Source organism: Bombina bombina, unplaced genomic scaffold (genome assembly GCF_027579735.1).
Source record: "Bombina bombina isolate aBomBom1 unplaced genomic scaffold, aBomBom1.pri scaffold_1616, whole genome shotgun sequence".
Lineage (NCBI taxonomy): Eukaryota > Metazoa > Chordata > Amphibia > Anura > Bombinatoridae > Bombina > Bombina bombina.
The window spans coordinates 1-54,293 of record NW_026511468.1 but is presented as its reverse complement, the minus strand read 5'-3'; the positions used below and the strand labels follow the sequence as shown (position 1 = coordinate 54,293).

General features: G+C 40.3%; 1 long non-coding RNA gene across 1 annotated transcript; it reads right to left on the bottom strand.

The window, feature by feature from the left end:
* Positions 1-10,508: 10,508 nt before the first annotated feature.
* On the bottom strand, positions 10,509-29,458 carry LOC128643763 (uncharacterized). Its single transcript, XR_008399879.1, has 4 exons — positions 29,391-29,458; positions 26,040-26,122; positions 15,137-15,206; positions 10,509-10,595 (listed from the first exon to the last, which is right to left on the bottom strand). It is a non-coding gene; the product is annotated as an uncharacterized LOC128643763 (long non-coding RNA).
* Between the last annotated feature and the right edge of the window lie 24,835 nt (positions 29,459-54,293).

The following is a 54,293-nucleotide window of genomic DNA, read 5'->3' as shown; positions in this document are numbered from 1 at the left end:
TGTCCGAATAGTTTCCATTTTGAACGATGGAACTCTTAGGAATTTGTTTAGGATCTTTAAATCCAATATTGGTCTGAAGGTTCCTTCTTTCTTGGGAACCACAAACAGATTTGAGTAAAACCCTTGTCCGTGTTCCGACCGCGGAACCGGATGGATCACTCCCATGAGTAAAAGATCTTGTACACAGCGTAGAAACGCCTCTTTCTTTATCTGGTTTGTTGACAACCTTGAAAGATGAAATCTCCCTTGTGGAGGAGAAGCTTTGAAGTCCAGAAGATATCCCTGAGATATGATCTCCAACGCCCAGGGATCCTGGACATCTCTTGCCCAAGCCTGGGCGAAGAGAGAGAGTCTGCCCCCCACTAGATCCGTTTCCGGATCGGGGGCCCTCACTTCATGCTGTCTTAGGGGCAGCAGCAGGTTTTCTGGCCTGCTTGCCCTTGTTCCAGGTCTGGTTAGGTTTCCAGCCTTGTCTGTAGCGAGCAACAGCTCCTTCCTGTTTTGGAGCAGAGGAAGTTGATGCTGCTCCTGCCTTGAAGTTACGAAAGGCACGAAAATTAGACTGTCTAGCCCTTGGTTTGGCTCTGTCTTGAGGCAGGGCATGGCCTTTACCTCCCGTAATATCAGCGATAATTTCTTTCAAACCTGGCCCGAATAATGTCTGCCCCTTGAAAGGTATGTTAAGCAATTTAGATTTAGAAGTCACATCAGCTGACCAGGATTTTAGCCACAGCGCTCTGCGCGCCTGAATGGCGAATCCGGAATTCTTAGCCGTAAGTTTAGTTAAGTGTACTACGGCATCAGAAATAAATGAATTAGCTAGCTTAAGGGTTTTAAGCTTGTGTGTAATCTCATCTAATGGAGCTGTGTCAAGGGTCTCTTCCAGAGACTCAAACCAAAATGCTGCCGCAGCCGTGACAAGCGCAATGCATGCAAGGGGTTGCAATATAAAACCTTGTTGAACAAACATTTTCTTAAGGTAACCCTCTAACTTTTTATCCATTGGATCTGAAAAGGCACAGCTATCCTCCACCGGGATAGTGGTACGCTTAGCTAAAGTAGAAACTGCTCCCTCCACCTTAGGGACCGTTTCCCATAAGTCCCGTGTGGTGGCGTCTATTGGAAACATTTTTCTGAATATAGGAGGGGGTGAGAAAGGCACACCGGGTCTATCCCACTCCTTAGTAACAATTTCAGTAAGTCTATAGGAAAAACGTCAGTACTCGTCGGTACCGCAAAATATTTATCCAACCTACACATTTTCTCTGGGATTGCAACTGTGTTACAATCATTCAGAGCCGCTAACACCTCCCCTAGTAATACACGGAGGTTTTCCAGCTTAAACTTAAAATTTGAAATGTCTGAAACCAGTTTATTTGGATCAGATCCGTCACCCACAGAATGAAGCTCTCCGTCTTCATGTTCTGCAAATTGTGACGCAGTATCAGACATGGCCCTAGCATTATCAGCGCACTCTGTTCTCACCCCAGAGTGGTCTCGTTTACCCCTAAGTTCTGGCAATTTAGACAAAACTTCAGTCATAACATTAGCCATGTCTTGTAAAGTGATTTGTAATGGCCGCCCTGATGTACTTGGCGTTACAATATCACGCACCTCCTGAGCGGGAGATGCAGGTACTGACACGTGAGGCAAGTTAGTCGGCATAACTTCCCCCTCGTTGTCTGGTGAATGTTGCTTAACATGTACAGATTGGCTTTTATTTAAAGTAGCATCAATGCAATTAGTACATAAATTTCTATTGGGCTCCACCTTGGCCTTTGAACATATTGCACAAAGAGATTCCTCTGTGTCAGACATGTTTAAACAAACTAGCAATTAGACTAGCAAGCTTGGAAAATACTTTTCAACTGAATTTACAAGCAATATAAAAAACGTTACTGTGCCTTTAAGAAGCACACAAAAAAACTGTCACTTTGATATAACAATGAACCGGTTTAGTTATAGCAATCAATTTTTCATATGAAATGCATTAATTTAGCAAAGGATAGCACCCATCAGCAAATTGATTATTAACCCCTTAATACCAAAAAAACGATTGACAAATAAATACGTTTTTTATCACAGTCAAAGCACAGTCTCACAGGTCTGCTGTGAGTGATTACCTCCCTCAAACTAGTTTTGGAGACCCCTGAGCTCTTTAGAGACGTCCTGGATCATGCAGGGAGAATAAGGAAAACTGTGACTGAATTTTTAATGTGTAGTAAAAGCGCCAAAAATAGGCCCCTCCCACTCTTAATACAGCAGTGGGGAAGCTCAGTAACTGATTTTATACAAAATAAACGACAGCCAAGTGGAAAATAATGCCCATAAATTTTCACCAAGTACCTCAGAGAGAAAAACGATTAACCTGTCAGTAAACGTTTTAAATATATGAAATAAGAATAAAAGCCTGTTGCTAGTCGCTATCACTGCAGAGAGGCTAGAGTTATATGTATACAGTATTTTCTTAGTGAAGTGCCATTCCCCAGAAATACTTTGGTGCCAACATACATACATAACAGCCTGATACCAGTTACTACTACTGCATTTAAGGCTGTACTTACATTATATCGGTATTAGCAGTATTTTCTCAGTCAATTCCATTCCTTAGAAAATAATATACTGCAACATACCTCTTTGCAGGTGAACCCTGCCCGCTGTCCCCTGTTCTGAAGTTACCTCGCTCCTCAGAATGGCCGAGAACAGCAAATGGATCTTAGTTACGTCCGCTAAGATCATACACAAACTCAGGTAGATTCTTCTTCTAATACTGCCTGAGAAGAAACAACACACTCCGGTGCTGTTTAAAACAACAAACATTTGATTGAAGTAATAAAAAACTAAATTTAATAACCACACTCCTCTCACACATCCTATCTATTAGTTAGGTGCAAGAGAATGACTGGGTGTGACGTAGAGGGGAGGAGCTATATAGCAGCTCTGCTTGGGTGATCCTCTTGCACTTCCTGTTAGGGAGGAGTTAATATCCCATAAGTAATGGATGACCCGTGGACTGACTACACTTAACAGGAGAAATTATGTTTTCTTTCATGTAATTAGCAAGAGTCCATGAGCTAGTGACGTATGGGATAATGAATACCCAAGATGTGGATCTTCCACGCAAGAGTCACTAGAGAGGGAGGGATAAAATAAAGACAGCCAATTCCGCTGAAAATAATCCACACCCAAAACAAAGTTTAAATCTAATAATGAAAAAAACTGAAAATATAAGCAGAAGAATCAAACTGAAACAGCTGCCTGAAGTACTTTTCTACCAAAAACTGCTTCAGAAGAAGAAAACACATCAAAATGGTAGAATTTAGTAAAAGTATGCAAAGAAGACCAAGTTGCTGCTTTGCAAATCTGATCAACAGAAGCTTCATTCCTAAATGCCCAGGAAGTAGAAACTGACCTAGTAGAATGAGCTGTAATCCTTTGAGGCGGAGTTTTACCCGACTCGACATAAGCATGATGAATCAAAGACTTTAACCAAGACTCCAAAGAAATGGCAGAGGCCTTCTGACCTTTCCTAGAACCGGAAAAGATAACAAATAGACTAGAAGTCTTTCGGAAATTTTTAGTAGCTTCAACATAATATTTCAAAGCTCTAACTACATCCAAAGAATGCAACGATCTTTCCTTAGAATTCTTAGGATTAGGACACAATGAAGGAACCACAATTTCTCTACTAATGTTGTTAGAATTCACAACCTTAGGTAAAAATTTAAAAGAAGTTCGCAACACCGCCTTATCCTGATGAAAAATCAGAAAAGGAGACTCACAAGAAAGAGCAGATAATTCAGAAACTCTTCTAGCAGAAGAGATGGCCAAAAGAAACAAAAAACTTTCCAAGAAAGTAATTTAATGTCCAGCGAATGCATAGGTTCAAACGGAGGAGCTTGAAGAGCCCCCAGAACCAAATTCAAACTCCAAGGAGGAGAAATTGACTTAATAACAGGTTTTATACGAACCAAAGCTTGTACAAAACAATGAATATCAGGAAGACTAGCAATCTTTCTGTGGAAAAGAACAGAAAGAGCAGAGATTTGTCCTTTCAAGGAACTTGCAGACAAACCTTTATCCAAACCATCCTGAAGAAACTGTAAAATTCTAGGAATTCTAAAAGAATGCCAAGAAAAATGATGAGAAAAACACCAAGAAATGTAAATCTTCCAGACTTGATAATATATCTTCCTAGATACAGATTTACGAGCCTGTAACATAGTATTAATCACAGAGTCAGAGAAACCTCTATGACTGAGAATCAAGCGTTCAATCTCCATACCTTCAAATTTAAGGATTTGAGATCCTGATGGAAAAAAGGACCTTGCGATAGAAGGTCTGGTCTTAATGGAAGAGTCCACGGTTGGCAAGTGGCCATCCGGACAAGATCCGCATACCAAAACCTGTGAGGCCATGTTGGAGCCACCAGCAGAACAAACGAGCACTCCTTTAGAATCTTGGAAATCACTCTTGGAAGAAGAACTAGAGGCGGAAAGATATAGGCAGGATGATACTTCCAAGGAAGTGACAATGCATCCACTGCTTCCGCCTGAGGATCCCTGGATCTGGACAGATACCTGGGAAGTTTCTTGTTTAGATGAGAAGCCATCAGATCTATTTCTGGAAGTCCCCACATTTGAACAATCTGAAGAAATACCTCTGGGTGAAGAGACCATTCGCCCGGATGTAACGTTTGGCGACTGAGATAATCCGCTTCCCAATTGTCTATACCTGGGATATGAACCGCAGAAATTAGACAGGAGCTGGATTCCACCCATACCAGTATTCGAGATACTTCTTTCATAGCCAGAGGACTGTGAGTCCCTCCTTGATGATTGACATATGCCACGGTTGTGACATTGTACGTCTGAAAACAAATGAACGACTCTCTCTTTAGAAGAGGCCATGACTGAAGAGCTCTGAAAATTGCACGGAGTTCCAAAATGTTGATTGGTAATCTCACCTCCTGAGATGCCAAACCCCTTGTGCTGTCAGAGACCCCCAAACAGCTCCCCAACATGTCAGACTTGCATCTGTTGAAATCACAGTCCAGGTCGGAAGAACAAAAGAAGCCCCCTGAATTAAACGATGGTGGTCTGTCCACCACGTCAGAGAGTGTCGTACAATCGATTTTAAAGATATTAATTGAGATATCTTTGTATAATCCCTGCACCACTGGTTCAGCATACAGAGCTGAAGAGGTCGCATGTGAAAACGAGCAAAGGGGATCGCGTCCGATGCAGCAGTCACAAGACCTAAAATTTCCATGCATAAGGCTACCGAAGGGAATGATTGAGACTGAAGGTTTCGACAAGCTGAAACCAATTTTAGACGTCTCTTGTCTGTCAGAGACAGAGCCATGGACACAATCTATCTGGAAACCTAAAAAGGTTACCCTTGTCTGGGGAATCAATTAACTTTTTGGTAAATTGATCCTCCAACCATGTTCTCGAAGAAACAATACAAGTCGATTCGTATGAGATTCTGCTAAATGTGAAGACTGAGCAAGTACCAAGATATCGTCCAAATAAGGAAATACCACAATACCCTGTTCTCTGATTACAGACAGAAGGGCACCGAGAACCTTTGTAAAAATTCTTGGAGCTGTAGCTAGGCCAAACGGCAGAGCCACAAACTGGTAATGCTTGTCTAGGAAAGAGAATCTCAGAAACTGATAGTGATCTGGATGAATCGGAATATGCAGATATGCATCCTGTAAATCTATTGTGGACATATAATGCCCTTGCTGAACAAAAGGCAGAATAGTCCTTATAGTTACCATTTTGAATGTTGGTATCCTTACATAATGATTCAATATTTTTAAATTCAGAACTGGTCTGAAGGAATTCTCCTTCTTTGGTACAATGAAGAGATTTGAGTAAAACCCCAGCCCCTGTTCCAGAACTGGAACTGGCATAATTACTCCAGCCAACTCTAGAACTGAAACACATTTCAGAAATGCTTGAGCCTTCACTGGATTTACTGGGACACGGGAAAGAAAAAATCTTCTTGCAGGAGGCCTTATCTTGAAGCCTATTCTGTACCCTTGTGAAACAATGTTCTGAATCCAAAGATTGTGAATCGAATTGATCCAAATTTCTTTGAAAAATCGTAATCTGCCCCCTACCAGCTGGGCTGGAATGAGGGCCGCACCTTCATGTTGACTTGGGAGCTGGCTTTGGCTTTCTAAAAGGCTTGGATTTATTCCAGACTGGAGATGGTTTCCAAACTGATACCGCTTCTGTAGGGGAAGGATCAGACTTTTGTTCCTTATTGTGACGAAAGGAACGAAAACGATTAGTAGACCTAAATTTACCTTTAGATTTTTTATCCTGTGGTAAAAAAGTTCCTTTCCCCCCAGTAACAGTTGAAATAATAGAATCCAACTGTGAACCAAATAATTTATTACCCTGGAAAGAAAGGGAAAGGAAAGTTGATTTGGAAGACATATCAGCATTCCAAGTTTAAAGCCATAAAGCTCTTCTAGCTAAAATAGCTAGAGACATATACCTGACATCAACCCTAATGATATCAAAGATGGCATCACAAATAAAATTATTAGCATGTTGAAGAAGATTAACAATGCTATGAGAATTATGATCTGTTACTTGTTGCGCTAAAGCTTCCAACCAAAAAGTTGAAGCTGCAGCAACATTCGCTAAAGATATAGCAGGTCTAAGAAGATTACCTGAACATAAGTAAGCTTTTCTTAGAAAGGATTCAATTTTCCTATCTAAAGGATCCTTAAAGGAAGTACTATCTGCCGTAGGAATAGTAGTACGTTTAGCAAGAGTAGAGATAGCCCCATCAACCTTAGGGATTTTGTCCCAAAACTCTAATCTGTCAGATGGCACAGGATATAATTGCTTAAAACGTTTAGAAGGAGTAAATGAATTACCCAAATTATTCCATTCCCTGGAAATTACTTCAGAAATAGCATCAGGGACAGGAAAAACTTCTGGAATAACTACAGGAGATTTAAAAACCTTATTTAAACGTTTAGATTTAGTAACAAGAGGACCAGATTCCTCTATTTCTAATGCAATTAAGACTTCTTAAGTAAAGAACGAATAAATTCCATTTTGAATAAATATGAAGATTTATCAGCATCAACCTCTGAAACAGAATCCTCTGAACCAGAGGAATCATTATCAGAATAATGATGTTCATTTAAAAATTCATCTGAAAAATGAGAGGTTTTAAAAGACCTTTTACGTTTACTAGAAGGAGGAATAACAGACATAGCCTTCTTAATGGATTTAGAAACAAAATCTCTTATGTTAACAGGAATACTCTGAGTATTAGATGTTGATGGAACAGCAACAGGTAATGTAACATTACTAAAGGAAATATTATCTGCATTAACAAGTTTGTCATGACATTCATTACAAACAACAGCTGGAGGAACAGATACCACAAGTTTACAGCAAATACACTTAACTTTGGTAGATCCAGCATCAGGCAGCGACTTTCCAGAAGTATCTTCTGATTCAGGGTCAATCTGAGACATCTTGCAATATGTAATAGAAAAAACAACATATAAAGCAAAATTGATCAAATTCCTTAAATGACAGTTTCAGGAATGGGAAAAAATGTCAGTGAACAAGCTTCTAGCAACCAGAAGCAAATAAACAATGAGACTTAAATAATGTGGAGACAATAATGACGCCCATATTTTTTAGCGCCAAAAAAAGACGCCCACGTTATTTGGCGCCTAAATGCTTTTAGCGCCAAAAATGACGCCACATCCGGTAACGCCGACACCTTTGGCGCAAAAACGTCAAAAATGACGCAACTTCCGGTGACAAGTATGACGCCGGAAATAACAAAGACATTTTTTTGCGCCAAAAAAGACCGCGCCAAGAATGACGCAATAAAATGAAGCATTTTCAGCCCCCGCGAGCCTAACAGCCCACAGGGAAAAAAGTCAAATTTTAAGGTAAGAAAAAAATTGATTATTCAAATGCATTATCCCAAATAATGAAACTGACTGTCTGAAATAAGGAATATTGAACATCCTGAATCAAGGCAAATAAATGTTTAAACACAAATATTTAGAACTTTATATAAAAGTGCCCAACCATAGCTTAGAGTGTCACAAAAATAAGACTTGCTTACCCCAGGACACTCATCTACATGTAGTAGAAAGCCAAACCAGTACTGAAACGAGAATCAGTAGAGGTAATGGTATATATAAGAGTATATCGTCGATCTGAAAAGGGAGGTAAGAGATGAATCTCTACGACCGATAACAGAGAACCTATGAAATAGACCCCGTAGAAGGAGATCATTGAATTCAAATAGGCAATACTCTCTTCACATCCCTCTGACATTCACTGCACGCTGAGAGGAAAACCGGGCTCCAACCTGCTGCGGAGCGCATATCAACGTAGAATCTAGCACAAACTTACTTCACCACCTCCACGGGAGGCAAAGTTTGTAAAACTGATTTGTGGGTGTGGTGAGAGGTGTATTTATAGGCATTTTGAGGTTTGGGAAACTATATATATATATTTACCTGATATGGACTATGGCTACACCCTAGAAGAAAGCAGCACACTCTGGCACTACTTTAAAAATAATAAACTCTTGATTGAAGAATCTAATCTAACACCTCACTTTACCTCTTCCTATCACTAACTAAGGCAAAGAGAATGACTGGAGTGGAAGGGAAGGGAGGAGCTATTTAACAGCTCTGCTGTGGTGCTCTTTGCCTCCTCCTGCTGACCAGGAGGTGAATACCCCATTAGTAATTAAGATGATCCGTGGACTCATCGTGTCTTAAAAAAAGAAATATATAAATGTATTAACTACCTGTGTCTAAAACATATACAAAACCCTTATATACCTTAAATATATTAAAAATACAAAAGCATGGCCATAGTAGAGAAAAGCTCAAATTAAGACGCCTATGGGCTACATATAAAAAAAACAAAATGTTAATCCTGTTAGTATAAAGCCTTAAATATATGTAGTGAAACCTAAAAGCACATAATCATCGGCTATTAAATGGCAAAAATACATTGGACAATAAGTCTCAGCTTCAAAACAGACGTAGAACAGTTAGTAGATGTTATAGTGTAGATGCTTGGTTTCAGTAAAAAACATGCATGTCTAGCATAGCCGTCAAAATGATACAGTCCAGCAATTATTGGCAGGTAATTCTAGTGCATCCAAACCGCACATAGTAGTGGCGCATTTAGAAATGGCTCGTCATAAGCAGTTCATGCAGGTTAATGACTATTGTTGTAAGCAGTTCAGGCAAGTTAGTAGCAGTCATACACAGCAGAGAAATGTGGCAGAATTACAGCCCCACAGTATCGTAATGTAAAGTGAAGGCAATAAATCTAGCACAAGTCTAGGATGGCGATTATTATCACTCAGGGGAACTCCTACTGAGAGCTGTACTCTCGCTTAAGGGTCCCCTTCCAGATCTCACCACTTCCCAATGGTCTGTATCCCAGTGTGCTGTTTAGTAATCTTTATCCTGCAAATTTCATCTCCATACGACCTGCAATGCGGACTGTCTTGGCTTTCTCTCTAGGCAGTTTGAATAACAGTAGACTCCGGTTTTACTCGGGTGGTCCACCGAGAGTCATATTAAAACACGCATTTTTAATATATTTAAGGTATATAAGGATGTTGTATATGTTTTAGACACAGGTAGTTAATACATTTATATATTTTATATGATATTGTGCACTCTGATTCTTTGTTCTTGTTGTGTTTCTGAAATTCCCACAAATGCAGATTATCTGTTAAATTAATAATAGCACAATACGGGAAGTGCTGGCTAAGGAATCCTTTTATTTATGTATTTCAGGCCTTTATTCTATTTTTTCTTCTCTTTTTATATTGATATATTTACAATAATCATAACATTGTCCTGTATGTGAAGAACTTTGAAATGTTAAATACGTACAGTAAATCTAAAGTAAAACACATAAATACAAATGTGCAAACACATATACATATTTAGACATATGTATGTATATATACACACACACACACACACTATAACCATTTGCACTCAAACACCTTGTCCTATACCTTTTAACTCTTAAAACATTTTTTTATATTTATATGAATATTTTTTATCCAATAGTAATAGTGTTTATATGAATGTAACTGTAATTTTCAATGTATTTATGTTTTGTTTAGCGACACTTTTTTAAAGCACCACACTTTATGCAAGGTTTTCAGCTTTTAATATGAGCCCTATTTTATTAACAAAGATGATATCAGTTAGCACACTAATTGCCCAGAGTAAGAAGCAAAATAGTCCCTGGGTGTTTGCCTGAGTAACAACAAATTATATTGGATCTTTAAATGGAACAGGTGATAAACATTTAGTTATATATGGTGAGGTTCCAAAGAAAGTTCTATTTATTCAACACCCAGATTTTGTTCCTCCCATTTGATCTAAGCAAAATGATTACAGCTGGGCCTAGAGGTGTAGGAATGATACAACAGTGGTTATCCTATATGCCATGCGGGTAACTGGTACCTGGTAAGCCCTTCCTCATAAAGATAGATAACGAGAGGATCATATGAAGTGATCAGCACGTATAGCCGGACATCAAACTTAAACCCTGTAAGACACAAGAGGCGGAAAGTTACAAATCAACCAAAAAAACCCAGAGCAAATTATAATCCTTAAAAGGTACGTCATTAACCGTTATATACGGTCATTAAATTTTATATACGGTCACTAAATTATATTATGTACTGTTACTAAATAATATTATGTACTGTTACTAAATAATATTATGTACTGTCACTAAATAATGTTATGTACTGTCACTAAATAATATTATGTACTGTCACTAAATAATATTATGTACTGTCACTAAATAATATTATGTACTGTCACTAAATAATATTATGTACAGTTACTAAATAATGTTATGTACTGTCACTAAATAATATTATGTACAGTTACTAAATAATGTTATGTACTGTCACTAAATAATATTATGTACAGTTACTAAATAATGTTATGTACTGTCACTAAATAATATTATGTACTGTCACTAAATAATGTTATGTACTGTCACTAAATAATGTTATGTACTGTCACTAAATAATGTTATGTACTGTTACTAAATAATATTATGTACTGTTACTAAATAATGTTATGTACTGTCACTAAATAATGTTATGTACTGTCACTAAATAATATTATGTACTGTTACTAAATAATATTATGTACTGTCACTAAATAATATTATGTACAGTTACTAAATAATATTATGTACAGTCACTAAATAATATTATGTACTGTCACTAAATAATATTATGTACTGTCACTAAATAATATTATGTGCAGTCACTAAATAATATTATGTGCAGTCACTAAATAATATTATGTACTGTTACTAAATAATGTTATGTACTGTTACTAAATAATATTATGTGCAGTCACTAAATAATATTATGTACTGTCACTAAATAATATTATGTACTGTTACTAAATAATGTTATGTACTGTTACTAAATAATATTATGTGCAGTCACTAAATAATATTATGTACTGTTACTAAATAATGTTATGTACTGTTACTAAATAATATTATGTGCAGTCACTAAATAATGTTATGTACAGTCACTAAATAATATTATGTACTGTTACTAAATAATGTTATGTACTGTTACTAAATAATATTATGTGCAGTCACTAAATAATATTATGTACTGTTACTAAATAATGTTATGTACAGTTACTAAATAATGTTATGTACAGTTACTAAATAATGTTATGTACAGTTACTAAATAATATTATGTACTGTTACTAAATAATATTATGTGCAGTCACTAAATAATATTATGTACTGTTACTAAATAATATTATGTACAGTTACTAAATAATGTTATGTACAGTTACTAAATAATATTATGTACTGTTACTAAATAATATTATGTACTGTTACTAAATAATGTTATGTACAGTCACTAAATAATGTTATGTACAGTCACTAAATAATATTATGTACTGTCACTAAATAATATTATGTACTGTCACTAAATAATATTATGTGCAGTCACTAAATAATATTATGTGCAGTCACTAAATAATATTATGTACTGTTACTAAATAATGTTATGTACTGTTACTAAATAATATTATGTACTGTCACTAAATAATATTATGTACTGTCACTAAATAATATTATGTACTGTCACTAAATAATATTATGTACTGTTACTAAATAATGTTATGTACTGTTACTAAATAATATTATGTACAGTTACTAAATAATGTTATGTACAGTTACTAAATAATATTATGTACTGTTACTAAATAATGTTATGTACAGTTACTAAATAATGTTATGTACAGTCACTAAATAATATTATGTACTGTCACTAAATAATATTATGTACTGTCACTAAATAATATTATGTACAGTCACTAAATAATGTTATGTACTGTCACTAAATAATGTTATGTACTGTCACTAAATAATATTATGTACTGTTACTAAATAATGTTATGTACAGTCACTAAATAATGTTATGTACTGTTACTAAATAATGTTATGTACTGTTACTAAATAATATTATGTACAGTCACTAAATAATGTTATGTACTGTCACTAAATAATGTTATGTACTGTTACTAAATAATATTATGTACTGTCACTAAATAATATTATGTACTGTCACTAAATAATATTATGTACTGTCACTAAATAATATTATGTACAGTCACTAAATAATATTATGTACTGTTACTAAATAATGTTATGTACAGTCACTAAATAATATTATGTACAGTCACTAAATAATATTATGTACTGTTACTAAATAATGTTATGTACAGTCACTAAATAATATTATGTACTGTCACTAAATAATATTATGTACTGTCACTAAATAATATTATGTACTGTTACTAAATAATGTTATGTACAGTCACTAAATAATATTATGTACTGTCACTAAATAATATTATGTACTGTCACTAAATAATATTATGTACTGTTACTAAATAATGTTATGTACTGTTACTAAATAATATTATGTACTGTTACTAAATAATGTTATGTACAGTTACTAAATATTATGTACTGTTACTAAATAATGTTATGTACAGTCACTAAATAATATTATGTACTGTCACTAAATAATATTATGTACTGTCACTAAATAATGTTATGTACTGTCACTAAATAATGTTATGTACTGTCACTAAATAATATTATGTACTGTCACTAAATAATATTATGTACAGTTACTAAATAATATTATGTACTCTTACTAAATAATGTTATGTACAGTCACTAAATAATATTATGTACTGTCACTAAATAATATTATGTACTGTCACTAAATAATGTTATGTACTGTCACTAAATAATATTATGTACTGTTACTAAATAATATTATGTACAGTCACTAAATAATATTATGTACTCTTACTAAATAATGTTATGTACAGTCACTAAATAATATTATGTACTGTCACTAAATAATGTTATGTACTGTCACTAAATAATGTTATGTACAGTTACTAAATAATGTTATGTACAGTTACTAAATAATGTTATGTACTGTCACTAAATAATGTTATGTACTGTCACTAAATAATGTTATGTACAGTTACTAAATAATGTTATGTACAGTTACTAAATAATGTTATGTACAGTTACTAAATAATGTTATGTACTGTCACTAAATAATATTATGTACTGTCACTAAATAATATTATGTACTGTCACTAAATAATATTATGTACTGTCACTAAATAATGTTATGTACTGTCACTAAATAATATTATGTACTGTTACTAAATAATATTATGTACTGTCACTAAATAATGTTATGTACAGTCACTAAATAATATTATGTACTGTCACTAAATAATGTTATGTACTGTCACTAAATAATGTTATGTACAGTTACTAAATAATGTTATGTACTGTCACTAAATAATGTTATGTACTGTCACTAAATAATGTTATGTACTGTCACTAAATAATGTTATGTACTGTCACTAAATAATGTTATGTACAGTCACTAAATAATATTATGTACAGTTACTAAATAATATTATGTACAGTCACTAAATAATGTTATGTACTGTCACTAAATAATATTATGTACTGTCACTAAATAATATTATGTACTGTCACTAAATAATATTATGTACAGTCACTAAATAATGTTATGTACAGTTACTAAATAATGTTATGTACAGTCACTAAATAATGTTATGTACTGTCACTAAATAATATTATGTACTGTCACTAAATAATATTATGTACTGTCACTAAATAATGTTATGTACTGTCACTAAATAATGTTATGTACAGTTACTAAATAATGTTATGTACTGTCACTAAATAATGTTATGTACTGTCACTAAATAATATTATGTACTGTCACTAAATAATATTATGTACAGTCACTAAATAATGTTATGTACTGTCACTAAATAATATTATGTACTGTCACTAAATAATATTATGTACTGTCACTAAATAATGTTATGTACTGTCACTAAATAATATTATGTACTGTCACTAAATAATATTATGTACAGTCACTAAATAATATTATGTACTGTCACTAAATAATGTTATGTACTGTCACTAAATAATATTATGTACTGTCACTAAATAATGTTATGTACTGTCACTAAATAATATTATGTACTGTCACTAAATAATGTTATGTACTGTCACTAAATAATATTATGTACTGTCACTAAATAATATTATGTACTGTCACTAAATAATGTTATGTACAGTCACTAAATAATGTTATGTACTGTCACTAAATAATATTATGTACTGTCACTAAATAATATTATGTACAGTCACTAAATAATATTATGTACAGTTACTAAATAATCTGTCATTAAATAATATATTGTACAGTCGTTAAAGAACATAAGCATATACAAGGTGATGGCGACTTTACATAAATAAAGAAGAGATTTCTTACTGCCCTAGAGGTCAGTCATACACATCAGGATAACAAGCTTCTGTGGGCAAAAAAAACAGCAACTTAACCCGTCTCTAAATGACCCATCAAAAAATGAATTTCTATGCCTATCTCAAGCATAGTGAAGCCCAACATATACAGCCAACCCTTGGGCCACAGCTGTGATGTAATCACATGACATACCATCTATCAGCAGCGGATTACTGACATAACGAGACACCAATGTGTTGTCTTCATGCGTGATCTGAGACGGCTAAAAAGGAGAGCAAATAAAATCATGAGACGGGCGAGACAGCCCAGTATGCAGCAGTGAGAGAGACAGATAAAACAGGTAGGTGAATTTGTATACAGTGTGTGTGTGTGTGCACGTGTATGAAAGTGTAATGTGACACAGCTCAGGGTTACACAGTGAGAGACAATACAATAGGTAGGTGTATTTGTGCACAGTGTGTGTGTGTGTGTGTGTGTGTGTGTGTGTGTGTGTGTGTGTAATGTGACACAGCTCAGGGTTACACAGTGAGAGACAATACAGTAGGTAGGTGTATTTGAGCACAGCGTGTGTGTGTGTGTGTGTGTGTGTGTGTGTAATGTGACACAGCTCAGGGTTACACAGTGAGAGACAATACAGTAGGTAGGTGTATTTGAGCACAGTGTGTGTGTGTGTGTGTGTATGTAATGTGACACAGCTCAGGGTTACACAGTGAGAGACAATACAGTAGGTAGGTGTATTTGTGCACAGTGGGTGTGTGTGTGTGTGTGTGTAATGTGACACAGCTCAGGGTTACACAGTGAGAGACAATACAGTAGGTAGGTGTATTTGTGCACAGTGTGTGTGTGTGTGTGTGTGTAATGTGACACAGCTCAGGGTTACACAGTGAGAGACAATACAGTAGGTAGGTGTATTTGTGCACAGTGTGTGTGTGTGTGTGTAATGTGACACAGCTCAGGGTTACACAGTGAGAGACAATACAATAGGTAGGTGTATTTGTGCACAGTGTGTGTGTGTGTGTGTGTGTGTGTGTGTGTGTGTAATGTGACACAGCTCAGGGTTACACAGTGAGAGACAATACAGTAGGTAGGTGTATTTGTGCACAGTGTGTGTGTGTGTGTAATGTGACACAGCTCAGGGTTACACAGTGAGAGACAATACAGTAGGTAGGTGTATTTGTGCACAGTGTGTGTGTGTGGGTGTGGGTGTGTGTGTAATGTGACACAGTTCAGGGTTACACAGTGAGAGACGATACAGTAGGTAGGTGTATTTGTGCACAGTGTGTGTGTGTGTGTGTGTGTATGTAATGTGACACAGCTCAGGGTTACACAGTGAGAGACAATACAGTAGGTAGGTGTATTTGTGCACAGTGTGTGTGTGTGTGTAATGTGGCACAGCTCAGGGTTACACAGTGAGAGACAATACAGTAGGTAGGTGTATTTGTGCACAGCGTGTGTGTGTGTGTGGGTGTGTGTGTGTGTGTGTGTAATGTGACACAGCTCAGGGTTACACAGTGAGAGACAATACAGTAGGTAGGTGTATTTGTGCACAGCGTGTGTGTGTGTGTGTAATGTGACACAGCTCAGGGTTACACAGTGAGAGACAATACAGTAGGTAGGTGTATTTGTGCACAGTGTGTGTGTGTGTGTGTAATGTGACACAGCTCAGGGTTACACAGTGAGAGACAATACAATAGGTAGGTGTATTTGTGCACAGTGTGTGTGTGTGTGTGTGTGTGTGTGTGTGTGTAATGTGACACAGCTCAGGGTTAAACAGTGAGAGACAATACAGTAGGTAGGTGTATTTGTGCACAGTGTGTGTGTGTGTGTGTGTGTGTGTGTAATGTGACACAGCTCAGGGTTACACAGTGAGAGACAATACAGTAGGTAGGTGTATTTGTGCACAGTGGGTGTGTGTGTGTGTGTGTAATGTGACACAGCTCAGGGTTACACAGTGAGAGACAATACAGTAGGTAGGTGTATTTGTGCACAGTGTGTGTGTGTGTGTGTGTGTGTGTGTGTGTGTAATGTGACACAGCTCAGGGTTACACAGTGAGAGACAATACAGTAGGTAGGTGTATTTGTGCACAGTGTGTGTGTGTGTGTAATGTGACACAGCTCAGGGTTACACAGTGAGAGACAATACAATAGGTAGGTGTATTTGTGCACAGTGTGTGTGTGTTTGTGTGTGTGTGTGTGTGTGTGTATAATGTGACACAGCTCAGGGTTACACAGTGAGAGACAATACAGTAGGTAGGTGTATTTGTGCACAGTGTGTGTGTGTGTGTGTGTGTATGTAATGTGACACAGCTCAGGGTTACACAGTGAGAGACAATACAGTAGGTAGGTGTATTTGTGCACAGTGTGTGTGTGTGTGTGTGTGTGTGTGTGTGTAATGTGACACAGCTCAGGGTTACACAGTGAGAGACAATACAGTAGGTAGGTGTATTTGTGCACAGTGTGTGTGTGTGTGTGTGTGTGTGTGTGTGTGTGTATAATGTGACACAGCTCAGGGTTACACAGTGAGAGACAATACAGTAGGTAGGTGTATTTGTGCACAGTGGGTGTGTGTGTGTGTGTAATGTGACACAGCTCAGGGTTACACAGTGAGAGACAATACAGTAGGTAGGTGTATGTGTGTGTGTGTGTGTGTGTGTGTGTGTGTGTGTGTGTAATGTGACACAGCTCAGGGTTACACAGTGAGAGACAATACAGTAGGTAGGTGTATTTGTGCACAGTGTGTGTGTGTGGGGGTGTGTGTGTGTGTGTGTGTGTGTAATGTGACACAGCTCAGGGTTACACAGTGAGAGACAATACAGTAGGTAGGTGTATTTGTGCACAGTGTGTGTGTGTGTGTGTGTGTGTGTGTAATGTGACACAGCTCAGGGTTACACAGTGAGAGACAATACAATAGGTAGGTGTATTTGAGCTGTGTCACATTACACACACACCCACATACACACACACACACTGTGCACAAATACACCTACCTATTGTATTGTCTCTCACTGTGTAACCCTGAGCTGTGTCACATCACACACACACACACACACACACACACACACACTGTGCACAAATACACCTACCTACTGTATTGTCTCTCACTGTTTAACCCTGAGCTGTGTCACATTACACACACACACACACACACACACACACACACACAATGTGCACAAATACACCTACCTACTGTATTGTCTCTCACTGTGTAACCCTGAGCTGTGTCACATTACATACACACACACACACCGTGCACAAATACACCTACCTACTGTATTGTCTCTCACTGTGAAACCCTGAGCTGTGTCACATTACACACACACACACACACACACAGTGCACAAATACACCTACCTACTGTATCGTCTCTCACTGTGTAACCCTGAGCTGTGTCACATTACACACACACACACTGTGCACAAATACACCTACCTATTGTATTGTCTCTCACTGTGTAACCCTGAGCTGTGTCACATTACACACACACACACTGTGCACAAATACACCTACCTATTGTATTGTCTCTCACTGTGTAACCCTGAGCTGTGTCACATCACACACACACACACACACCGTGCACAAATACACCTACCTACTGTATTGTCTCTCACTGTGTAACCCTGAGCTGTGCCACATTACACACACACACACACTGTGCACAAATACACCTACCTATTGTATTGTCTCTCACTGTGTAACCCTGAGCTGTGTCACATTACACACACACACACACACACTGTGCACAAATACACCTACCTACTGTATTGTCTCTCACTGTGTAACCCTGAGCTGTGTCACATTACACACACACACACACACACACACTGTGCACAAATACACCTACCTACTGTATTGTCTCTCACTGTGTAACCCTGAGCTGTGTCACATTACACACACACACACACACACTGTGCACAAATACACCTACCTATTGTATTGTCTCTCACTGTGTAACCCTGAGCTGTGTCACATTACACACACACACACACTGTGCACAAATACACCTACCTATTGTATTGTCTCTCACTGTGTAACCCTGAGCTGTGTCACATTACACACACACACACTGTGCACAAATACACCTACCTATTGTATTGTCTCTCACTGTGTAACCCTGAACTGTGTCACATTACACACACACACACTGTGCACAAATACACCTACCTACTGTATTGTCTCTCACTGTGTAACCCTGAACTGTGTCACATTACACACACACACACACTGTGCAAAAAACATAATTTATGTAAGAACTTACCTGATAAATTCATTTCTTTCATATTAACAAGAGTCCATGAGCTAGTGACGTATGGGATATACATTCCTACCAGGAGGGGCAAAGTTTCCCAAACCTCAAAATGCCTACAAATACACCCCTCACCACACCCACAAATCAGTTTAACGAATAGCCAAGAAGTGGGGTGATAAGAAAAAAGTGCGAAGCATATAAAATAAGGAATTGGAATAATTGTGCTTTATACAAAAAAATCATAACCACCACAAAAAAGGGTGGGCCTCATGGACTCTTGTTAATATGAAAGAAATGAATTTATCAGGTAAGTTCTTACATAAATTATGTTTTCTTTCATGTAATTAACAAGAGTCCATGAGCTAGTGACGTATGGGATAATGAATACCCAAGATGTGGATCTTTCCACACAAGAGTCACTAGAGAGGGAGGGATAAAATAAAGACAGCCAATTCCTGCTGAAAATAATCCACACCCAAAATAAAGTTTAAGGAAACATAAGCAGAAGATTCAAACCGAAACCACTGCCTGAAGTACCTTTCTACCAAAAACTGCTTCAGAAGAAGAGAATACATCAAAATGGTAGAATTTAGTAAAAGTATGCAAAGAGGACCAAGTCGCTGCTTTGCAAATCTGATCAACTGAAGCTTCATTCCTAAACGCCCAGGAAGTAGAAACTGACCTAGTAGAATGAGCTGTAATCCTCTGAGGCGGAGTTTTACCCGACTCAACATAGGCAAGATGAATTAAAGATTTCAACCAGGATGCCAAAGAAATGGCAGAAGCTTTCTGGCCTTTTCTAGAACCAGAAAAGATGACAAATAGACTAGAAGTCTTTCGGAAAGATTTAGTAGCTTCAACATAATATTTCAAAGCTCTAACAACATCCAAAGAATGTAACGATTTCTCCTTAGAATTCTTAGGATTAGGACATAATGAAGGAACCACGATTTCTCTACTAATGTTGTTGGAAATCACAACCTTAGGTAAAAATTCAAAAGAAGTTCGCAACAACGCCTTATCATGATGAAAAATCAGAAAAGGAGACTCACAAGAAAGAGCAGATAATTCAGAAACTCTTCTGGCAGAAGAGATGGCCAAAAGGAACAAAACTTTCCAAGAAAGCAATTTAATGTCCAATAAATGCATAGGTTCAAACGGAGGAGCTTGAAGAGCTCCCAGAACCAAATTCAAACTCCATGGAGGAGAAATTGACTTAATGACAGGTTTTATACGAACCAAAGCTTGTACAAAACAATGAATATCAGGAAGAATAGCAATCTTTCTGTGAAAAAGAACAGAAAGAGCAGAGATTTGTCCTTTCAAGGAACTTGCGGACAAACCCTTATCTAAACCATCCTGAAGAAATTGTAATATTCTCGGAATTCTAAAAGAATACCAAGAAAAATGATGAGTAAGACACCAAGAAATATAAGTCTTCCAGACTCTATAATATATCTCTCTAGATACAGATTTACGAGCCTGTAACATAGTATCAATCACAGAGTCAGAGAAACCTCTTTAACTAAGAATCAAGCGTTCAATCTCCATACCTTTAAGTTTAAGGATTTCAGATCCGGATGGAAAAAAGGACCTTGCGACAGAAGGTCTGGTCTTAACGGAAGAGTCCATGGTTGGCAAGATGCCATCCGGACAAGATCCGCATACCAAAACCTGTGAGGCCATGCCGGAGCTATTAGCAGAACAAACGAGCATTCCCTCAGAATCTTGGAGATTACTCTTGGAAGAAGAACTAGAGGCGGAAAGATATAGGCAGGATGATACTTCCAAGGAAGTGATAATGCATCCACTGCCTCCGCCCGAGGATCCCGGGATCTGGACAGATACCTGGGAAGTTTCTTGTTTAGATGAGAGGCCATCAGATCTATCTCTGGAAGTCCCCACATTTGAACAATCTGAAGAAATACCTCTGGGTGAAGAGACCATTCGCCCGGATGCAACGTTTGGCGACTGAGATAATCCGCTTCCCAATTGTCTACACCTGGGATATGAACCGCAGAGATTAGACAGGAGCTGGATTCCGCCCAAACCAGAATTCGAGATACTTCTTTCATAGCCAGAGGACTGTGAGTCCCTCCTTGATGATTGATGTATGCCACAGTTGTGACATTGTCTGTCTGAAAACAAATGAACGATTCTCTCTTCAGAAGAGGCCAAAACTGAAGAGCTCTGAAAATTGCACGGAGTTCCAAAATATTGATCGGTAATCTCACCTCCTGAGATTCCCAAACTCCCTGTGCCGTCAGAGATCCCCACACAGCTCCCCAACCTGTGAGACTTGCATCTGTTGAAATTACAGTCCAGGTCGGAAGAACAAAAGAAGCCCCCTGAATTAAACGAAGGGGATCTGTCCACCACGTTAGAGAGTGTCGAACAATCGGTTTTAAAGATATTAATTGAGATATCTTCGTGTAATCCCTGCACCATTGGTTCAGCATACAGAGCTGAAGAGGTCGCATGTGAAAACGAGCAAAGGGGATCGCGTCCGATGCAGCAGTCATAAGACCTAGAATTTCCATGCATAAGGCTACCGAAGGGAATGATTGTGACTGAAGGTTTCGACAAGCTGAAATCAATTTTAGACGTCTCTTGTCTGTTAAAGACAGAGTCATGGACACTGAATCTATCTGGAAACCCAGAAAGGTTACCCTTGTTTGAGGAATCAAAGAACTTTTTGGTAAATTGATCCTCCAACCATGATCTTGAAGAAACAACACAAGTCGATTCGTATGAGATTCTGCTAAATGTAAAGACTGAGCAAGTACCAAGATATCGTCCAAATAAGGAAATACCACAATACCCTGTTCTCTGATTACAGACAGAAGGGCACCGAGAATCTTTGTGAAAATTCTTGGAGCTGTAGCAAGGCCAAACGGTAGAGCCACAAATTGGTAATGCTTGTCTAGAAAAGAGAATCTCAGGAACTGAAAATGATCTGGATGAATCGGAATATGCAGATATGCATCCTGTAAATCTATTGTGGACATATAATTCCCTTGCTGAACAAAAGGCAATATAGTCCTTACAGTTACCATCTTGAACGTTGGTATCCTTACATAACGATTCAATAATTTTAGATCCAGAACTGGTCTGAAGGAATTCTCCTTCTTTGGTACAATGAAGAGATTTGAATAAAACCCCATCCCCTGTTCCGGAACTGGAACTGGCATAATTACTCCAGCCAGCTCTAGATCTGAAACACAATTCAGAAATGCTTGAGCTTTCACTGGATTTACTGGGACACGGGAAAGAAAAAATCTCTTTGCAGGAGGTCTCATCTTGAAACCAATTCTGTACCCTTCTGAAACAATGCTCTGAATCCAAAGATTGTGAACAGAATTGATCCAAATTTCTTTGAAAAAACGTAACCTGCCCCCTACCAGCTGAACTGGAATGAGGGCCGTACCTTCATGTGAACTTAGAAGCAGGCTTTGCCTTTCTAGCAGGCTTGGATTTATTCCAGACTGGAGATGGTTTCCAAACTGAAACTGCTCCTGAGGACGAAGGATCAGGCTTTTGTTCTTTGTTGAAACGAAAGGAACGAAAACGATTGTTAGCCCTGTTTTTACCTTTAGATTTTTTATCCTGTGGTAAAAAAGTTCCTTTCCCACCAGTAACAGTTGAAATAATAGAATCCAACTGAGAACCAAATAATTTGTTTCCCTGGAAAGAAACGGAAAGTAGAGTTGATTTAGAAGCCATATCAGCATTCCAAGTCTTAAGCCATAAAGCTCTTCTGGCTAAGATAGCTAGAGACATAAACCTAACATCAACTCTAATAATATCAAAAATGGCATCACAGATAAAATTATTAGCATGCTGAAGAAGAATAATAATATCATGAGAATCACGATTTGCTACTTGTTGCGCTAGGGTTTCCAACCAAAAAGTTGAAGCTGCAGCAACATCAGCCAATGATATAGCAGGTCTAAGAAGATTACCTGAACACAGATAAGCTTTTCTTAGAAAGGATTCAATTTTTCTATCTAAAGGATCCTTAAACGAGGTACCATCTGACGTAGGAATGGTAGTACGTTTAGCAAGGGTAGAAATAGCCCCATCAACTTTAGGGATTTTGTCCCAAAATTCTAACCTGTCAGGCGGAACAGGATATAATTGCTTAAAACGTTTAGAAGGAGTAAATGAATTTCCCAATTTATCCCATTCTTTGGAAATCACTGCAGAAATAGCATTAGGAACAGGAAAAACTTCTGGAATAACCGCAGGAGCTTTAAAAACCTTATCCAAACGTATAGAATTAGTATCAAGAGGACTAGAATCCTCTATTTCTAAAGCAATTAGTACTTCTTTAAGTAAAGAGCGAATAAATTCCATCTTAAATAAATATGAAGATTTATCAGCATCAATCTCTGAGATAGAATCCTCTGAACCAGAAGAGTCCAAAGAATCAGAATGATGGTGTTCATTTAAAAATTCATCTGTAGAGAGAGAAGATTTAAAAGACTTTTTACGTTTACTAGAAGGAGAAATAACAGACAAAGCCTTCTTTATGGATTCAGAAACAAAATCTCTTATGTTATCAGGAACATTCTGCACCTTAGATGTTGAGGGAACTGCAACAGGCAATGGTACATTACTAAAGGAAATATTATCTGCTTTAACAAGTTTGTCATGACAATTATTACAAACAACAGCTGGAGGAATAGCTACCAAAAATTTACAGCAGATACACTTAGCTTTGGTAGATCCAGCAGGCAGTGATTTTCCTGTAGTATCTTCTGGCTCAGATGCAACATGAGACATCTTGCAATATGTAAGAAAAAAACAACATATAAAGCAAAATAGATCAAATTCCTTATAAGACAGTTTCAGGAATGGGAAAGAATGCCAAATATCAAGCTTCTAGCAACCAGAAGCAAATGAAAAATGAGACTGAAATAATGTGGAGACAAAAGCGACGCCCATATTTTTTAGCGCCAAATAAGACGCCTACATTATTTGGCGCCTAATTGCTTTTGGCGCCAAAAATGACGCCACATCCGGAACGCCGACATTTTTGGCGCAAAATAACGTCAAAAAAATGACGTAACTTCCGGCGACACGTATGACGCCGGAAACGGAAAAGAATTTTTGCGCCAAAAAAGTCCGCGCCAAGAATGACGCAATAAAATGAAGCATTTTCAGCCCCCGCGAGCCTAACAGCCCACAGGGAAAAAAAGTCAAATTTTTGAGGTAAGAAAAATATGATAATTCAATGCATAATCCCAAATATGAAACTGACTGTCTGAAAATAAGGAAAGTTGAACATTCTGAGTCAAGGCAAATAAATGTTTGAATACATATATTTAGAACTTTATAAACAAAGTGCCCAACCATAGCTTAGAGTGTCACAGAAAATAAGATTTACTTACCCCAGGACACTCATCTACATGTTTGTAGAAAGCCAAACCAGTACTGAAACGAGAATCAGTAGAGGTAATGGTAAATATAAGAGTATATCGTCGATCTGAAAAGGGAGGTAAGAGATGAATCTCTACGACCGATAACAGAGAACCTTATGAAATAGACCCCGTAGAAGGAGATCACTGCATTCAACAGGCAATACTCTCCTCACATCCCTCTGACATTCACTGCACGCTGAGAGGAAAACCGGGCTCCAACTTGCTGCGGAGCGCATATCAACGTAGAATCTAGCACAAACTTACTTCACCACCTCCATCGGAGGCAAAGTTTGTAAAACTGATTTGTGGGTGTGGTGAGGGGTGTATTTGTAGGCATTTTGAGGTTTGGGAAACTTTGCCCCTCCTGGTAGGAATGTATATCCCATACGTCACTAGCTCATGGACTCTTGTTAATTACATGAAAGAAATACACCTACCTATTGTATTGTCTCTCACTGTGTAACCCTGAACTGTGTCACATTACACACACACACACACACACAGTGTGCACAAATACACCTACCTGCTGTATTGTTTGTCTCACTGTGTAACCCTGAGCTGTGTCACATTACACACACACACACACACACACTGTGCACAAATACACCTACCTATTGTATTGTCTCTCACTGTGTAACCCTGAGATGTGTCACATTACACACACACACACACACACACACGCTGTGCACAAATACACCTACCTACTCTGTATTGTCTCTCACTGTGTAACCCTGAGATGTGTCACATTACACACACACACACACACACACACACTGTGCACAAATACACCTACCTATTGTATTGTCTCTCACTGTGTAACCCTGAACTGTGTCACATTACACACACACACACACACACACACACACTGTGCACAAATACACCTACCTATTGTATTGTCTCTCACTGTGTAACCCTGAACTGTGTCACATTACACACACACCCACACCCACACACACACACTGTGCACAGAGTTACACAGTGAGACAAACAATACAGCAGGTAGGTGTATTTGTGCACATGTATGAGAGCGTAATGTGACAGCTCAAAGTTACACAGTGAGAGATAATACAGTAGGTAGGTGTATTTGTGCAGCGTTTGTGTGCACGTGTATGAGAGTGTAATGTGACACAGCTCAGGGTTATACAGTGAGATATAATACAGTTGGTAGGTGTATTTGTGCAGCGTTTGTGTGCACGTGTATGAGAGTGTAATGTGACACAGCTCAGGATTACACACTGAGAGACAATACAGTAGGTAGGTGTATTTGTGCACAGTGTGTGTGTATTTGTGCACGTGTATGAGAGTGTAATGTGACACAGCTCAGGGTTACACAGTGAGACAATACAGTAGGTAGGTGTATTTGTGCACAGTGTGTGTGTGTGTGTGTAATGTGACACAGCAGAAACAAACATTATAGATTAGTCACCGAGTTAATGACATAGACTCCACGACCACGAGAAGAAGCAGCCGGCTTAACAATCCACAGACCGCGATCCCTGGAGAATGCAGCTAACAAGGGAGAGAAAGTGACAAGTGTGTATGTAGTTTACCTGCAGGGCAACCCCAGCTCTAGCACACGCTCCCCTCTCAGAAGTACAACCGCAGCTCTAGCACACGCTCCCCTCTCAGAAGTACAACCGCAGCTCTAGCACACGCTCCCCCTCTCAGAAGTACAACCCCAGCTCTAGCACACGCTCCCCTCTCAGAAGTACAACCCCAGCTCTAGCACACACTCCCCTCTCAGAAGTACAACCCCAGCTCTAGCACACGCTCCCCCTCTCAGAAGTACAACCCCAGCTCTAGCACACGCTCCCCTCTCAGAAGTACAACCCCAGCTCTAGCACACACTCCCCTCTCAGAAGTACAACCCCAGCTCTAGCACACGCTCCCCTCTCAGAAGTACAACCGCAGCTCTAGCACACGCTCCCCTCTCAGAAGTACAACCGCAGCTCTAGCACACGCTCCCCCTCTCAGAAGTACAACCCCAGCTCTAGCACACACTCCCCTCTCAGAAGTACAACCCCAGCTCTAGCACACACTCCCCTCTCAGAAGTACAACCCCAGCTCTAGCACACGCTCCCCTCTCAGAAGTACAACCGCAGCTCTAGCACACGCTCCCCTCTCAGAAGTACAACCCCAGCTCTAGCACACGCTCCCCTCTCAGAAGTACAACCGCAGCTCTAGCACACGCTCCCCTCTCAGAAGTACAACCCCAGCTCTAGCACACGCTCCCCCTCTCAGAAGTACAACCCCAGCTCTAGCACACGCTCCCCTCTCAGAAGTACAACCGCAGCTCTAGCACACGCTCCCCTCTCAGAAGTACAACCGCAGCTCTAGCACACGCTCCCCCTCTCAGAAGTACAACCCCAGCTCTAGCACACGCTCCCCTCTCAGAAGTACAACCGCAGCTCTAGCACACGCTCCCCCTCTCAGAAGTACAACCCCAGCTCTAGCACACGCTCCCCCTCTCAGAAGTACAACCCCAGCTCTAGCACACGCTCCCCCTCTCAGAAGTACAACCCCAGCTCTAGCACACGCTGCCCTCTCAGAAGTACAACCCCAGCTCTAGCACACGCTCCCCCTCTCAGAAGTACAACCGCAGCTCTAGCACACGCTGCCCTCTCAGAAGTACAACCCCAGCTCTAGCACACGCTCCCCCTCTCAGAAGTACAACCCCAGCTCTAGCACACGCTGCCCTCTCAGAAGTACAACCCCAGCTCTAGCACACGCTCCCCCTCTCAGAAGTACAACCCCAGCTCTAGCACACGCTCCCCTCTCAGAAGTACAATCCCAGCTCTAGCACACGCTGCCCTCTCAGAAGTACAACCCCAGCTCTAGCACACGCTCCCCTCTCAGAAGTACAACCCCAGCTCTAGCACACGCTCCCCTCTCAGAAGTACAACCCCAGCTCTAGCACACGCTCCCCCTCTCAGAAGTACAACCCCAGCTCTAGCACACGCTGCCCTCTCAGAAGTACAACCCCAGCTCTAGCACACGCTCCCCTCTCAGAAGTACAACCCCAGCTCTAGCACACGCTCCCCTCTCAGAAGTACAACCCCAGCTCTAGCACACGCTCCCCCTCTCAGAAGTACAACCCCAGCTCTAGCACACGCTCCCCTCTCAGAAGTACAACCCCAGCTCTAGCACACGCTCCCCCTCTCAGAAGTACAACCCCAGCTCTAGCACTTACTCCCCCTCTCAGAAGTACAACCCCAGCTCTAGCACACGCTCCCCCTCTCAGAAGTACAACCCCAGCTCTAGCACACGCTCCCCCTCTCAGAAGTACAACCCCAGCTCTAGCACACGCTCCCCTCTCAGAAGTACAACCCCAGCTCTAGCACACGCTCCCCTCTCAGAAGTACAACCCCAGCTCTAGCACACGCTCCCCCTCTCAGAAGTACAACCCCAGCTCTAGCACACGCTCCCCTCTCAGAAGTACAACCCCAGCTCTAGCACACGCTCCCCTCTCAGAAGTACAACCCCAGCTCTAGCACACGCTCCCCTCTCAGAAGTACAACCCCAGCTCTAGCATTTACTCCCCCTCTAAGAATTACAACCCCAGCTTAAAATAAATACACAAATGAACAAACCCCTGAACGGTTACCAGCAGACTGGTTGCCAGTAACAAAGATGGTGGTGATCAGTGGGATGGAAGACAGCTGTTTGGGAGGATTCAGAAAGGGTGGAGGGTGAGGAGTATACACTACAGAAAATAAAAAATAAATGTTGGGAGATAATCCCTGCATTACAGCAAATATTAACCACTTAGCTGTTGGGAATTCCAGAAGTGTAATTAGCGGTCCTCTAATTACTAAAACCAAAGGCAACCCAGAGAAGCTTCAACAACTATTTGTGTTATATATATATATATATATATATATATATTGATTGGAGTAGCCGTGTTAGTCCAGAGATTTAAATATCAAAATAACATTGTGCAATGATACTTTTTTATTGGACTAACTATTCTAAAATATAAAAGGCCAAGTGTGTTTGCCCGAAGCCGTCATGCGCAGTAGAGACTACAACAGACTAACCTGGCATCTAGGATCGACCGGACGGACGTGTGAGAGAGAGAGAAAAAAGAAGAGAGTAAAAAAAAAAAGAGAGTAAAAAAAAAAAGAGAGTAAAAAAAAAAAGAGAGTAAAAAAAAAAAGAGAGTAAAAAAAAAAAGAGAGTAAAAAAAAAAAGAGAGTAAAAAAAAAAAAAGAGTAAAAAAAAAAAAAGAGTAAAAAAAAAAAAAGAGTAAAAAAAAAAAGAGAGTAAAAAAAAGAGTAAAAAAAGAGAGAGAAAAAAAAGAGAGAGAAAAAAAGAGAGAGAAAGAGAGAGAAAGAGAGAGAGAGAAAGAAAGAAAGAAAGAAAGAGAGAGAGAAAGAAAGAGAGAAAGAAAGAAAGAAAAAAATAGAAAAAAAAGAAAGAAAAAAGAAAGAAAAAAAGAGAGAGAGAGAAAGAAAGAAAGAAAGAAAGAAAGAAAGAAAGAGAAAAAAAAGAAAGAAAAAAAGAAAGAAAAAAAAGAAAGAAAAAAAGAAAGAAAAAAAGAGAGAGAAAGAAAGAAAGAGAGAGAAAGAGAGAAGGAAAGAGCGAGAGAGAGCGCAAAATAGAGGGAGGGTGCACAATAGAGAGAGGGTGCAAAATAGTGTGTATTGCGGCTTCTGCGCATTCCTAGAGGGAACAAAGCAAACATAAAAGTTTAATTTTGGCTTTAATGCTCCTGGCTGTGAACACGATCACCATGCAGATAGTCGGTACAGTCGGTCTACTTGCTCACGCTACTTACTACAAAAGTCCTGGTACTCAGAAGGCAGCAGATATGTCTGCGGCAAGAAGTTGAAATGGCGGATCCCGTGTATTTGCTGCATACGTTGCAGATTCCTGTACAAACGGTCCTTCCGGGTCAGCTCATAAGACCTATGCAACAACCATAGTCAGTAACAGGCAAACATCCTCAAGAGACACAGAAACAGGTCATTAATACATGGCAGGGCTGACATTAAAGGGATAGTAAACACCAAAAATGTTATTGTTATAAAAGATAGATAATCCCTTTATTTACCATTCACCAGTTTTGGAGGATAACCAACACTGTTATTTATTTATTATCTATAAAATATTTTACCAGGAAGAGAGAGATTTTTCTCGTTTTCAAGTATGTCCTGTGTACACAAAACATTGCATTGATACAATGGGTACAATAAAATACAAAACAATAATAATACATGATATATGCACAAAAATTTAACATAGAACAGGTAGGAAATATATAATCAACAATGACAGGTGCATTCTGTTTTGAGATATGTATAGAGGGATCTCTTAAAGGATATTAGGCATGGGGAAGGTTTGAAAGTGTGCGGGAGGTCGTTCCATAATTGTGGTGCTCTGTAGGAAAAGGAGGATCGAGCTGCTTTCTTTTTGTATTGAGGCAAGCTAAATAATGTGCTGTTATTGGATCGGAGGTTATAGGAGGTGGGAATAGCAGGGGAGAGCATTGTGCTCAGGTAGGGTGGGAGCTTCCCATAAAAGCTTTTAAACACAAGGCAGGAAAGATGGAGGGTGCGTCTGGATTCCAGCGACAACCAGTTTAGTTCTTTTAGCATGTCACAATGGTGGGTCCTGTAGTTACATTGTAGCACAAAGCAGCAGAACGAGTTATACAATGTATTAAGTTTATTAAGGTGAGTTTGCGGTGCTGGTGCATAATCTACATCCCCATAATCCACGATTGGCATCAGCATTTGCTGTACAATCTTTTCCTTTACAGTAGGGCTGAGGCAGGATTTGTTTCTGTACAGGGCACCTATTTTTGGATAAAGTTTAGATGCCAGTTTTTCTATATGGAGGCCAAAAGATAGATTGGGGTCTAACAACATACCCAAGTATTTAAAAGAGTGGACTGCGGTCAGTGTGCAATTTGATTTTGTTTTGATACATAGATGGGAATTTTGTAGTTTGAGTAGTTTAGGTCCTGTTCCAAAGATCATTGTGACAGTTTTGTCAGTGTTTAGGAAGAGTTTGTTTTTTGAGATCCACTTTTCTACCTCTGTGAACTGGTCTTGGAGCACTGCTTCAAGCTGCGGTAGATCGGAATTGTTTGCATAGATTACCGTGTCATCTCCATACATGTGTACAGTTGAGGATTGGCAGACATTAGGCAAATCATTTATAAACAATGTGAATAGCAGGGGGCCGAGAATGGAACCTTGGGGAACACCACACGTGACTGGGAGAGGGAGGGAGTCGCTGTCAGAAATGGAGACATATTGTGATCGATCCGATACATATGATCGAAACCAGGTTAGCGGACGATCACCAATACCTGAGTTTTTTAGTTTGAGCAGTAGTAGGTCGTGGTCTACTGTGTCAAAGGCCTTTGCAAAATCAAGGAAAATAGCTCCAGTTAGGTCTCCTTGTTCCATTCCAGTTTGGATGTCGTTGCAAACTTTTAGGAGAGCAGTTGTAGTGGAGTGATTTGTACGAAAACCTGATTGATCAGAGGTCAGATAGTTAGATTGTTGGTAATATTCACATAATTGCGTATGGACGCATTTTTCTAAGATTTTTGACAATACTGGGAGCAATGATATTGGGCGATAGTTAGAAACCAAGGTTATCTCCCCACTTTTATGGATAGGCACTACTCTTGCAGTCTTCCAAAGTTTGGGTATGTATCCAGACACCAAGGATTCGTTAATTAGGGTTGTGACAGGCTTAGCAATTGCCGGCGCACTAAGCTTCAACAGCATTGCTGGGATTTGATCAGGTCCTGACTGGTTTTTCATTTTTAGATTATTAAGGTGTTTCTTAATGACATTGATGGGTACAGGTCTAAAATTGAACTTCTCTATATTGGGTCTTTGCTGATTTAGTGGGGCCTGATCCACATTTGTAGCTTCAGGACAAGTGCCATTTATTAGTTTGTCAATCAGGGTGGTGGAGCATCCGACAAAATATTTGTTAAAGGCATTTGCTACATCTAAGGGGAGTTGCAGGGTTTGGTTGTCCACATTGACAGTGGAGGGTTGGGAGTGGATTGGTGGAGTTTGTAAATTATTTATGACTTTCCAAAACTTTCTAGGGTTTGATATGTTATTGTTCAGATTTTCACAGAAATATTTGGCCTTGGCTAATTTTGTTTGTTTAGTGCATATATTTCGCCATTGTTATATTAATATACTTTTTACCTCTGTAATTACCTTGCATCTAAGCTTCGGATGACTACCCCCTTATCTTAGATTTTTTGACAGACTTGCATTTCATGCAATTAGTTCTGACTCTTAAATAACTTCATGTGCATGAGCACAATTTTATCAATATGAAACACATGAACTAACGGTGTCTGGCTTTGAAAAACTGTCAAATGCTTTCAGAAATTAGCATATGAACCTACCTAGGTTTAGCTTTCAACTAAGAATACCAAAAGAACAAAGCAAATTTCATGATAAAGTGGTTTAAAATTGCATGCCCTATCTGAATAATGAAAGTTTATTTTGGACTTTACTATCCCTTTAAGGCAACCTCTGAGATTTTTATCCTACTGACACAGCGCTCTGTCCTCCTGTCTTGTTCCCGGGCCTGAAGGAAACACAGCCTGTGTCATATACCTTGTTGTGCAGTCAAGTTCAAAGATTACTTGATGTCATGTGTATAACCTTATTACTGTATCTATAAGTTTTTATTTTATAGAATATATATATATATCTGTGTATGTGTGTGTATGTGTACGTGTGTACGTGTGTGTGTATGTGTACGTGTGTGTACGTGTGTGTACGTATGTGTACGTATGTGTGTGTGTGTACGTATGTGTGTACGTGTGTGTGTGTATATATGTGTGTGTGTGTATGTATATGTATGTATATGTGTGTGTGTATGTATATGTGTGTATGTATGTATGTATATGTGTGTATGTATGTATATGTGTGTGTGTATGTATATGTGTGTGTGTGTGTGTGTGTGTGTATGTAGTCACTAGAGGCAGGGTTTCACCTCTCATATGGGCAAAAATATATATATTTTTATTGGCTTTAAAAAAAAAAAATATTGCAATTCTCCCCCCCCCCCCCCCCCCCCCCAGCATTTTTTTTCCCACAGCTACATGTTGTGCACTGGAGAGACACAAGCTGGTCTGCCAGCTGCTGCCCTCCATTACACAACATGCTGCGCCACCTTCTGGATGAAAACATAATTTATGCTTACCTGATAAATTTATTTCTCTTGTGGTGTATCCAGTCCACGGATCATCCATTACTTGTGGGATATTCTCCTTCCCAACAGGAAGTTGCAAGAGGATCACCCACAGCAGAGCTGTCTATATAGCTCCTCCCCTAACTGCCATATACAGTCATTCGACCGAAGACAAGCAAGAGAAAGGAGAAACCATAGGGTGCAGTGGTGACTGTAGTTTAAAGTTAAAAAATACCTGCCTTAAAATGACAGGGCGGGCCGTGGACTGCATACACCACAAGAGAAATAAATTTATCAGGTAAGCATAAATTATGTTTTCTCTTGTAAGGTGTATCCAGTCCACGGATCATCCATTACTTGTGGGATACCAATACCAAAGCTAAAGTACACGGATGAAGGGAGGGACAAGGCAGGAACTTAAACGGAAGGTACCACTGCCTGTAAAACCTCTCTCCCAAAAATAGCCTCCGAAGAAGCAAAAGTATCAAATGTATCAAATTTATAGAATTTTGAAAAGGTATGAAGCGAAGACCAAGTCGCCGCCTTGCAAATCCGTTCAACAGAAGCCTCATTTTTAAAGGCCCATGTGGAAGCCACAGCTCTAGTAGAATGAGCTGTAATCCTTTCAGGAGGCTGCTGGCAAGCAGTCTCATAAGCTAAGCGTATTATACTCCTTAGCCAAAAAGAAAGAAGTTGCCGAAGCCTTTTGGCCTCCCCTCTGTCCAGAGTAGACAACAAAGCAGATGTTTGAAGAAAATCTTTAGTAGCTTGTAAATAATACTTTAAAGCACGAACCACGTCAAGATTGTGTAATAGACGTTCCTTCTTTGAAGAAGGATTAGGACACAATGATGGAACAACAATCTCCTGATTGATATTCTTATTAGATACCACCTTAGGTAAAAACCCAGGTTTGGTATGCATGGAAGATCAGATAAGGGGAATCACATTGTAAAGCAGATAACTCGGAAACTCTACGAGCCGAGGAAATAGCTACCAAAAATAGAACTTTCCAAGATAAAAGTTTGATATCTATGGAATGAAGAGGTTCAAACGGAACCCCTTGAAGAACTTTAAGAACCAAATTTAAACTCCATGGCGGAGCAACAGGTTTAAACACAGGCTTGATTCTAACTAAAGCCTGACAAAATGCCTGAACGTCTGGAACATCCGCCAGAGGCTTGTGCAAAAGAATAGACAGAGCAGAAATCTGTCCCTTTAAGGAACTAGCTGACAATCCTTTCTCCAAACCTTCTTGGAGAAAAGATAATATCCTGGGAATCCTGACTTTACTCCATGAGTAACCCTTGGATTCACACCAATAAAGATATGTACGCCATATCTTAGGATGGATTTTCCTGGTGACAGGCTTTCGTGCCTGAATTAAGGTATCAATGACTGACTCGGAGAAGCCACGCTTTGATAAAATCAAGCGTTCAATCTCCAGGCAGTCAGTCTCAGAGAAATTAGATTTGGATGATTGAAAGGACCCTGAAGTAGAAGGTCCGGTCTCAGCGGCAGAGTCCATGGTGGAAAGGATGACATGTCCACCAGATCTGCATACCAAGTCCTGCGTGGCCACGCAGGCGCTATCAAGATCACCGATGCTCTCTCCTGCTTGATTTTGGCAATCAGACGAGGGAGCAGAGGAAACGGTGGAAACACATAAGCCAGGTTGAAAGACCAAGGTGCTGCTAGAGCATCTATCAGCGTTGCCTTGGGATCCCTGGACCTGGATCCGTAGCAAGGAAGTTTGGCGTTCTGGCGAGACGCCATGAGATCCAGTTCTGGTTTGCCCCAACGATGAATCAATTGTGCAAAACCTCCGGATGGAGCTCCCACTCCCCCGGATGAAAAGTCTGTAGACTTAGAAAATCCGCCTCCCAGTTCTCTACTCCTGGGATATGGATAGCTGATAGATGGCAAGCGTGAATCTCTGCCCATAGAATTATCTTTGAAACCTCCAACATTGCTAGGGAACTCCTTGTTCCCCCTTGATGGTTGATGTAAGCTACAGTCGTGATGTTGTCCGACTGAAATCTGATGAACCTCATTGTCGCTAGCTGAGGCCAAGCCTGAAGAGCCTTGAATATCGCTCTTAGTTCCAGAATGTTTATCGGAAGGAGTGCTTCCTCCTGAGTCCACGATCCCTGAGCCTTCAGGGAGTTCCAGACTGCCCCCCAGCCTAGAAGGCTGGCATCTGTCGTTACAATTGTCCAATCTGGCCTGCGAAAGGTCATACCTTTGGACAGATGGACCCGAGATAGCCACCAGAGAAGAGAATCCCTGGTCTCTTGATCCAGATTTAGTAGAGGGGACAAATCTGTGTAATCCCCATTCCACTGACTGAGCATGCATAGTTACAGCGGTCTGAGAGGTAGGCGTGCACTATGTCCATTGCCGCTACCATTAAACAGATTACTTCCATACACTGAGCCACCGAAGGGCGAGAAGTGGAATAAAGAACACGGCAGGAATTTAGAAGTTTTGATAACCTGGACTCTGTCAGGTAAATCCTCATTTCTACAGAATCTATTAGAGTTCCCAGAAAGGAGACTCTTGTGAGAGGGGATAGAGAACTCTTTTCCTCGTTCACCTTCCACCCATGCGACCTCAGAAATGCCAGAACTATGTCCGTATGAGACTTGTCAATTTGGAAATTTGACGCCTGTATCCGAATGTCGTCTAAATAAGGGGCCACTACTATGCCCCGCGGTCTTAGGACTGCCAGAAGTGACCCCAGAACCTGCGTAAAGATTCTTGGGGCTGTAGCTAACCCAAAAGGGAAGAGCTACAAACTGGTAATGCCTGTTCAGGAAGGCAAACCTGAGAAACCGATGATGATCTTTGTGTATCGGAATGTGAAGATAAGCATCCTTTAAATCCACTGTAGTCATGTATTGACCCTCCTGGATCATAGGTAGGATGGTACGAATAGTCTCCATCTTGAATGATGGGACTCTGAGGAATTTGTTTAAGATCTTGAGATCTAAAATTGGTCTGAATGTTCCCTCTTTTTTGGGAACCACAGATTTGAGTAAAATCCCTGTCCCTGTTCCTCCTTTGGAACTGGATGGATCACTCCCATAACTAGGAGGTCTTGAACACAGTGTAAGAATGCCTCTCTCTTTATCTGGTTTGCAGATAATTGTTAAAGGTGAAATCTCCCTTTTGGAGGAGAAGCTCTGAAGTCCAGAAGATATCCCTGGGATACAATTTCCAACGCCCAGGGATCCTGGACATCTCTTGCCCAAGCCTGGGCGAAGAGCGAAAGTCTGCCCCCTACTAGATCCGTTACCGGATAGGGGGCCGATCCTTCATGCTGTCTTAGAGGCAGCAGCAGGCTTTTTGGCCTGCTTACCTTTGTTCCAGGTCTGGTTAGGTCTCCAGACCGACTTGGACTGAGCAAAAGTTCCCTCTTGTTTTGCATTAGAGAAAGTTGATGCCGCACTCGCCTTGAAGTTCCGAAAGGCACGAAAATTAGTCTGTTTGGCCCTTGCTTTGGACCTATCCTGAGGAAGGGCATGACCTTTTCCTCCAGTGATATCAGAAATGATCTCCTTCAAACCAGGCCCGAATAGGGTTTGCCCCTTGCAGGGAATGTTAAGCAGCTTAGACTTTGAAGTAACGTCAGCTGACCACGATTTAAGCCATAGCGCCCTGTGCGCCTGAATAGCAAAACCAGAATTCTTAGCCGTTAGTTTAGTCTAATGAACAATAGCATCAGAAAAAAAAGAATTGGCTAGCTTAAGTGCTCTAAGCTTGTCAAGTATGTCATCCAATGGAGTTCCTACCTGTAAAGCCTCTTCCAGAGACTCAAACCAGAAAGCCGCAGCAGCAGTGACTGGGGAAATGCATGCAAGGGGCTGTAGACTAAAACCTTGTTGAATAAACATTTTCTTAAGGTAACCCTCTAATTTTTTATCCATTGGATCTGAGAAAGCACAACTGTCCTCGACAGGGATAGTAGTACGCTTAGCTAGGGTAGAAACTGCTCCCTCCACCTTGGGGACTGTCTGCAATAAGTCCCGCGTGGCGGCATCTATCGGAAACATTTTCTTAAAAATAGGAGGGGGAGAAAACGGCACACCTGATCTATCCCATTCCTTAGTAATAATTTCTGTAAACCTTTTAGGTATTGGAAAAACATCAGTGCACACCGGCACTGCATAGTATTTATCCAATCTACACAATTTCGCTGGCACTGCAATTGTATCACAGTCATTCAGAGCAGCTAAAACCTCCCTGAGCAATACGCGGAGGTGTTCAAGCTTAAATTTTTTTATTTTTTTTTTATTTTTTTTTGTTTAATAATTTTTATTTGAGGTAAAGAGAAATTATGACATACAAACAAAGAATTACAGCACATTATATTGGCATTATACAATCGCCAGCAACAAGGTACATTGATTACGTTGCTCATTAAAATTACATATGTAAAAAACAACGTCTGCTATTTAACTATCAAGATGCTAGTAATGTTTATAGTTGCTATAATAAAGAGAGAAAAAAACACTTCAACAGTATGCCAGTGAGAGGAAGAAAAAAAAAACTGTCTAAACCTCAGATTTTAGTTAATATCACACTGAGAATAAGTAATGTCAAGTTAAAGCCCAGGATGGACAGTAAACAAACAATAATATATGGCTGATAAGATATGCAGAGAAAGATATTAAGTAAGAGAGGATCTAGGCCTCTTAATTCTGAGCTATTAGAGTAAAGATTATTAGTATTATGATTGCGGTATAAAAAAGGTAGACCGCTTAATTCGTACTCCATAACTAGGAGGTACATTACATGTGGTGGTGGGGGGGGGTGGTTATATGGATTGCTAACAACATATCTAAAACAGAAAAGGACCACATTTTTTTTTTTTGCATAAAATATAGGAGAATAATACAGATCAGATACTAGCATCATGCATAAATACAATTGTATACTGTGGAATAATAATGATAAAAGTAAAAAAAATATATATGGCTACAGACAGCATATGGCAACTAGTAATTTTATACCCACGCTGACGCATTAGTAGGCAAGATTGCTATTTTCACATTAGTGGGCAAAGGATTATAGTTATCTCAGACATGCCCGCTAATGAAATAGGGCTCCAAGTACACACATACTCCAACATCCAGCGTAGTACCTTCATCCAGAATAAAAAAAAAAAATGTCCTGGCTCTCCCTTAGTAAAGTCCATGTACCAAAGTGAAAATCAAACATGGCATTGAAACTGAAATCATAGAATTAACTGAATATCTTTTTACATCTCACAGTTCCAGTCATGCTCCGGTTCTGCGATCTGCGTATCTCACTACAATCCTAGCCTACTCCGACTTTAGACACAATAGGAGCAAGTCTCCCAGGGCTCCAGAACAGTTCCATTACAGTTAGGAGACGAGCAGAACGGCGTGTGCTGTTAGGCGACAGATCCTCAGTGCCAGTAATACCAAAGCACTTTGAGATCACTCGAGACCTCTTGCTTTCCTTGGCTTCCGGAGCGGCTATACGGGTAAGGTCTTCCTCTGTTTGGCTCTGCAGAACCACGCTTGAAAAGTTAGGATCGATCTCCCCAATCTTCCGGTGAGTCCCGGACTCAGATGATACACCATCATGGCTATGCAGGTAATGCCGGGGCCCCGAAGCATCCCCGCAATTGGTGTGCACTTCGCCCAGATCTAGAGACCTCGCTGACAAAGTCCCACAGCTCTCCTCTAATCCTGCAGCTCCATCCAAAGCAGCGGCAAGCCTGATGTGATGTTGAGTTAGGAGCTTGCTGATCTCCGTGCATATCTGGCCGATGCTAGCCATAGCCACTTTGTGACCGTGAGAGTGATAATATGGCCGCCGTCCTTATACCTACGCAGTAGGCTTTCCAGGGCAAACACACTGCTGGTAGTTATATATTCAAAGTTAGAGCACTCCGGGTAGCAGGTAGGGTTTAGATGAGTGATCCCACTATAATCCTGTAGTTACTTGGGCTCTTAGATCTGATTTAAGCAGGAGCTCAGAGAGCCTGCGACCTCTCTCATGCGCTGCTGGCTCCGCCCCCCCTTCAAGCTTAAATTTAAATGTTGACATATCAGAATCAGGTTTCTTCCCCGAGTCAGAAACATCACCCACAGAAAGAAGCTCTCCTTCCTCAGCTTCTGCATATTGTGAGGGAGTATCAGACATAGCTACTAAAGAGTCAGTATGCTCTGTATTTCTTCTAACTCCAGAGCTGTCTCGCTTTCCTCGTAACCCAGGTAGTCTGGATAATACCGCTGACAGTGTATTATCCATGACTGCCGCCATGTCTTGTAAAGTAAACGCCATGGGTGCACTAGATGTACTTGGCGCCATTTGAGCGTGAGTCCCTTGAGCGGGAGTCAAAGGGTCTGACACGTGGGGCGAGTTAGTCGGCATAACTTCCCCCTCGTCAGATTCCTCTGGTGATAAATTTTTTAAAGACAGAATATGATCTTTATTGCTTAAAGTGAAATCAGTACATTTGGTACACATTCTAAGAGGGGGTTCCACCATGGCTTCTAAACATAATGAACAAGGAGTTTCCTCTATGTCAGACATGTTTAAACAGACTAGCAATGAGACCAGCAAGCTTGGAAAACACTTTAAATCAAGTTAACAAGCATAAAATAAAAACGGTACTGTGCCTTTAAGAAAAATAAAAAAAGGTCAGAATTTGAAAAACAGTGAAAAAAGCAGTAAAACAAACGAAATTTTTACAGTGTGTATAATAAGCTAACAGAGCATTGCACCCACTTGCAAATGGATGATTAACCCCTTAGTTCAAAAAACGGATTAAAAAAACGATAGACGTTTTTTAACAGTCACAACAAACTGCCACAGCTCTGCTGTGGCCCTACCTTCCCAAACAAACGACTTTGGAAAGCCTAAGAGCCCTTTAGAGAGGTCCTATAGCATTCAGGGGACTCCTGGAGGAAGCTGGATGTCTCAGTCTGTCAAAGTTACTGCGCAATTATGCGCTAAATTAGGCCCCTCCCACTCATAGTAACACAGTGGAAAGCCTAAGGAAACTGTTTCTAGGCAAATTTAAGCCAGCCATGTGGAAAAAAACTAGGCCCCAATAAAGTTTTATCACCAAAGCATATATAAAAAAGTTTAAACACTTCCAGCAAACGTTTTATATGACAGGAATTGAAAATTTATAAGAGTATTACCTCTGAAAGTAAGCATGATACCAGTCGCTATTAAATCACTGTAATCAGGCTTACCTTACATAAATCTGGTATCAGCAGCATTTTCTAGCAGTCACATCTCTAGAAAAAATTTTTAACTGCACATACCTCATAGCAGGATAACCTGCACGCCATTCCCCAGCTGAAGTTACCTCTCTCTTCAGTTATGTGTGAGAACAGCAATGGATCTTAGTTACAACCTGCTAAGATCATTAGAGATCATAGGCAGATTCTTCTTCTATTTTCTGCCTGGGACAAAAATAGTACAACTCCGGTACCATTTAAAAATAACAAACTTTTGATTGAAGAAAAAAACAACTACGTTTCACCACTTCTCTCTCACTACTTCCATGCTTGTCGAGAGTTGCAAGAGAATGACTGGATATGGCAGTTAGGGGAGGAGCTATATAGACAGCTCTGCTGTGGGTGATCCTCTTGCAACTTCCTGTTGGGAAGGAGAATATCCCACAAGTAATGGATGATCCGTGGACTGGATACACCTTACAAGAGAAAGTGGTTAAGATCACTGCATGGCCCATAAGCGCTTATTTGAGGCAGGCCTCTTTGGGGCTGACCTAATCTAGTGAGAGGCATCAATCAGGGGAACTTAGGGTTGGGGCTGGATGTTAAATCATATAAAACAAAAACAACAAAAAAATACTTTCATTTATTTTGTTGCTGCCCTGTGAAGCTGCCAGCTTTGCTTCAATGAAAAATAGAGTTCTGTACTCCCCCTCCAAGTGCAGTGGAATGAGCCACTTTCACTGCCTTACAGATCAGGAAGAGATGCAGTGAGCAGTGTTTTAGCCACATTTTATTAAAGTGCTGCAACCTTAGATTTTACTGAAAGGGATTCTGTTAGTAAAAATGATAATTTAATGAATGTTGTTTAGATTTTTTTTTTTTTTACTCTTTTACAGCAGTTTAAGGATCGTTTTTGTATTTTGTTTGCTCAAACTTTACACCCACTACCTTAGCAGCTTGCCTCTGTACTCCACACTAGTTTATAGTCTCACTCTCTTACCGACTTATTAATGTTACCTTTAGCAGCATGCCTCCGTACTGCACACTAGTTTATAGTCTCACTCTCTTACTGAACCTATTAATGTTAACTTAGCAGCTTGCCTCTATACTGCACACTAGTTTATAGTCTCACTCTCTTACTGACTTATTAATGTTACCATAGCAGCTTGCCTCTGTACTGCACACTAGTATATAGTCTCACTCTCTTACTGACTTATTACTGTTACCTTAGCAGCTTGCCTCTGTACTGCACACTAGTATATAGTCTCACTCTCTTACTGACTTATTACTGTTACCTTAGCAGCTTGCCTCTGTACTGCACACTAGTATATAGTCTCACTCTCTTACTGACTTATTACTGTTACCTTAGCAGCTTGCCTCTGTACTGCACACTAGTATATAGTCTCACTCTCTTACTGACTTATTAATGTTACCTTAGCAGCTTGCCTCTGTACTGCACACAAAAGTTTATAGTCTCACTCTGTTACTGACTTATTAATGTTACCTTAGCAGCTTGCCTCTGTACTGCACACTAGTATATAGTCTCACTCTCTTACTGACTTATTAATGTTACCTTAGCAGCTTGCCCTTTGTACTGCACACTAGTATATAGTCTCACTGTCTTACTGACTTATTAATGTTACCTTAGCAGCTTGCCTCTGTACTGCACACTAGTATATAGTCTCACTCTCTTACTGACTTATTAATGTTACCTTAGCAGCTTGCCTCTGTACTGCACACTAGTATATAGTCTCACTCTCTTACTGACTTATTACTGTTACCTTAGCAGCTTGCCTCTGTACTGCACACTAGTATATAGTCTCACTCTCTTACTGACTTATTACTGTTACCTTAGCAGCTTGCCTCTGTACTGCACACAAAAGTTTATAGTCTCACTCTGTTACTGACTTATTAATGTTACCTTAGCAGCTTGCCTCTGTACTGCACACTAGTATATAGTCTCACTCTCTTACTGACTTATTAATGTTACCTTAGCAGCTTGCCCTTTGTACTGCACACTAGTATATAGTCTCACTCTCTTACTGACTTATTAATGTTACCTTAGCAGCTTGCCTCTGTACTGCACACTAGTATATAGTCTCACTCTCTTACTGACTTATTAATGTTACCTTAGCAGCTTGCCTCTGTACTGCACACTAGTATATAGTCTCACTCTCTTACTGACTTATTAATGTTACCTTAGCAGCTTGCCCTTTGTACTGCACACTAGTATATAGTCTCACTCTCTTACTGACTTATTAATGTTACCATAGCAGCTTGCCTCTCTACTGCACACTAGTATATAGTCTCACTCTCTTACTGACTTATTAATGTTACCTTAGCAGCTTGCCTCTGTACTGCACACTAGTATATAGTCTCACTCTCTTACTGACTTATTAATGTTACCTTAGCAGCTTGCCCTTTGTACTGCACACTAGTATATAGTCTCACTGTCTTACTGACTTATTAATGTTACCTTAGCAGCTTGCCTCTGTACTGCACACTAGTATATAGTCTCACTCTCTTACTGACTTATTAATGTTACCTTAGCAGCTTGCCTCTGTACTGCACACTAGTATATAGTCTCACTCTCTTACTGACTTATTAATGTTACCTTAGCAGCTTGCCTCTGTACTGCACACTAGTATATAGTCTCACTCTCTTACTGACTTATTAATGTTACCTTAGCAGCTTGCCCTTTGTACTGCACACTAGTATATAGTCTCACTCTCTTACTGACTTATTAATGTTACCATAGCAGCTTGCCTCTCTACTGCACACTAGTATATAGTCTCACTCTCTTACTGACTTATTAATGTTACCTTAGCAGCTTGCCTCTGTACTGCACACTAGTATATAGTCTCACTCTCTTACTTATTAATGTTACCTTAGCAGCTTGCCTTTGTACTGCACACTAGTATATATAGTCTCACTCTCTTACTGACTTATTAATGTTACCGTAGCACCTTGCCTCTGTACTGCACACTATTATATAGTCTCACTCTCTTACTGACTTATTAATGTTACCGTAGCACCTTGCCTCTGTACTGCACACTAGTATATAGTCTCACTCTTACTGACTTATTAATGTTACCTTAGCAGCTTGCCTCTGTACTGCACACTAGTTTATAGTCTCACTCTCTTACTGAACGTATTAATGTTACCTTAGCAGCTTGCCTCTGTACTACACACTAGTTTATAGCCTCTGTACTGCACACTAGTTTATAATCTCATCACTCTCTTTCTGACTTCTGAACTCTCTGTAGCTCTGCAACTGTGTTTTCTCACAACATTATCTTACTATTATGCTCTTTGTATGGATGAGTTGTTATTTGACCAGAGTAAGCTAGACCGACAGCATGGTAATGTAAAATGAAACCAAGCAGTTTAGAATGAGTTATAGCAAATATTCTAAATGGCTCCTGTAGCTATAGTATTTCATTTAAACCAGGGATTCCTTAGGTGTATGTTGGATAACCCTGATACAGACAACAAAACAGAATTTATGCTTACCTGATAAATTACTTTCTCCAAAGGTGTGTCCGGTCCACGGCGTCATCCTTACTTGTGGGATATCTCTTCCCCAACAGGAAATGACAAAGAGTCCCAGCAAAGCTGGCCATATAGTCCCTCCTAGGCTCCGCCCACCCCAGTCATTCGACCGACGGACAGGAGGAAATATATATAGGAGAAACCATATGGTACCGTGGTGACTGTAGTTAGAGAAAATAATTAATCAGACCTGATTAAAAAACCAGGGCGGGCCGTGGACCGGACACACCGTTGGAGAAAGTAATTTATCAGGTAAGCATAAATTCTGTTTTCTCCAACATTGGTGTGTCCGGTCCACGGCGTCATCCTTACTTGTGGGAACCAACACCAAAGCTTTAGGACACGGATGAAGGGAGGGAGCAAATCAGGTTACCTAAACGGAAGGCACCACAGCTTGCAAAACCTTTCTCCCAAAAATAGCCTCCGAAGAAGCAAAAGTATCAAATTTGTAAAATTTGGTAAAAGTGTGCAGTGAAGACCAAGTCGCTGCCTTACATATCTGGTCAACAGAAGCCTCATTCTTGAAGGCCCATGTGGAAGCCACAGCCCTAGTGGAGTGAGCTGTGATTCTTTCAGGAGGCTGCCGTCCGGCAGTCTCATAAGCCAATCGGATGATGCTTTTAAGCCAAAAGGAAAGAGAGGTAGAAGTCGCTTTTTGACCTCTCCTTTTACCAGAATAAACAACAAACAAGGAAGATGTTTGTCTGAAATCTTTTGTAGCCTCTAAATAGAATTTTAGAGCACGGACTACGTCCAAATTGTGTAACAAACGTTCCTTCTTTGAAACTGGATTCGGACATAAAGAAGGTACAACTATCTCCTGGTTAATATTTTAAACAACCTTAGGAAGAAAACCAGGCTTAGTACGCAAAACCACCTTATCTGCATGGAACACCAGATAGGGCGGAGAACACTGGAGAGCAGATAACTCTGAAACTCTTCTAGCAGAAGAAATTGCAACCAAAAACAAAAAAAACTTTCCAAGATAGTAACTTAATATCTATGGAATGTAAAGGTTCAAACGGAACCCCTTGAAGAACTGAAAGAACTAGATTTAGACTCCAGAGAGGAGTCAAAGGTCTGTAAACAGGCTTGATCCTAACCAGAGCCTGAACAAATGCTTGAACATCTGGCACAGCTGCCAGTCTTTTGTGTAGTAAGACAGATAAAGCAGAGATCTGTCCCTTTAGAGAACTTGCAGATAATCCTTTCTCCAAACCTTCTTGTAGAAAGGAGAGAATCTTAGGAATTTTTATCTTATTCCATGGGAATCCTTTGGATTCACACCAACAGATATATCTTGTCCATATTTTATGGTAAATCTTTCTAGTTACCGGTTTTCTGGCCTGAACCAGAGTATCTATCACAGAATCTGAAAACCCACGCTTCAATTGAATCAAGCGTTCAATCTCCAAGCCGTCAGCTGGAGGGAGACCAGATTTGGATGTTCGAATGGACCCTGAACAAGAAGGTCCTGTCTCAAAGGTAGCTTCCATGGTGGAACCGATGACATATTCACCAGGTCTGCATACCAAGTCCTGCGTGGCCACTCAGGAGCTATCAAGATCACCGAGGCCCTCTCCTAATTGATCCTGGCTACCAGCCTGGGAATGAGAGGAAACGGTGGAAATACATAAGCTAGGTTGAAGGTCCAAGGTGCTACTAGTGCATCTACTAGAGTCGCCTTGGGATCCCTGGATCTGGACCCGTAGCAAGGAACCTTGAAGTTCTGACGAGACGCCATCAGATCCATGTCTGGAATGCCCCATAATTGGGTTATTTGGGCAAAGATCTCCGGATGGAGCTCCCACTCCCCTGGATGGAATGTCTGACGACTCAGAAAATCCGCCTCCCAGTTTTCCACACCTGGGATGTGGATCGCAGACAGGTGGCAGGAGTGATCCTCCGCCCATTGAATTATTTTGGTCACTTCTTTCATCGCCAGGGAACTCCTTGTTCCCCCCCTGATGATTGATATACGCAACGGTCGTCATGTTGTCTGATTGGAACCTTATGAATCTGGCCTTTGCTAGTTGAGGCCAAGCCCTGAGAGCATTGAATATCGCTCTCAGTTCCAGAATGTTTATCGGGAGAAGAGACTCTTCCCGAGACCATAGACCCTGAGCTTTCAGGGATTCCCAGACCGCGCCCCAGCCCACTAGACTGGCGTCGGTCGTGACAATGACCCACTCTGGTCTGCGGAAGCTCATTCCCTGGGACAGATGGTCCAGGGTCAGCCACCAACGGAGTGAATCTCTGGTCTTCTGATCTACTTGAATCATTGGAGACAAGTCTGTATAGTCCCCATTCCACTGTTTGAGCATGCACAGTTGTAATGGTCTTAGATGAATTCGTGCAAAAGGAACTATGTCCATTGCTGCAACCATCAACCCTACTACTTCCATGCACTGCGCTATGGAAGGACGAGGAACAGAATGAAGAACTTAGAAGTTTTTACTTTCTGACCTCTGTCAGAAAAATCCTCATTTCTAAGGAATCTATTATTGTTCCCAAGAAGGGAACTCTTGTCGACGGAGACAGAGAACTTTTTTCTATGTTCACCTTCCATCCGTGTGATCTGAGAAAGGCCAGAACGATGTCTGTATGAGCCTTTGCTTTTGACAGAGACGACGCTTGTATTAGAATGTCGTCCAAGTAAGGTACTACTGCAATGCCCCTCGGTCTTAGAACCGCTAGAAGGGACCCTAGTACCTTTGTGAAAATCCTTGGAGCAGTGGCTAACCCGAATGGGAGGGCCACAAACTGGTAATGCTTGTCCAGAAAAGCGAACCTTAGGAACTGATGATGTTCTTTGTGGATAGGAATATGTAGGTACGCATCCTTTAGATCCACGGTAGTCATAAATTGACCTTCCTGGATAGTGGGTAGAATCATTCGAATGGTTTCCATCTTGAACGATGGTACCCTGAGAAATTTATTTAGGATCTTCAAATCCAAAATTGGTCTGAAAGTTCCCTCTTTTTTGGGAACTACGAACAGATTGGAATAAAATCCCATTCCTTGTTCCTTTATTGGAACTGGGTGTATCACTCCCATCTTTAACAGGTCTTCTACACAATGTAAGAACGCCTGTCTCTTTATTTGGTTTGAGGATAAGTGAGACATGTGGAACCTTCCCCTTGGGGGTAGTTCCCTGAATTCCAGGAGATAACCTTGAGAAACTATTTCTAGCGCCCAGGGATCCTGAACATCTCTTGCCCAAGCCTGAGCAAAGAGAGAGAGTCTGCCCCCCACTAGATCCGGTCCCGGATCGGGGGCTACTCCTTCATGCTGTTTTGTTAGCAGCGGCAGGCTTCTTGGCCTGCTTACCCTTGTTCCAGCCTTGCATCGGTTTCCAGGCTGGTTTGGGTTGTGAGGCATTACCCTCTTGCTTAGAGGATGCAGAATTAGAGGCCGGTCCGTTCCTGAAATTGCGAAAGGAACGAAAATTAGACTTATTTTTGGCCTTGAAAGGCCTATCTTGTGTAAGGGCGTGGCCCTTTCCCCCAGTGATGTCTGAAATAATCTCTTTCAATTCTGGTCCAAATAGAGTTTTACCTTTGAAAGGGATGTTAAGCAATTTTGTCTTGGATGACACATCCGCTGACCAAGACTTTAGCCAAAGCGCTCTGCGCGCCACGATAGCAAACCCTGAATTTTTTCGCCGCTAATCTAGCTAATTGCAAAGCGGCATCTAAAATAAAAGAGTTAGCCAATTTAAGTGCGTGAACTCTGTCCATAACCTCCTCATATGGAGTCTCTCTACTGAGCGACTTTTCTAGTTCCTCGAACCAGAACCACGCTGCTGTAGTGACAGGAACAATGCACGAAATGGGTTGTAGAAGGTAACCTTGCTGTACAAAAATCTTTTTAAGCAAACCTTCCAATTTTTTATCCATAGGATCTTTGAGAGTACAACTATCTTCGATAGGAATAGTAGTGCGTTTGTTTAGAGTAGAAACTGCCCCCTCGACCTTAAGGACTGTCTGCCATAAGTCCTTTCTGGGGTCGACCATAGGAAATAATTTCTTAAATATAGGGGGGGAACAAAAGGTATGCCGGGCTTTTCCCACTCCTTATTTACTACGTCCGCCACCCGCTTGGGTATAGGAAAAGCGTTGGGGTGCACCGGAACCTCTAGGAACTTGTCCATCTTGCATAATTTCTCTGGAATGACGAAGTTGTCACAATCATCCAGAGTAGATAACACCTCCTTAAGCAGTGCGCGGAGATGTTCTAATTTAAATTTAAATGTCACAACATCAGGTTCAGCTTGTTGAGAAATTTTTCCTGAATCTGAAATTTCTCCATCTGACAAAACCTCCCTCATGGCCCCTTCAGATTGGTGTGAGGGTATGACAGAACAATTATCATCAGCGCCCTCCTGCTCTACAGTGTTTAAAACAGAGCAATCGCGCTTTCTCTGATAAGTAGGCATTTTGGATAAAATATTTGCTATGGAGTTATCCATTACAGCCGTTAATTGTTGCATGGTAATAAGCATTGGCGCACTAGATGTACTAGGGGCCTCCTGCGTGGGCAAAACTGGTGTAGACACAGTAGGAGATGATGTAGTATCATGTTTACTCCCCTCCTCTGAGGAATCATCTTGAGCAATTTCCTTATCTGTGTCAGTACTGTCCTTACTTTGTTTGGACGCTATGGCACAATTATCACATAAATTTAAATGGGGAGACACATTGGCTTTCATACATATAGAACATAGCTTATCTGAAGGCACAGACATGTTAAACAGGCTTAAACTTGTCAACAAAGCACAAAAAATGTTTTAAAACAAAACCGTTACTGTCTCTTTAAATTTTAAACAGAAAACACTTTATTACTGAATATGTGAAAAAGTATGAAGGAATTGTTCAAAAATTACGTTTACAAATTTAACCCCTATACAGTCCCAGCTATAGCCTTTGCTGAGACCCAACCAAGCCCAGAGGGGAATACGATACCAATTGACGCCTTCTAGAAGCTTTTCCAGCAAATTTCAGATCCTCACACATGCATCTGCATGCCCTGCTCTCAAAAAACAACTGCACAGTAATGGCGCGAAAATGAGGCTCAGTCTACAACTAGGAAGGCCCCCTGACTGGAAAAGCTGTCTAACATAGTGCCTGCCGTTTAATAAACGTTCCCCAAGTTTATAAATGCGAATTGTCAGCATAAATATGAATAAAATGCCCAAATAAAGCAATCGATTTAGCCCATAAAAATGTCTACCAGTTTTTTAGCCCATATTAAGCCCTTTATTCTGTTTGTTTGACTAAGAAAATGGCTTACCGGTCCCCATGAGGGGAAATGACAGCCTTCCAGCATTACATGGTCTTGTTAGAAATATGGCTAGTCATACCTTAAGCAGAAAAGTCTGCTAACTGTTTCCCCCAACTGAAGTTACTTCATCTCAACAGTCCTATGTGGAAACAGCAATCGATTTTAGTTACTGTCTGCAAAAATCATCTTCCTCTTACAAACAGAAATCTTCATCCTTTTCTGTTTCAGAGTAAATAGTACATACCAGCACTATTTTAAAATAACAAACACTTGATAGAAGAATAAAAACTACATTTAAACACCAAAAAACTCTTAACCATCTCCGTGGAGATGTTGCCTGTGCAACGGCAAAGAGAATGACTGGGGTGGGCGGAGCCTAGGAGGGACTATATGGCCAGCTTTGCTGGGACTCTTTGCCATTTCCTGTTGGGGAAGAGATATCCCACAAGTAAGGATGACGCCGTGGACCGGACACACCAATGTTGGAGAAATAATAATTTATTAATGCTCCCATTCATATGTGCTGTTCTGTTTCAGATATTTAAAATAGATTGTATACTATTAGTATTTGATAGTCACTTAAAAATTCAATGGTGCCTACCCCTTTCAGTGTTCCCTCTTCCCCCCTCTCCCTCTCTATATCCATCTCTCTTTCTCTCTCCGTCTGTCTCCCTCCCCCTCTGACTGTCTCATCCCTTATGTGTCTCTCTAGCCCTCTGTGTGTGATTGTGTGTGTGTGTGTGTGTGTGTGTCTCTCTGTCTCTCCCCCTGTCTCTCTATCCCCCCCCGAGTGTTTTTCTGTGTTTCGGTCTACCTTTTATTTATTTAATTAATGAATTGGTGGTGCCATCTGAGGATGTGGCTTTATTTAAAGGGGTGGGGTCAAGCGCCCCACCATCTTTAAATTTCACCAGCCGCCACTGGATCAAGACATTTTTATATTTACTGAATAATGAAGGAATCTATAAGCATAATTTGCAGCATTAAAGTAAAAAGTATATTTTAAACATATTTTAAAGGGCCTAGATTTCTAGATCTGATAATCAGAGCAAGCATTTTGTTATCTGGCAAGAGTTTCTGTTACAATCCTTTAGACTAAAATGAGATGTTTACTAAGTTGACCAGTTTTCTAAGACACCATTTTAAGGGACATGAAACCCATATGTTTTCTTTCATGTTTTAGAAAGAGCATGCAATTTTAAATAACTTTCCAATTTACATCTAATATATAATTTTCTTCATTCTTTTGATATCCTTTGTTGAAAATCATATCTAAATATGCTCAGTAGCTGCACATAGATACCTCATGTGATTGGCTCACCCATGTGCATTGCTATTTCTTCAACAAAGGATATCTAAAGAATAAAGGCGTATCCTAGCCACTGCCTCACCAGCCTCTAACGTCACTGATATGTGTGTGTGTGCGCGCGCGCGTGCGCGTGCGTATATATACACACATATATACACATATACATACACACACACACACACTATAACATAAAAACTATATGAGATTCCTGAATAATTTGTCCCCTTGATATTACCCCTTAGTAATTTTTTTTTTATTAATGTGTGTCTTCTACAAAAAAAATAAAGGGATAAATTGATCAAAGTGCCAGGACTAAAGGAACCAGAGGAAAAAAAAAAAGTCACCAAACTAAAAAACAAAGACAAGATGTATCAAGGCAGAAACCCTCAGTAAAAGTGCATTTTAACATAATGTCAAATTCATACAAAAGGTGAAGAGCAAATTAGCAATCTTATTATCATTCATTTTATTCAGAGGACAGGAGGAACTCACGTAGCACTCTCTTGCTACTGATGAATAATTTGTGAAAAACAAGCATTCATCTCACACGTGATATAACCAGAGCTTTGTCACACAGTTTTACACATCACTAGCACTGCTGAGGAGTTTGTGCTGTGTGTTGCTTGGTGTGATCTATAATAGTCTCTCTCTCTCACATTTCTACGGTCCTGTTTATTCGGTTTGTGTGTGATCAACATCTACTCTGACTATACGGCATTTGGCTCACAGCTCTATGTCTGAATACAGCATTATGACATTGCTGCTCTGGCCTGATCTTAGGTAACTGCTACAGTTTAAGCGGTTTCCAGAATTCCTTTAATTGAGAGCATACTGAAGTAGGCTCAGGAGTGTGCTTGTGTCCTGAGCACTTATTGGCTGCAGTGCTTGCAACAATGTTATACATAAAATGGATAAGACTAAGCCTATCTCAGTATACTCTCAAGAGGAAGAGATATATTTGATAATAGAAGTAAACTGGGACATTTTTTTTTATAAAATTGTACAATCTGCCTGAATCATAAAAGTCTAAAATTTCCATACCTATGAGTTACTATAGCGCAGAATCAGGTCAAGCGCCTCACCTATTGATTATAGCAGGGAAAAAGGAGCAAAAGACAAGACATATACAGTATAAAAAGAACACAATGCCGGGTAAAGGCTATGCCCGATAAGGGCAGTGGCAGGTAAGGGCAGTGGCAGGTAAGGGCAGTGGCAGGTAAGGGCAGTGGCAGGTAAGATATTTGAGGAGGAGGAGTTCTAGCTGATTGTATCCCTGACAAAGTTCCATTTTGCAGCAGGAAACGCATCAGATAGCAGCTGTGGTGTGTGGAGTGGTGTAGCCTGCTGTGTTTTATTCGTTGACAAAGCATTGGAGGTTTTAATTTACAACCACGTCTAGGATTGTTAATTACCTCGTTTTTCTATTGTGTGGTGCCAAGTAAGGGCTGTCCCGGGTAAAAGCAGCACTGGGTAAGGGCTATGTCAGGTATGGGCAGTGCCGGCGGTAAAGGCGGAGCCAGGTAAGGGCTGTCCCGGGTAAAAGCAGCACTGGGTAAGGGCTATGTCAGGTATGGGCAGTGCCGGGTAAAGGCGGAGCCAGATAAGGGCTGTCCCGGGTAAAAGCAGTACTGGGTAAGGGCTATGTCAGGTAAGGATTGTCCCGGGTAAAAGCAGTACTGGGTAAGGGCTATGTCAGGTAAGGGTTGTCCCGGGTAAAAGCAGCACTGTGTAAGGGCTGTCCCGGGTAAAAGCAGTACTGGGTAAGGGCTATGTCAGGTAAGGACAGTGTCGGGTAAAGGCTGTCTAGCATTTGATGCCCCTCACTTGCCTGGGAAAGTGGTTGACCTTCTGGAAGCTGGTCAGACTGTTTATGATGTGTGGCTTTACGTGAGATCCCGTCCACATTATGTTAAAGTCGTTGCTATTGGCTGGAACCTGAAGAAAGAGAAAGACCTAGTAATAAATAGAAAACATCACACACACATGTATAGTCACAGCATGCCCACTCACCTCCTGAAAACCATGTGCACCAAGGATGTTACGGACCAGTCGACTGTCAGTACGAACCATCTTGTAGGAGAGGTGATAACGCTCTGTAAACAAAAAAAAAAAAAAAAAAGAGACAAATGAGAACTCTGGCAGCAATTATGACATTCACAGAAGGCAGCCACAGTACTGGGGAGCACTACCGTAGTACAGCATGACGCAGGCGCTATAAGTTGTCAGTACCCGTATTGGTTTGTAGCAACCAGCAGTGGGTATTACTGTGGATGGCTGGAAGCACATACATGTAGCGGTATAACTACTGGAAGCACATACATGTAGCGGTATAACTACACGCCCCACATACATGTAGCCGTATAACTACAAGCCGCACCTACATGTAGCCGTATAACTACAAGCCGCACCTACATGTAGCCGTATAACTACAAGCCGCACCTACATGTAGCCGTATAACTACAAGCCGCACATACATGTAGCCGTATAACTACACACCGAACATACATGTAGCCGTATAACTACACACCGAACATACATGTAGCCGTATAACTACAAGCCGCACATACATGTAGCCGTATAACTACAAGCCGCACATACATGTAGCCGTATAACTACACACCGAACATACATGTAGCCGTATAACTACACACCGAACATACATGTAGCCGTATAACTACACACCGAACATACATGTAGCCGTATAACTACACACCGAACATACATGTAGCCGTATAACTACACACCGAACATACATGTAGCCGTATAACTACACACCGAACATACATGTAGCCGTATAACTACACACCGAACATACATGTAGCCGTATAACTACACACCGAACATACATGTAGCCGTATAACTACACACCGAACATACATGTAGCCGTATAACTACACACCGAACATACATGTAGCCGTATAACTACACACCGCACATACATGTAGCCGTATAACTACACACCGAACATACATGTAGCCGTATAACTACACACCGAACATACATGTAGCCGTATAACTACACACCGCACATACATGTAGCCGTATAACTACACACCGCACATACATGTAGCCGTATAACTACAAGCCGCACATACATGTAGCGGTATAACTACACACCGCACATACATGTAGCGGTATAACTACACACCGCACATACATGTAGCGGTATAACTACACACCGCACATACATGTAGCCGTATAACTACACACCGCACATACATGTAGCCGTATAACTACACACCGCACATACATGTAGCCGTATAACTACACACCGAACATACATGTAGCGGTAAGAACTGCAAATATAAATTTCTGTAAGACTCCATTTTAAGAAATGTACAGATATATGATGATAAAGGAGATATGAGAGAGGTTAGATGTCTTCCAGGTTCTACCGCTCACAGAGATTTAAATCGTATTTCAAGAATTGTTAAGGCAACTAGAAAAGACAGTGAGTTAGAGGTTATTGTCACCTAGGTACTAATGATCTGGTAGCAATGATAGAAAAGACAGTGAGTTAGATGTTATTGTCACCTAGGTACTAATGATCTGGTAGCAATGATAGAAAAGACAGTGAGTTAGATGTTATTGTCACCTAGGTACTAATGATCTGGTAACAATGATCTGGTAACAATGATAGAAAAGACAGTGAGTTAGATGTTATTGTCACCTAGGTACTAATGATCTGGTAGCAATGATAGAAAAGACAGTGAGTTAGATGTTATTGTCACCTAGGTACTAATGATCTGGTAGCAATGATAGAAAAGACAGTGAGTTAGATGTTATTGTCACCTAGGTACTAATGATCTGGTAACAATGATAGAAAAGACAGTGAGTTAGATGTTATTGTCACCTAGGTACTAATGATCTGGTAGCAATGATAGAAAAGACAGTGAGTTAGATGTTATTGTCACCTAGGTACTAATGATCTGGTAGCAATGATAGAAAAGACAGTGAGTTAGATGTTATTGTCACCTAGGTACTAATGATCTGGTAGCAATGATAGAAAAGACAGTGAGTTAGATGTTATTGTCACCTAGGTACTAATGATCTGGTAGCAATGATAGAAAAGACAGTGAGTTAGATGTTATTGTCACCTAGGTACTAATGATCTGGTAGCAATGATAGAA